Genomic DNA, 72,089 nt, shown 5'->3' with positions numbered 1-72,089 from the left:
TCAAAGAGTTATAGCCTCTACTCTGATACCATATGGAAGTGAGTGACAACCCACGCTTACATGAATCCAAATCCATAATGTGAACAGTCCTGAGACTGAGAGAAGTATCCCTAAGATTAGCATTTCTTGGAGACAACAGAGGAACATTATGGTTACAAATGTGGACTTAAAACAACTAAAATAAACATTTACCCAGTACATCCTAAATGCCAGGCAAGGTCCTAAAGCTATAGCAGAGAACAAAACAAAATAGCTACCCCTGCACAATTACCTTCCTGGGGGTCTAAAAGACGTGGGTTTGCATCCCAGTTCTGTCCTGTGACCTTGAGCACTCAACTTCTTGCAAAACTTGCTTTTCTTCTACAAGTTGCTAACTTCTACCTCATACTTCTAACTGAATATGGAGAGTATTTTCAAAGGCTTACCTCTATGACACTCCTAAAACTCTGCTAAAATTTCTCTAAGGAGAGGAGAGGTATAAACCATTAAAGACAAACAAAATGGCAGAACATAAATCGGTAATAAAATCTTGAAAACCAGAAAATGGATGACCAAATGATAATCAACTTAGCAAATCAGAAAGCACTGAAACCCAAGTCAACAAGAGAAGTCCAAGAAGTAGATTGAATCACATTGTAATGCAGTTTAGGAGTCTGCAAATTTTTTTTTTTTTTTTTTTTTTTTTTTGTCTAAAGGCCCAGATTTAAGCTCTGCAGGTCATGGGGTCTCTGTCACAATTACTCAAGTCTTCTTTGTAAAGCAAAAGCAGCAATAGGCAATACACATCTATGGGAATGGCTATGTTCCAGTAAAGCCTTATTTATGACAAAGAGGCAGGGATTGAGGGAGAAAGGATTGTGATTTGGCAAGCAGACCAGTCTGCCAAAGTCTTGTAGAGTACCTCAGGGATGAAGGCATCAGATCTCTCCAAAAGTAACACAGCAATGAGTCTGAAAATAGTAGTAAGAGTGTATAAAAGAGGGAGCTAGGACCCCAGAACCCCTTTCCCACCAACTATAGCCAGATAAAGGCCTCTCTCACACCCTGCCAGGAGACTAGAGAACTATTGTCCAGGAAACAGAATTCAGGAGATTCTGGCTTGGGTATGTATGAAGGTGGGTGTGAGATGCCTTACTAAAAACAAGAGATTAGCTAAAAAAAAAAAAAAAAAAAAGTCTGAAACCCTAGTCCCCACTCAGCTGGCAGAGGCCGGCAAGCAGGCTTGGGCACTTTCCACAGAAAACTGGTAGATTTCTCTCTGGAGAAATGGATCAATCCTAGAGAAAAGATCTAAAGATGCTGAGAGTTGGTGGTCACCCAACAAAACTGTCCAGACAGATCTTCCTAGAGTAAGGCTCACTGGTTAACCTCCTCCATCCAAATATAGTTTCCAGTCTGCTTTTTACGGCTTCTATCTTTAAAAAATATCATCCTTTTTCACTAAAGACAGCAATCAAAATGGACATATAGGAATAATTTTTTTAAGAAAGAAAGAAATACTCCAAGGAACAGAGCAAGTAGCTAAGAAAATTTCAAAATATAATAATTAATTCTCAGAAGAGAAGAGAACATATTGCACCCATGAAATAAAAAAAGGAGGCTGGGGACGCCTGGGTGGCTCAGTTGGTTAAGCAGCTGCCTTCGGCTCAGGTCATGATCCCAGCGTCCTGGGATCGAGTCCGGCATCGGGCTCCTTGCTCGTCGGGGAGCCTGCTTCTCCCTCTGCCTCTGCCTGCCATTCTGTCTGCCTGTGCTCGTTCTCTCTCCCTCGCTCTCTCTGACAAATAAATAAATAAAATCTTTAAAAAAAAAAAAGGGAGGCTGAAAAACAAGCGCACTGAGAACACAAGAGCACCCTTGGGAATGAAAAATACAATGGCTGAGATTAAGAATTCACAAAAAAACACACTGGAAAATAAAGTTGAGAAAGTCTCCCAGAGACTAGAACAAGAAAATAAGAAAGAAAAAAATTAGAAAGTCAGTGGATCAGTTGGGAAGTCCAGCCAGGTCCTCCAGGGTCTCCCCCTACAGGTTTTGGCATTCGGACCAGGTTGCTTAGAACGTGAGACTGTTTTTTAAACAGAAATAGAAGATGTCTTTTAATCATTTAGTCAGTTTTCACACAACAGTCATTTTAAAGGAAGAGGTTCTCTTTGTTTCTAATTTTAAAATAATAAAGACACTTAACCAAGACAGAGCAACAGGTGGATGGCCATCAGACTTTAGCGCATGAACTCTGAAATTGAACACACCTGCCACTCATTAAAAACTCAAGAGTCAGCAGTAGCAGCAGCAGAACATGAGAATCAGGGAGATGCAGAAGATCTTAAAGCTACATTGGCTTTGACATTTCTTGGCCCAGAAATGCTTCTTCATTACCTTGCGTGCTTGTGAGGTGAATACACTTTTTTTTTTTCTCTTGAGACCGAGACAAATAGCAAAGATGATTTTATCAGCAGCTGGAAAGGCAAATATTCAATGGCACAGGAAGTGATGTGAACAGTACCTTGCTAACCCCAAAGCTGAGAAAGATGCCTGCTCTGAATAAACCAAGTCTAATGACCCTGTGGCAGAAAGGGGTGTCCCAAATGCCAGGAAATAAGAAAATTCTCAATAGAAAACAAAGAGGTCATACACAAAGATTCATCTAGATTTCTTGTTATCTCCTACCCAAGGAAAAGAATTGCCCTATCACTTTTTAAAGTATAATTCACATACAGAGTCCATCCATAGATGAATGGATAAGAGAAGATGTGCACACACACACATACACAACAGACTATTATTCAGCCATTAAAAAAGAATTAAATTATGCCATTTGCAACAACATAGATGGATCTAGAGAGTATACTACTAAGTGAGATAAGTCATTCGGAGAAAGACAAATGCCATATGATCTCACTCACATGTGGAATTTAAGAAATACAAAAATGAACAAAGAAAGAAGAGACCAAAAAAACCAGACTTAACTATAGAGAACAAACTGGTAGTTGCCAGAGGGGAGGTGGGTGGGGGATGGGTGAAACAGATGAAGGATAGGAGTACTGAGTAATGCATAGAATTGTTGAATCATTCTATCATACACTTAAAAGAATTTACCCACCTTTGATAGTAAGATCAAGAACCAAAACAACATATTCCAATGTTTCCTCTACTAATGAAGGCAATGGAAGAGCTGCTTTAAAAAACAAAACCAGATTTAATCTACAATTGGAATGAGTGAATGTAAAATCTTTAACTACCAGATGATAAGATTCACTCTGAGAGCTGAACAAGTCAAATCTGCATTCTTGGGGCCCATGAGATGCGTATTTCAGACAACACAAGGTAAATGATTCCCAGAGTTGCATGAGCTTATTGGGACCTGTAACTGCCCCATGGATCCATGGTAGATCCACAGTAACTGGGCAAGGAAAACTCAGAAATAAAGGTCAGCTTTAAAGAGTAGTTTTAGGGGCGCCTGGGTGGCTCAGTGGGTTAAGCCGCTGCCTTCGGCTCAGGTCATGATCTCAGGGTCCTGGGATCGAGTCCCACATTGGGCTCTCTGCTCAGCAAGAAGCCTGCTTCCCTCTCTCTCTCTCTCTGCCTGCCTCTCCGTCTACTTGTGATCTCTCTCTGTCAAATAAATAAATAAAAAAAAATCTTTAATAAAAAAAAAAAAGAGTAGTTTTAGGGGTGCCTGGGTGGCTCAGAAGGTTAAAGCCTCTGCCTTCAGCTCAGGTCATGATCCCAGGGTCCTGGGATCGAGCCCCGCATCGGGCTCTCTGCTCAGCAGGGAGCCTGCTTCCTCCTCTCTCTCTGCCTGCTTCTCTGCCTACTTGTGATCTCTGTCTGTCCAATAAATAAATAAAATCTTTAAAAAAATAAATAAATAAAAATGAAGAGTAGTTTTATTTGTAACTTTATATTTATATCTCAGAAAAACTGGTGTCTCAATAAAAGATATAGCTAATTTTTTTTTTAATAAGAACCTCATTGTTTCAATTAGTCTGTTTATAATTCTCAGTGATGGGAAATAAAGCTACCCACATAACTACTGTATCTGCAAGGGTCTTACATATCTGTTAATATCTGCATTTAGTTAGGAGGTCATCAGCTTCTAGTGAAGGAGCTCAAGGCTTCATCTATCTTGCAGAATAGAGTGAAATACAGGGCACCTGGGTGGCTCAGTTGGTTAAGCAACTGCCTTTGGCTCAGGTCATGATCCTGGAGTCCTGAGATCGAGTCCCGTATCGGGCTCCCTGCTTGGCGGGGAGTCTGCTTCTCCCTCTGACCCTCCCCCTCCTCATACTCTCTGTCTCAAATAAATAAATAAAATCTTTAAAAAATAAATAAATAAAAATAAAAAAATAGAGTGAAATACAGTGACTGTGTGCAAGCACACGTGAGTGCACACACTTTATCTTCAGGTTTCAATGTGGTTAGACAAAAGCAAGGTAAGATATTTGTTTTGCTGCCCCACACTTCTATGACCTAATTCCACTTTCTGCTTGAAGTACTTCACATATAAAGCTTCACATCATAACTTATAACATATGTAGCTTGAGCTGAATGTCAATTATGTATTAAGAACTATCTAAAGGCTGGAATACAGTGGGTACGAAGACAGAAAATGTCCCTGACCTCATCTTTAAAAATTGAGGCCATGCTTTACTCATTATAACATCCATAAAAGCATCTTGCTTGGAACCTCAGATATATGTAATAGTTGCTAAAGAAATGATTGTGAAAATGAATTGAATTTTTAGTAGAAGTTCATTTCTAAATGAAGTTCTATTATAACGATGCTATTTGTAAATGGGTATTTGGGTGCAATTATTGTATCAATCAAATGTGCATTGATCAAAACTTACTCATAGTTTTTCACACACAATGCATCAACACTGAGACTGATGCTGGTTATTATGAATCAGTGAAATACCTAATGATGGCTGTTCTAATCTTAATGCTTCTTAACATTTCCATTTCTGAGTCATTACAATTAAAAATACTTTTGTATTTATCCATAGATACTTGAATTCTTCCTTTTAAATTAAAGAAAAATTATTAAGAAACTTTCACATAGTATAACTCAGTAAGACTTGTTTTTTTCATCCAAAGCTGGTTTGCTATGAGTATACAGTTTTTTTCTTCAATCAATAATATTTTCCTCAATCCCATATCTGCCAAAATTTGCCAAGCTCTGGGCAATTCAAGGCAAGGGTTTTTACCTCAAAATGTCCAGTACAACACCTGACATAAAGCAAGATCCCACTCACTGATTGTTACATTAGACCAAATCTATTGCTTTTGACTAAGAGTCCTCTCATCACACAGTATTACAACTGATTTCCATTGAGAATTTTTTCTTTAGAATCTAACTTCATAATGTCTAACATCTAAAATGACATGGGAACTCGAAAATACTGCATAGTTATGTTACCTAAGTAGACAAAAATATTTTCTTCAAAAGAAGAAAAATTCTTGAACTGAGGACTTTCAAAAGTAACTCAAAAGTAGCTTTGGGTTTATGTTTTTGGCCTCCTAGATTATATTGGATGCCTCCAGTTGTTTCTCTTCTTTTTCATTTTTTTTTTAATTTATTTTTTTATTTTTTCAGCATAACAGTATTCACTATTTTTGCACCACACCCAGTGCTCCATGCAATCCGTGCCCTCTACAATACCCACCACCTGGTGCCCCCAACCTCCCACCCCCCACCCCTTCAAAATTCTCAGATCGTTTCTCAGAGTCCATAGTCTCTCATGGTTCACCTCCCCTTCCAATTTCCCTCAACTCCCTTCTCCTCTCCATCTCCCCTTGTCCTCCATGCTATTTGTTATGCTCCACAAATAAGTGAAACCATATGATAATTGACTCTCTCTGTTTGACTTATTTCACTTAGCATAATCTCTTCCAGTCCCGTCCATGTTGCTACAAAACTTGGGTATTCATCCTTTCTTTTTTCTTTTTCTTTTTTGTTTTTTAAACAGCTTTATAAACATATATTTTTATCCCCAGGGGTACAGGTCTGCGAATCGCCAGGTCTACACACCTCACAGCACTCACCACAGCACACACCCTCCCCAATATCCACAACCCCACCCCCCTCTCCCAACCCCCTCCCCCCATCAACCCTCAGCCCGTTCTGCGAGATCAAGAGTCACTTATGGTTTGTCTCCCTCCCAATCCCATCTTGTTTCATTTACTCTTCTCCTACCCCCTCAACCCCCCATGTTGCATCTCCTCTCCCTCATATCCGGGAGATCATATGATAGTTGTCTTTCTCCGATTGACTTATTTCGCTAAGCATGATACTCTCTAGTTCCATCCACGTCGTCGCAAATGGCAAGATTTCATTTCTTTTGATGGCTGCATAGTATTCCATTGTGTATATATACCACATCTTCTTTATCCATTCGTCTGTAGATGGACATCTAGGTTCTTTCCATAGTTTGGCTATTGTAGACATTCCTGCTATAAACATTCGGGTGCACGTGCCCCTTCGGATCACTACGTTTGTATCTTTAGGGTAAATACCCAGCAGTGCAATTGCTGGGTCATAGGGTAGTTCTATTTTCAACATTTTGAGGAACCTCCATGCTGTTTTCCAGAGTGGTTGCACCAGCTTGCATTCCCACCAACAGTGTAGGAGGGTTCCCCTTTCTCCGCATCCTTGCCAGCATCTGTCATTTCCTGACTTGTTAATTTTAGCCATTCGGACTGGTGTGAGGTGATATCTCATGGTGGTTTTGATTTGTATTTCCCTGATGCCGAGTGATATGGAGCATTTTTTCATGTGTCTGTTGGCCATCTGGATGTCTTCTTTGCAGAAATGTCTGTTCATGTCCTCTGCCCATTTCTTGATTGGATTATTTGTTCTTTGGGTGTTGAGTTTGCTAAGTTCTTTATAGATTTTGGACACTAGCCCTTTATCTGATATGTCATTTGCAAATATCTTCTCCCATTCTGTCAGTTGTCTTTTGGTTTTGTTCACTGTTTCCTTTGCTGTGCAAAAGCTTTTGATCTTGATAAAATCCCAATAGTTCATTTTTGCCCTTGCTTCCCTTGCCTTTGGTAATGTTCCTAGGAAGATGTTGCTGCGGCTGAGGTCGAAGAGGTTGCTGCCTGTGTTCTCCTCAAGGATTTTGATGGATTCCTTTCTCACATTGAGATCCTTCATCCATTTTGAGTCTATTTTCGTGTGTGGTGTAAGGAAGATCCAATTTCATTTTTCTGCATGTGGCTGTCCAATTTTCCCAACACCATTTATTGAAGAGGCTGTCTTTTTTCCATTGGACATTCTTTCCTGCTTTGTCGAAGATGAGTTGACCATAGAGTTGAGGGTCTATTTCTGGGCTCTCTATTCTGTTCCATGATCTATGTGTCTGTTTTTGTGCCAGTACCATGCTGTCTTGATGATGACAGCTTTGTAATAGAGCTTGAAGTCCGGAATTGTGATGCCATCAACTTTGGCTTTCTTTTTCAATATTCCTTTGGCTATTCGAGGTCTTTTCTGGTTCCATATAAATTTTAGGATTATTTGTTCCATTTCTTTGAAAAAAATGGATGGTACTTTGATAGGAATTGCATTAAATGTGTAGATTGCTTTAGGTAGCATAGACATTTTCACAATATTTATTCTTCCAATCCAGGAGCATGGAACATTTTTCCATTTCTTTGTGTCTTCCTCAATTTCTTTCATGAGTACTTTATAGTTTTCTGAGTATAGATTCTTAGTCTCTTTGGTTAGGTTTATTCCTAGGTATCTTATAGTTTTGGGTGCAATTGTAAATGGGATGGACTCCTTAATTTCTCTTTCTTCTGTCTTGTTGTTGGCGTAGAGAAATGCAACTGATTTCTGTGCATTGATTTTATATCCTGACACTTTACTGAATTCCTGCACAAGTTCTAGCAGTTTTGGAGTGGAGTCTTTTGGGTTTTCCACATATAGTATCATATCATCTGCAAAGAGTGATAGTTTGACTTCTTTGCCGATTTGGATGCCTTTAATTTCCTTTTGTTGTCTGATTGCTGAGGCTAGGACTTCTAGTACTATGTTGAATAGCAGTGGTGATAACGGACATCCCTGCCGTGTTCCTGACCTTAGCGGAAAAGCCTTCAGTTTTTCTCCATTGAGAATGATATTTGCGGTGGGTTTTTCATAGATGGCTTTGATAATATTGAGGTATGTGCCATCTATCCCTACACTTTGAAGAGTTTTGATCAGGAAGGGATGCTGTACTTTGTCAAATGCTTTTTCAGCATCTATGGAGAGTATCATATGGTTCTTGTTCTTTCTTTTATTAATGTGTTGTATCACATTGATTGATTTGCGGATGTTGAACCAACCTTGCAGCCCTGGAATAAATCCCACTTGGTCGTGGTGAATAATCCTTTTAATGTACTGTTGAATCCTATTGGCTAGTATTTTGGCGAGAATTTTTGCATCTGTGTTCATCAAGGATATTGGTCTGTAGTTCTCTTTTTTGATGGGATCCTTGTCTGGTTTTGGGATCAAGGTGATGCCAGCCTCATAAAATGAGTTTGGAAGTTTTCCTTCCATTTCTATTTTTTGGAACAGTTTCAGGAGAATAGGAATTAGTTCTTCTTTAAATGTTTGGTAGAATTCCCCCGGGAAGCCGTCTGGCCCTGGGCTTTTGTTTCTTTGGAGATTTTTGATGACTGTTTCAATCTCCTTACTGGTTATGGGTCTGTTCAGGCTTTCTATTTCTTCCTGGTTCAGTTGTGGTAGTTTATATGTCTCTAGGAATGCATCCATTTCTTCCAGATTGTCAAATTTGTTGGCGTAGAGTTGCTCATAGTATGTTCTTATAATTGTCTGTATTTCTTTGGTGTTCGTTGTGATCTCTCCTCTTTCATTCATGATTTTATTTATTTGGGTCCTTTCTCTTTTCTTTTTGATATGTCTGGCCAGGGGTTTATCAATCTTATTAATTCATTCAAAGAACCAGCTCCTAGTTTCGTTGATTTGTTCCATTGTTTTTTTGGTTTCTATTTCATTGATCTCTGCTCTAATCTTTATGATTTCTCTTCCCCTGCTGGGTTTAGGGTTTCTTTCTTGTTCTTTCTCCAGCTCCTTTAGGTGTAGGGTTAGGTTGTGTACCTGAGACCTTTCTTGTTTCTTGAGAAAGGCTTGTACCGCTATATATTTTCCTCTCAGGACTGCCTTTGTTGTGTCCCACAGATTCTGAACTGTTGTGTTTTCATTATCATTTGTTTCCATAAATTTTTTCAATTCTTCTTTAATTTCCTGGTTGACCCATTCATTCTTTAGAAGGATGCTGTTTAGTCTCCATGTATTTGGGTTCTTTCCAAATTTCCTCTTGTTATTGAGTTCTAGCTTCAGAGCATTGTGGTCTGAAAATATGCAGGGAATGATCCCAATCTTTTGATACCGGTTGAGACTTGATTTAGGACCAAGAATGTGATCTATTCTGGAGAATGTTCCATGTGCACTAGAGAAGAATGTGTATTCTGTTGCTTTGGGATGAAATGTTCTGAATATATCTGTGATGTCCATCTGGTCCAGTGTGTCATTTAAGGCCTTGATTTCCTTGTTGATCTTTTGCTTGGATGATCTGTCCATTTCAGTGAGGGGAGTGTTAAAATCCCCTACTATTATTGTATTCTTGTCGATGTGTTTCTTTGATTTTGTTATTAATTTGTTTATATAGTTGGCTGCTTCCACGTTAGGGGCATAGATATTTAAAATTGTTAGATCTTCTTGTTGGACAGTTCCTTTGAGTATGATATAGTGTCCTTCCTCATCTCTTATTATAGTCTTTGGCTTAAAATCTAATTGATCTGATATAAGGATTGCCACTCCTGCTTTCTTCTGATGTCCATTAGCATGGTAAATTCTTTTCCACCCCCTCACTTTAAACCTGGAGGTGTCTTCGGGTTTAAGATGAGTTTCTTGTAGGCAACATATAGATGTGTTTTGGTTTTTTATCCATTCTGATACCCTGTGTCTTTTGATTGGGGCATTTAGCCCATTAACATTCAGGGTAAGTATTGAGAGATATGAATTTAGTGCCATTGTATTGCCTGTAAGGTGACTGTTATTGTATATTGTCTCTGTTTCTTTCTGATCTACTACTTTTAGGGTCTCTCTTTGCTTAGAGGACCCCTTTCAATATTTCCTGTAGAGCTGGTTTGGTATTTGCAAATTCTTTCAGTTTTTGTTTGTCCTGAAGCTTTTAATCTCTCCTTCTATTTTCAATGATAGCCTAGCTGGATATAGTATTCTTGGCTGCATGTTTTTCTTGTTTAGTACTCTGAATATATCATGCCAGCTCTTTCTGGCCTGCCAGGTCTCTGTGGGTAAGTCTGCTGCCAATCTAATATTTTTACCATTGTACGTTACAGACTTCTTTTCCCGGGCTGCTTTCAGGATCTTTTCTTTGTCACTAAGACTTGTAAATTTTACTATTAGGTGACGGGGTGTGGACCTATTCTTATTGATTTTGAGGGGGGTTCTCTGAACCTCCTGAATTTTGATGCTTGTTCCCTTTGCCATATTGGGGAAATTCTCTCCAATAATTCTCTCCAATATACCTTCTGCTCCTCTGTTTCCTCTTCTTCTGGAATCCCAATTATTCTAATGTTGTTTCGTCTTATGGTGTCACTTATCTCTCAAATTCTCCCCTCGTGGTCCAGTAGCTGTTTGTCCCTCTTTTGCTCAGCTTCTTTATTCTCTGTCATTTGGTCTTCTATATCGCTAATTCTTTCTTCTGCCTCATTTATCCTAGCAGTGAGAGCCTCCATTTTTGATTGCACCTCATTAATAGCTTTTTTGATTTCAACTTGGTTAGATTTTAGTTCTTTTATTTCTCCAGAAAGGGCGTTTATATCTCCCAAGAGGGTTGCTTTAATATCTTCCATGCCTTTTTCAAGCCCGGCTAGAACCTTGAGAATCGTCATTCTGAACTCTATATCTGACATATTACCTATGTCTCTATTGATTAGGTCCCTAGCCTTTGGTACTGCCTCTTGTTCTTTTTTTTGTGGTGAATTTTTCCGCCTTGTCATTTTGTCCAGATAAGAGTTTATGAAGGAGCAATTAAAATACTAAAAGGGTGGCAACAACCCCAGGAAAATATGCTTTAGCCAAATCAGAAGAGATCCCACATTGTGAGAGAGGAGAAAGGGGATAAAAAGGGGTTCAAAAAGAAAAAAAAAAAAGAAACTATTTAAAAAAAAGAAAGCCGATAATGAAAAAATATAAAAAGAGGAAAAAAATATATATATATTAGATAAACTATTTAAAAAACGTTAAAAAAGAAAATGGTAAAAGTTAAAAAAATTTAGCAGAAGAAGAGAAAAAGAAAAAAAATTGAAAAAGAAAAAAAAAGAAAAAAGAAAAAAAAATTAAATTAACTGCAAGGCTAAAAAATCATGGGGAGATAGCCATGAGTTCCGTGCTTTGCTTTCTTCTCCTCTGGAATTCCGCCGCTCTCCTTGGTATTGAAACTGCACTCCTCGGTAGGTGAACTTGGTCCTGGCTTGGTTTCCCATTGATCTTCTGGGGGCGGGGCCTGTTGTAGTGATTCTCAAGCGTCTTTGCCCCAGGCGGAATTGCACCGCCCTTACCCTGGGCCACGCTGAGTAATCCGCTCGGGTTTGCTTTCGGGAGCTTTTGTTCCCTGAGGGCTTTCTGTAGAGTCTGGAGGGCGGGAATGAAGATGGCGGCCTCCCGGTCTTCGGCCCGGAGGAGCCGAGAGACCGGGGCCCCACTCCTCAGTGCGCCCTCAGAGAACAGTGCCCAATGACTCCCGTCACCCTGGCCTCTGGCCGCGCTCCGAGCTGACCGAGCCTGTGACCAGTTCAAGGCAACCCCGAGCTGAGAGTCACTCCTTGGCTCTGTCTCTGTAGCTGGCTTCCCCGTTCTAATACCGGTAAGCTCTGTGACACTCAGACACCCCCGATCCTTCTGCGACCCTGCGGGACCTGAGGCCGCGCTGACCCCGCCTGGGCTTCACCCCGGTTAAGCCTCTGGAGCAATGTCCCTCAGCGGAACAGACTTTTAAAAGTCCCGATTTTGTGCTCCGTTGCTCTCGCCGCTTGCCGGGAGCCGGCCCCTCCCCCCGCGGTCTATCTTCCCGTCGCTTTGGATTCACTTTTCCGCCAGTCCTACCTTGCAGAAAGTGGTTGATTTTCTGTTTCTAGAGTTGCTGTTCTTCTTCTCTTCAATCTCCCGTTGGATTTGTAGGTGTTTGCAATCTTTAGATAAGCTATTTAGCTGATCTCCCACTACCCGAAGTAGTCTCAGCCTGCTACCTCTCCGCCATCTTGACTCCTCCCCCCTCTTCTTTTTCTTTTTAATTGAGGAGCAAACTTAGAAACTTCATGATTCCTTTGCTCTGTTTTGTATTGCAAGCAACGAAACATCATTTCTGGTCCTAGTCACAAAACTATTCTTCTCTTTCATACAGGAAAAAGTACCCCCTGCCTAAAAATGTCTTTGACTAGCACTTCCTTGTAAAGGAGGGATACTCTAAACTTATCAAGTGGTATAGATGCCCATGTGTTCAGACATGCAAAAAGCAACATTGCTATATATTCCTTAATATTAATATAATTTCCTCATAAGAGACTCTTAATCTCACAAAACAAACTGAGGGTTGCTGGGGGTTGGGGGGTAGAGATAGGGTGGTTGGGTTAAACACTGGGGAGGATATATTCTATGAGGAGTGCTGTGAAATGTGTAAGCCTGATGATTCACAGACCTGTATCCCTGGGGCCAATAATACATTATATGTTAATATAAATAATTTAAATAAATTATAATATAATAATTTCCTTCCAGCCCCATTCCATCTAATGAAAGATAATATAATCTAGGTCAATTTTGCTAAAGTTTAAGCATTCCAGTTAAAAATTCAATAAAGTTTAGTTAAAAGGTAATATAGGATCCTCATCACCATTTTTCTCCCCACTTAGGAACTTGTAAGTTCTGGAGGCAGAGACTATCTAGTATCATGGCATAAGGATGGGGCATTTGTCCACACTGAACTCTGTCCAGGTTGGATCCTCTACATGTCCTGAATTCCCTGTCCTAGGAATTGGATTCACTTTTCGGGCAGATTACCTGTACAGGCTGGATTCACGTTCTACACTAGCACCCAATGGCCTTTGGACACAGTCATTTTTTTCTCTGCTCTGGCATCTACACAAATGCCCATACTTTTGGGCAGACTCTGATGACATCTTCCACTGTATTTCTACCAAAAGCAACAACTCTAGGCCACCATAGTTTGGCCCAATCTCTTTCTCAGCCTGGAGTGGCAGAAAACCTGATGCAGTGGTCTTGGGACCCCTCAGTGCCTCATATTGAGGCCCTTTGTATTTACTGTCCACATTGATTGTCTCACTCTGCTGTCCCCACACAGGAAATCCAATGCAGTGCTTTCCAGGCAAGAAGAAGCTACACTTCTCTCTGTACTCAGATTCCCACTGCTACTGATGGCTCATCTGAAAGGAGAGGGGCAAGAAACAGGGCCACTCTTCGGAAAACGTGAATAACTGCCACGTATCTTAAGTTTCTGACAATTTATGCTTCTTCCCCACCATTCAGAATATTTATATAGTCTAGGAGAAAAAGAAAAGAGTACTTATGGTTTAGGACCAAAAACAAAACAAAACAAAAAAAAACAATGACCTGAGAGCTCTGCTTTTGAGAAACCAAAATTCTTTTGAGAAACCAAAATTCAAGCTCTTAAAGCTCAAAATTATTGTCTGTCTTGGGATTCAAAAGAACATTTTTAAAAACTCCATTAATCCCTAAACTTTCTCTCTTTCTGGACTTGACAGAAATCCTACCCTAATTGTTGTCCTACCCTAAAGGCAATAATCCTAGAACATTCCAGCTACTACAGTGGGAAAGGGAGATACATGCATGGTTCAGGGTCCAGACTTGAAAGGAAACCCAAATTAGTTGCTTCAAACACAGCAAGTTTAATCAAGGCAAAAGAGTATGAAAGGAGCTGGAAAGCTAATAGAACAAAAATTGGACTTTGAGGTAACTCTGGGAGGTAGCCACCATCTCTAGGGCTGTAAGAACAAAAATGAAAAGAGAGGTGTTGCCAGATCCCAGGAGCTCAGAAGAGGGGCTACCATGGAGCTGGCTTTAGTTCTGACCAGTGAAGCAGAGCCCCAGCTGGTACACAGATCTCTGGGTAGGGAAGGGTCCCACACAGCTGGCATGTAGACCTCTGAGACAACACTGTGATCCAGTGCTTGGACTCCTGAGGAGAGTGCCACAATGGCTGACTTTAAGGAAGTTACTGCTCACCTGATCTTGCATTCCTCGGGGCCTCCTTGAACTGTTAGTGCCATATCTCTGAGAGTGCCCTTCCCATCTAATCCTTGGACACTGGAGGGGCTGTGCATGCCTCTTAATGATGCTCAAAGCTCTGAGTTGAAGCTGCTCGGGGGCCATTTCTCAGTACTCAGGGAAGGTACTACACATCTGGTGCTTATATCTCTAAAGGGGATATTTGCAGCCATTACTGAGCATACCAAAAAATGCAGGAGCTAGAGCTGTCTGCTGTTCCTGCAGCTTCTGCCACTGGAAGTATGCTTATAGGACTTGGACACAACATGAAGGTCTCTTCTACTTGTCACTGGCTTTCCAGTCTCTAATCAGTTCCTCCCATTGAAGCTGCAAGAGAGTTTGAAAATGTAGTTTGCAGACTCTTAGCCTGATTATCACAGAGCCACGTATAGAAGGATGGGCATGAGTTAAGAAATAATAGGTTAGGGGCACCTGGGTAGCTTAGTTGGTTAAGCATCTGCCTTTGGCTCAGGTCATGATCCCAGGGTCCTGGGATGGAGCCCCATGTCAGGCTCTCTGCTCAGAGGGGTCTGCTTCTTCCTCTCCCTCTGCTCGTGCTCTCTCTCTCAAATAAATATATAAAATCTTCTAATAAAAAAAAAAGAAATAACAGGTTTGTAGCTAGTACAGTACAAAAAGAAAATGTGTCACTGGTGGGAAGGACTATGAGGATACTTTCAAAGTTTTATGCAGGAGATACTTTTCAAGCAAATAAAGGTACTACAGAGGTACCTGGACCCAGGCATGAGTTTTCCCAACTGCCTTCAATCAAAGAAGCTTATAATTTATTTTTATTTTTATTTTTATTTTTGTTAACAAAAGGTTGGAATTTACTATTTTAAGCTATTAGGTTGCCAAAACTTGGCTAAGCCACCACTAAGTAAGCATCCTCTAAAATGAGATTTTTAGGATAGGTACATTTTACTGGAGAAACAAGGGAAGCAAAATCTTAGCCTCTGCTCACTTGAGCAAGGCCTGCAATGGAAACCTGCATCAACTGTACCATCACTCAGTGGGTGAAACTAAGTCAGAAGAGGCAGCATGGAGCCAAGTTCACTATAGGTATAACTTGTATCTCATGTTCCCCAGCCCTGACTAACCCGACATGTCCTACTTCCCTCCAGTCACAGACTGAGTTTATCTATGGCCCTTCTCAGGCCACTGCTCTAGCTCTAGCTCCTTATCTGGAGCTTCACTGTCCCTCTTTTTTGTCATTAGGGTGGTTAACTTTATGTGTCAGTTTCGCTAGGCTATGATGCCCAACTTTTTGATCAAACACTATTCTAGATATTGCTGTGAAATTATGTTTTAGATGTGTGATTAACATTTACAGTCGGTGGGCTTTGAATAAAGGTTATCCTCCCTCCCATAATGTGCATGGGCCTCATCTAATCAGCTGAAGGCTTTAAGACGAAACACTGAGTTTTCTTAAAGAAGAAGGAATTCTCTCTCAAGACTACAGTATAAAAACCCTGCTTTAGTTTCCAGGCTGCTGACCTGTGGAAATTTAAACTCAGGACTGAAAAATCAATACACCCTGAGTCTCCAGCCTGCCAGCCTGCCCTACAAATTTCAGATTTGCCAGGCCCACAGTTGCATGAACCAGTTCATTAAAATAATCTGTGTGGTGTGTGTGTGTGTGTGTGTGTGTGTGTGTGTGTGTGTGTGTGTTCTATTTCTCTAGAGAACCCCAAGCCATAGGCCTCCTCACTCACCATACCCTTCCCCAAAATTAATTCAAGTCATCTCTGGTTACTGCTATTTTGGGCTTCCAAGTCTGGTTGTGAGCACAATTTTTGAAATACCCCTTTCTGTGTTAAGTACATCCTTGACCTGCTCTATACACTCCCCAAAGTCTCCAGTAGCCTTGACCAGCCTTCTATCCTGAGTGACTAGAAATTGAAAGTCATTTATTATCTCCTGACTCCTAGTCACCATGGTATGGCCTGCCTAGGGCCTTCATGTTCCAGTTGGAATTTTTTTTTTTTAAGATTTTATTTATTTATTTGACAGAGAGAGATCACAAGTAGACGGAGAGGAAGGCAGAGAGAGAGGGGGAAGCAGGCTTCTTGCTGAGCAGAGAGCCCGATGTGGGACTCGATCCCAGGACCCTGAGATCATGACCTGAGCCGAAGGCAGCGGCTTAACCCACTGAGCCACCCAGGTGCCCCCCAGTTGGAATTTTTTATTTGGTTGCTGACAGTCTCTTATATAGTCCACACTGAGCAACTGGGGTACTAGAAGTCTGTTGGAAAAGTGAGTGGGGATGTTGCAAGGAGGGGCTGGGGGTTTACACAGAAACCAGGCAGAGTGAGGGTCATCACACAGAATCCAGGCAGAGTGAGGGGCATCACCATGAGTTTCAGCTGTTCCCCCACTGTGTCCAGGGATGTCTGTCATGAAGGAAAGAACTGTAGCTTTGTATGTGGATTTTAATGTAACTCAAAAAATGAAAGATTAAGTACTGTTCAAATGATAAAGTATCTAGCTGCTAAATTGTTTTTTACTTTTCCCTAGAAAGGAAAACAAGCCTTGGGTGTTTTCAGACTGATTACAAAGGTTTTGCTCTGGATTTTATTGAAGCAGATGGGTTTGGCTGTCTTTTTTGTGACTAAAAGCCATATTCACCCAAATCACTCATATCTTTGTCATTCTAATTGTTCCACAGTTCACTTTGAGAGGCTCTTAACAGCTTTTCTTTCTATCTTAAAGTATTGCAGAGAGAGCTAAGGCTGGTGTTCAATTATGCAGCCTTTCTTATAAACATCTCAGGGCCCAGGCTGTGAAAGCTAAATATTTATTGAAGCCCCTCTCTCCAAGGTCACCAGAGACATTCAACTAGGCAAATCCAATGACCTCTTATCTTTAAGATAAGTCTTTATTCTATTTGACTTCCTCCATTCATATTAAAAAACATCTACAGAGCCCTACTGGGTATCTGGCTCTATCAAGGCACTAAGGACAAAGAAATCAACTAGGTATATTTCTGCTCCCAAATGAATTGAAAGAAAAAAGGGAGATAATATTATTAAGATACACATGATGGTTCCACAAGAGTGTGTAAATAAAAGGTATGCATGAAGGAGCACAGAAGAAGACAGCCTTATTCAGGCTGGGATTTTAAGAGATGAATTCCTAGAGGAAGAAGCAGGATCTCATTCATAAAGCCTAGGTAGAAATTAGCTCTTTGGATACAGGAGAGAAGGATGACCAAGAAGAGGAATCACTTGTGTAAAAGTAGCTGGGCATGAGACAGCAGGAAGCATTCCAAGAACTGCCAGAAAACTGAGTGGAGGAAAACAAGTATATGGGGATGGCCAGATGTCAGGCAAGACAAAAACAGGAGATGGGGGAGGATCTTAAAAGAGCACTCTAACAGTGACACAGAAATGAAGGGGGAAATGGCAGAAAGATACTTCAGAAAATTATTGGAATAGCCCATGTGAGAACCTGAATGAAGGAACTTGCTGTATCACCCTGCCCTTAAATGAGATGACACATGTAAGAGAAGAAATTGTTAGCTGGAGGGTGAATTCAGGTTGACTTTGAGGAACCTTCAGACCAACTGAATACAAGTTTCTGGCTAGATCACAGATGTGGGACATGGGTGCGTACTTAGCAATTAAAAGAATTAGTATGATTATAATCACCTAGTATGAAGGTAAGAGGAACAGTGACCTGAAGATAGAATTTGTGAAAGAGATGACATTTCATAGAAGTGCAAAAGGTGATGAGCTTGGGGCATCTGGCAGCTCAGTGGGTCAAAGCCTCTGCCTTCGGCTCAGGTCATGATCTCAGGGTCCTGGGATTGAGCCCCGCATCGAGCTGTCTGCTCAGCAAGGAGCCTGCATCCTCCCCTCTCTCTCTCTCTGCCTATCTCTCTGCCTACTTGTGATCTCTGTCAAGTAAATAAATTAAAAAGTTTAAAAAAAAAAGTTGATGAGCTTGAAAAATAAAGGAGCAGTCAAGAGGAGGAAACTCAAGAGGTAGGTATATCAAAGAAGTATGGAAAACTATTGACCAGCTAGAATAAGATCTGTGTAAAAGCTGATGGGTAATGGAAATAATGGTTTACATTTTACAAATGTGCTTAGTTCTTTTGCCTTCTTAAGTAAACCGTATTTCACACTGGGTACACATCTGCCTATGGGAAATTTAAATCCGTACATAAGAAATGTAAAGAAAGGACAAAGAGAAAGTCAGTTTTGGGCACTCTACGTACAAATTAGATATGCAGCAAGTTAACAACCTTGTTCAATAGGATGTTACCTGAGCAAAGAGTAGGCTGAAGGACTTAAAATGTAGGATTTACTTATGTGGAGGGATGTCCCAAACCCCTACCAATAGCTAGTATAGAAGAGGGAAGACATAATGAAGAAGAAATTTAAAAAGACATCTGGCAGCTTCTGGCCTGGAAACAGAAAAGAGAGAAAGATATTTGAAGCCATAAAACTTGTGTCTCCCCATTTCTCCTCCCTGGACATCAGGGAGATGTGCATTATATAAGTGAAGATAAAATCAATGATAAAGATATGGGCTATAGTAACCCATTTGTTTTTTAATGGAAGAGTCTGGGGAAAGAGCATCTTTCAAGTTGTTCCCTTTCCCCCAAATACAACAATCTCACATGCAAACACAGCTCCTTGGCTATGCAGTATATGCAGAAAGGGAAGGTTCCAAGGATGAGTTTTCTCAAACCTCCCCAGTTCCTGCATTTGTGTAGCCAAGGGACAGTGGGCCTGCCAAGGGGCCTACAGGGCAGAGCAAGGTGACCTCACAGAGGAGGGTTAGTAGCTGCTGGGGCACGAAGCTGGACGAAGGCCAAGGAAGTCAACCAGGAGCAAAGTGAGGCCAGGTCAGCCAGGAGCACTAACGGATCCTTGCAGAGAGAACAAATTAAATGACGGTAGTTGTAGACTGCCTATAACGGGGCCAGCAGCACCCAGTCAGCCACAAGATATTACTCCAGGACCAGCATGAGCCAGGGAACCTCTTCCTTACACACCTGGATGCCTCCAGAGAGAAGAAGCCAAGGGAGAAGGCCATCCAAGAAACCAAGTAAGGAGCACCTGGGTAGCTCAGTAGCTTAAGCATCTGCCTTCAGCTCAGGTCATGATCTCTGGGTCCTGGGATCAAGCCCCACATCAGGGTCTCTGCTCAGCAGGGAGCCTGTTTCCCACCACCTGCCCCCCCACCAGCCTCTCTCTGCCTGCCTCTCTCCCTACTTGTGATCTCTGTCTGTCAAATAAATAAATAAAATCTTTAAAAAGGAAAAAAAAGAAAGAAAGAAAGAAACCAATTAAATATCTTTCCCGAAGAAGTGCCAAAAAACCCTCCTAATATCATATTGACCTTTATTTATCCCAGACAACAGATTAAGTCAATCTGTTTTCCTCCTTAGGAAAGGATAAAAAGATAGATAAAAGATAAAGCTCAGGGAAAAGATGAGATTTGTTGTAGCTAACATAAAGAGTTTTTTTCTTCGCGGTACAGTGTAACCATAATTTGAAACCTAGCTGTATAGATAAAAATGGGCAATAACATTTGCCAAAGTATATCCCACAGAATACTAATTCCTTAAAATGTTGACAAATATTATACAGGCAAAACAATAAATAAAAATTTTTTAATTGGGCTAAAAAATAAACAAAAAATATTTAATGCAAACCCTTCTGAGATCATTTACTTTGCTCATGAATATTCTGAATCTCCAATAGAGCAATTTGGTATACCTCATTTCCATACATTTGTCCAAGAAGTTTACTTTCATAGACCATCTCTCCAAAAGACTTTTGGAAACACTTCTAGCATTTAAAAAACGGAGATCCTCCAAATCTTTCGAATAACTGGGATCATGAGCCCTATAGTCTACTGTCTTCCCCTCTGCCATGGTTCTTCTGGACATGTTATTATTTTATATATTTTTAATCCTATTTAATATGATTTAAGATTAAGATTATGATTTAAGACTTAAGATTAAAAATTTATTATTTTTAATCTTTTTTAATATGATATCTAACCTCAACAAATTTTTAAGAATGCAACACATTATTGTTTATAGGTACAGCGTTGTACAGTAGAACTCTAGAGCTTATTCATTTTGCTTAACTGAAACTTTATGTCCTTTGATTAGTAAATCTCCATTTCCCTTCCCTCCCAGACCTTGGCAACCAGCAGTCGGCTTTTTGATTCTATGAACTTTATGAATTTGACTTTTTTTTTTTAAGTAAACTCTACACCCAACATGGAGCTCAAACTCACAACCCCGATATCCAGAGTCATATGCTCTACGAACTGAGACAGCCAGGGACCCCCTGAATTTGATTATTTTAGATATCTGTTATAAGTGAAGTCATGCGGTATTCATCTTTCCACGACCTCCTCATGTCACTTAGCATAATGTCCTCCATGTTATCCATACTGTCACTCCCTGCAGAATTTACTTTTTTTTTGTTATTGTGAATCTTGCAACCTGAGTAATAGTGCCACATGAGATATGAACGTAGGAGTGCTAAGTATTATTAATTTCAAATTTATCAGAATTCCATTTAAAAATACAAATGCTAAAATGTAATTTAAAATTACATTTTGGGAAATTAGATGAAGGTGATCAGAGGGTATAAATCTTCTGTTAGAAGATGAATAAGTACCAAGAACGTACTATATACAACATAATGGCTATCATTAACACTGCGATAGGGTATATTTGAAAGTTACTAAGAGAATAGGTCCTAAAAGTTCTCATCACAAGGAAAAAACACTTTTTTGTGACTATATGAGGTGATGGATATTCACCAAACTTATGGTGGTAATCACTTCACAACATATGTAAGTTAAGGCATCATGTTGTAGAACCTCAACCTTATACTCTATTATATATATACTGTATGCCAGTTATATCTCAATAAAATCATATCTCAATGAAACTGAAAATTTATCTCTATGATTATATGTAGTTTGAGAGCACATATATTTATATATTACATATTTGAAAGACAAAAAAATAAAATGTGAAAACTATCCTCAACTCTCCCAAACTACACAAAAGAGATGACTGGTCCTATTTGACCCATGAACCATAGTTTTCCAACCCCTGTTGTAGAGCATGTTAATGTGGGAAATGCTCTAGACTAAAAAAAAAAAAAAAAAAAAAAAAAAATCCAGGCACTACAGCAAGCAGAAAAAAAAGTGTGAGACAAAAACAGAGAGATTCACTGAAAGTCTATAGATGGAATAGGCAGTCATTCTCTGGCCCCCCTGGAACTCCTCTGGAGGAAAAAAAAAAATTGACTTGAGAGAGAAAAAACCCCAGTCCCTGGCTCTGCTATTAATTGAGAGAACATGTGTACTTTGTTACTTTCTCACTATTTTATCTTTCCATATGTCTAAAAGGGTCTTCTCAAACTGGTTTCATCCTTTTTCATGTTACCCTGCTTCTTTTCATCATCTGAGCAGACACCTGAACAAACATTTTGCTTGTCTGACTTCCTCTGGGCTGCTTTCAGCACCACTGACATCCAGGGAGGCAGACGAAGGACCTATGACATGGCCTTTCTCGTCCATCCCTCCCCTGCCCACCCAACCTCTGCAGGGCTGGAGAGCACCACAGATTAGAGCTTCCCATGGAGGGAGCCCATCAGGTACCTCAGGAGTTATTCTGCACTATAGCTTTTCCCTTTTCACGCTGCTTAGTTTCAGGCTCTCTTCTTTTCCCTTGCTTTCGATGGAATCCCAGAAAACATTACTGGTTTACAGAGATGCAAACATGCATGGACAAGCTACACTAACAACTATACTACCCATTTTATAAAGTCTTAATATCAACAAGCTCCCTTCTGAACATTTCAGAAAATTCAAAAAAGGAGTCAGAGAGAAATGTGTTTTCTTTTCTACTGCAAGAAAAGAAACACATTCTAAAGGCGAGGGTGGGGCTACCGATGATAAAGAAAGCTAGGGTCCAGGGAAAGGAAAGGGCTCTATCCCAGGAAAAGTAAGCCAGGAGAGACTGAAGGGCCCTGATTCTGACACTCAGTCTTGGAAAAGGATCATTGTGCCATCCTAAGACACAGAGATCAGGTTAACTTTGTTGTATTTAACTAGGTTCTTAATTGTTGATAGATGACTTTATTTTACTTATTTATTTATTTATTTATTTGTTTATTTGTTTATTTTTTAATGTAGCAGTATTTTTTTTAATTTCTTATTTATTTATTTGACAGAGATTACAAGTAGGCAGAGAGGCAGGCAGAGAGAAAGGAGGAAGCAGGCTCCCTGCTGAGCAGAGAGCCCGATGTGGGGCTCGATCCCAGGACCCTGAGATCATGACCTGAGCCAAAGGCAGATGCTTTAACCCACTGAGCCACCCAGGCGCCCCTATTTATTTATTTTAAGGTAGGCTCCATACCCAGTGTAAAGTCCAACACAGGGCTTGAACTCATAACCCTGAGATCAAGACCTGGGCTGAAGAGTCAGGCACTTAACCAACTGAGCCACCCAGATGTCCCTGATCGATAGTTTTAAACACAAAGAAGAATGATCATGGCAATTTTGACTCTGTCTAGTTTCCTCTTTATTAATTTTTAAATGAATAACTTTTTCTAAATATTTCCATGCTTATTACGTAACTAACAAATAATAAAAGTATTAATGTATTAGATAAGATTTCTCCAAACATTTGTACATTGATTTTAAAATTAATTATATTTCTTACCAGTCTATAGTATACCAGACTCTAAAAATGCTTTAAACACCTTAAAAAATATATAAATACTGATTCAGTGCTTCTAGAATTGATTAGTACAGAGACTGGAAAACTATTAGAAAATCACTAACATCATAGATCCAAATATGTTTATTATGTCTTTTTTATTTTAATATACATTTTCTTTCTTCTTTTCCAGTTACAATTATACTTATTTGCCCTGAGAGACAGGATTACCTTCTTAACCAACTAAAGCTGCAAATAGGATGTGAAAGTCTGTAACTGGGCCTAAAATCACACATCTTGGGTCACCTTCCCAATTTGTTCTATGCAAGACCACTGTCCAGTTGGATGAATCCCTTTCCATGGGTAGACTTCTATCACATAAGAAACTGTTTAAATTATTAGCTCTAACTTTCTTTTTGTGACCTAAACCTTTTCCCCAAAAATGATGCTTATTATAAATGTCTTACCTTTTATAGATCAGGTGATATAGACCCACTTTGCAACAGTTTTTTCTGCATATATTTCTTTCCTTTAACAATCCAGTTCTTGTTTATTTTGTAATTGCTGGTCCTGAGTGAAGTCTTGTCTGATTCAGTTAAATCTAAGGACTAGATTGGTTTGAGTCACTGAAATTACGACTTTACTATGAACCAGCCATAAAAAGGTAATATTTACCTGAGATGGCTAGACTCATCAGAGAGATAGTTAGGTTGAAAACTCACTTAGAATATTTTTTAATATCAACCAGCTTGTTCTACTGTAGAGATATTTGTTATTAAGTACAAGAGCCAAACATTCATCTAAGAATTGTTGTCTGTATCAAAACCTTGTTTAGGGGTGCCTGGGTGGCTCAGTGGGTTAAAGCCTGTGCCTTCAGCTCAGGTCGTGATTCCAGGGTCCTGGGATCGAGACCTGCATCGGGCTCTCTGCTCAGTGGGGAGCCTGCTTCCTCTCTCTCTCTCTGCCTGCCTCTCTGCCTACTTGTGATCTCTCTCTGTCAAATAAATAGGTAAAAGGTAAAATCTAAAAAAAAAAAAAAGAACCTTGTTTAATTCAACCTGGTACTCTTCTCACTAAGGCACAGAGGGTAGTGTGGGAGGACAAAAGGTGACTATCATGGATTTTCCCCCAAATCCCTGCCTCTAGCTCTTATTTCTTTTCCGGATCCAGTTCTGCATTTCCTGTGACTGCCAGAGACTTCTGCCCAGAAGTCCCACTAACACGTCAGCTCAGTAGAACTAAAACTAGAACTTATTCCCCCAACTCACCAATTCTACCACCTTAAATATTCACTCAAAATCCCATCAAATTCTTCCTTTCAACTTGAGAGCCACATTTGTTAAGGTAACCTGCTTATAGAAAAAGCTGAACTCCTCTAAGCAACAGAAATTCCTCTGTGTTAAACTAGCTCTGTTTAAAATTATTTTCTACCTCCAGATGAGATCATGGCCAGGTTCCTTGATTTAACAATCATTCAAGAATAAAAAGTCATCTAACCATTCTGGGAAGATGGCAGAGTAGGAAGCACTGGAAATCTGTCTCCCCACCTAGACAATAATTTCTTTGGCAGAATCTGATATTATATTATTTTGGAACTTTGTGGAGTCTATTGAAGAATTGCAACCTCCAAGGGAAGGCATGGACAGTAAATTGAAATCAAGTTCAGCTCTTAGCACAGTAAGAACTACCCATTTCCTACCCCCAGACTTGTGTCACATAGCTAGCAGGCCAAAGGGGCAAAAAACCCTGTCCTCCAAATATTGGGAAGCCATACTCTGCAAACTGATTGATGTTCCTTATCACAAAGATGCAGACAAAATGATGGGCAATCATTGTTGCTCCTCCCCCAATTGTTTCAAGCCCCTCCCCTTCTAGTTAAAGTGACTTCCAGGGAATTTAAAAAGCCAGTACCAATTTTTCCCCTTCTCATTTTTCTTTTTCCCTTTTAGGAGCCAGATATTAAAGACTAAGGTATTGAAAAATAATTGCATATATGGAGAAAATTAGAAAGTTACTGTTCCTTTTCAGGGAAAGCCTCAGAAAGGATCTGAGAAGAACTTAAATTTATACTTCAGAGTGATCCTTGACATAGAGACAGCCTACAACAATCAAAAAAACAAAAACAATAATAAAAAACAGCAAACCTAGGGGAAGGGGGTGAATCTTATTTCTAGGATTGCCACATTACTAGGTTCAAATGTCCAGTTTTCAACAAAAAATCATAAGGCATAAAAAGAAACAGGAAACTTTTGCCCCTCTAAGGCAAAAACTAAACCAACAAAAACTGTCTCTAAAAAAGACCTGATGGCGGATCCATTAGATAAAGACTATGAAAAAACTGTCTTAAAGATGCTCAAAGAGGGGCACCTGGGTGGCTCAGTGGGTTAAAGCCTCTGCCTACTGCTCAGATCATGATCTCAGGGTCCTGGGATCAAGCCCCACACTGGGCTCTCTGTTCAGCAGGGAGCCTGCTTCCCCCACCCCCGCCTGCTGTTCTGCCTGCTTGTGATCTCTGTCCATCAAATAAATAAATACAATCTTTAAAAAAAAATAAAAAAAGAAAGATGCTCAATGAACTAAAGAAAAAAAATGTGGAGAAGGGAAAACAAGGAATGAACAAAATGGAAATATCAGTAAAGAGACAGAAAACCTAAAGGTAACCTAAAAGATATTCTGGAGCTGAAAAGTAAGATAAAAAGTAAAAAATTCAGTAGAGAGTCAAGTCAGATTTGAGCAGGCATTACTAAGAATCAGCAAACTTAAAGATAAGTGAAAATTATCAAGTCTAAGAAATTGAAAAAGACTGAAGAAAAGTGAACAAAACTAAAAGGACGTGTGGAATACAATCAAGTAGAAAAACATACGCATTGTGGGAGTCTCAGTAGGAACTATTGGAGGAATTATGTCTGGAATCTCCCAAAATCTGATGAAAGACATAAATGTAAATATTCAAGAAATTTAACAAACTCCAAGTAAGACGAACTCAAAGAGGCTTATACTACAGCACATTATAATCAAATTTTCAAAAGACAAAGACAAGTAGAATGAGTAGAAGTGGTGTTTGTCACTTCCAGGCCTGGACCACAAAAGTCTCCCATTCAATCCTCCACAATCTCTATAGTTCCTCATATAGTGACTTGAAGGAGAGATTCTGAGGCCCTAGTGAAACCAAGCAAAAGCAGAGCCCACCTCCCTGAATCACTGCAAAGGCTGTTCATTGAGTGCCCTCTCTAAATAAAGGGATTGGGAGATAAACCTCTATTATGTTATACCTCTGATAGCTCAGGGGCTATCTGATTTTAAACTAGCATTATACCAAATAATAAAATTTTTTTGTGTCATTCTGTTGCCAGGAATGCTTACCCTATTACATCTGACTGTCAAAATGTTTAAAAGCCCAGCTCAGGGGCACCTGGATGGCTCAGTCGCTTAAGCGTCTGCCTTCTGCTCAGGTCATGAGCCCAGGGTCCTGGGATGGAGTCCCTTGTGGGGTTCCCTGCTCAGGGGGCTCCTGCTTCTCCCTCTCCTCCTCTGTCCACCCCTCCATTTCTGCTCTCTCACTCTATCTCAAATAAATAAATAAAATCTTTTTGAAAAATATTTTATTTATTTATTGACACAGAGAGATGGTGACAGAGGGAATATAAGCAGGGGGAGTGGGAGAAGCAGATTTCCCACTGATCAGGAAGCCCAGTTTGGGGCTCGGTCCCAGGCCGCTGGGATCATGACCTGAGCCGAAGGCAGATGCTTAACAACTGAGCCACCCAGGTGCCCCAAATGAAATCTTCTTAAAAATATAAATAAATATGCCGATTCTTTCTCTAGTTACCCAGGCAAAATAATTTCTCCCTCTTCTAACATTGACTATATCTCTTATTATCATTTCATAGTAATGATCACATAGCATTTAATAATATTTGTATCCATGTTTTGTCCCTACAGTGGACAGTATACTTCTAGAAGGTAAGGATCATAGTTCTTCTACCTTCATATGTCCCACAGTATCTAGCAGTGTTTCTAGTACACAAACACTACATACATATCAAATTATACAGATAACTTGTGCTATACATCATCAATCTTCCTGAAATCACCTTGGCAATAGAGGGTCATCAGGTTGCTCCCTCTGGTAGACAGCTTGTACTTAGGACCCCAATTTCCCATTTCTTAAATGCTATCTTTGCTCTGCCTCCACCATCTTTATTGTTGTTGTTCTTTGCTCAGACATACATATAGACAGCTTTCTCTCCTAACACACCTCCTTAAAGCTAAATTTTGCCCATACAGAAGTCCCTATTTGTCACTGACCTTTGGTTTAGAAAAATAGTTTTTTAAAATATTCATTACATCTTGGAATACTGAAAAAATAAAATTAAATTAAAAAAAAAGATTCAATACAGAAACTCATTAGTTCCTCTACACTTCCCACCTGGTCTTTTTTTTTTTTTAAGATTTTATTTATTTATTTGACAGACAGAGATCACAAGTAGGCAGAGAGGCAGGCAGAGAGAAAGAGGAGGAAGCAGGTCCCCCACGGAGCAGAGAGCCCGATGTGGGGCTCGATCCCAGGACCCTGGGATCATGACCTGAGTTGAAGGCAGAGGCTTTAACCCACTGAGCCACCCAAGTGCCCCCCCCCACCTGCTCTTTTAAGAATGAACTGCAGTGCATATCCCTAGCCATATTCTCTTCCAGCACTTCTCTTTTCACCTAGAACAATACTTCCTCTCATTTAGGAAGTCAAGCTTTATTCTCTAGTACTCTCACAACTGGTTACTTTAATGTGTTTCACTCCATTACCCTAAAGATACATTCATTGACTTCCCTTACTCTTCTCTTCCTCTTCTGAAATCTAATCTTTATTTGAAATGTTTAAGTAGTATTATCTATCTTACACATACCACTTTATGTATACAAATTATTTTGTGCATATTATCTCATTTAATCCTAATCACAGTCATATTAGTAAATTGTTATTATCATCAATCTATATATTTTTTTAATTGAGGCTTAGAGAGGTTAAGTAACTTACTCTAGGTCACATAGCTACTAAGTGGCAGAATGGAGTCAAAAATAAACAAATAAATAGCTTCCCTGTTTACCTTATTTTTCAACTACTCATCTTCATTACTCTGCTCTTCCAGGAAAAATTTCTGTCCTACAATTTAAATAAGTTTAGTAGAAGTGCTGTCATTTGTGTTGGCAGAGCCAGGATCCTAGGACAAGTTGACCTGGGGCAACTCTTTCACAGCATGAGGCAAAATAGCCAAAAAACAGTGTCTTCGGAAGCCAGAAACATGGCCAAGGAAATGCGAAATACAAAACTTTCAAGGGCCAGGGGAAAACACAAATGGGAGGTGGGCATCCAAGCGCACAGAACAGAAGCTGGTGCAAGGAAGAGATCAAAGAGCATAGTGAGTACCTAGAGTTCACCCACTATGTGACACCTGGAGGAGTACTGTTAAAGCAGTTGGACTTGAGGGGTTTGATTTTTGGCTTAGAGGAGAGGAGCTCTAAAGTCCTGTACAGGCCTAGACAACAACAATTTCCAAATCTTCTTTAGAATTTAGAGCCTCTTTGAGCTTTGAAGTAAAAAAAAAAAAAAATAGATTTGTTTTTGAGCATCACTGTGGAGTTGTACTATCTTATATGCCTATTTTTGATATTGAATAAGAAAAAAAGTACAAAGTAAAGACATAACATCTATCTCCATCTCATTAATGGAGTGAGATTTGTAGCAGAAGTTGATAATTAGGGAATCTGAGCTATTACTCTTAGCTACCTTTGAAGATTTTGGTGAAACAAGTTTAATATAGACCCTGCATCTTTTTTAGCCTCTACTTTACCACTAACATTTTAACTTTTACCATGTCTCACATTCAAACTCCTCAGAGAAAGTATTTCCTAGTCTCAGTTGATGACCGTCATATTTGTTGGCAGAACTTTGGGCTTGACCAATTTAAGGACCACTGCTCAGACCACACATGGACTCACCTTGGATTAGCTCTCCATTCCTCCCTGGATTACGTTGTTAGTGACCATAGCCACCTAACTGTTTTTGAAGGTGATTTACACATCAAGAGTTGTTCTATTAAGCAAAAATTATTCCACCAATGTGTGCCCCAAAAGGTCTCTATTCCTCAAAACTTTGTGAGGGTAGCTGAGAAAGAGGGGAATTGTTTTATTTAAAGGCTAAAATAATTAAAGTTTATTATTTGTAAGTTCTTCCACACTAACACAATAAGAGTAAGATCAACACAAATTCATAAACTTGTTAGGTTTCTTTAAAGTTGTTTAATTATTTTAAGAGTCTCATTGGTTTTCATATGTGTGTGTGTTTCATAGCTGCCCAAATGAAAAATCCTTGAAGGCAGGAACCACATCTATTACTTTTTTATTCCCGACATCTAAGATTCTGTGCTCACCAAGAGTGTTAAATAAATGTTGCTGAGTGACAGCCTATGGATCTCTGGATACTATTGAAAAACTGACTTTAACTGCTTCATTAACTGTCTGTATAAACAGAGAGTTGAGATCAGCTATTTAAAATAACACACAAGAAAGCCTTCTGTTCCATAATGTCAATAAAAAATATTAAAATTAGAGTGATGGGATCCTAAATCACTGAGCCATAAGGAAATTATCTCTGTTCTGTGTGTGATCCAAGTATTTCTTTTTTTTTCAATCTAATAAAATATTTATTAATAAACCAATAGCATGAATTGAAATTATTTTCTGGGCCCTAAAAATTTTTGATTAAAGTGATCCAATCCATGGGGCACCTGGGTGGCTCAGTGGGTTAAAGCCTCTGCCTTCGGCTCAGGTCATGATCCCAGGGTCCTGGGATCGAGCCCCGCATTGGGCTCTCTGCTCGGCGGGGAGCCTGCTTCCCCTTCTCTCTCTCTCTCTCTCTCTCTGCCTACTTGTGATCTCTGTTTAATAAATAAATAAAATCTTTTAAAAAAATAAAATGACCCAATCCTGTTTCTTGAGATTCTAAAGAAAAGTCAAGCAGGCACGGATTTTTCTCTTCATCTCAGAGGCTTTCTCCTTTACTGTGTGAATCAGTCTTGTGCTTGGGGTTTTGTGTTTTAGAAAAATGTCAGTGGAAAGCCATTTTAGGCTTGCAGCAAACCCACCAATATAGGTGACTTTGAGTCAGGGAATAAACTTTGTTTTGGCAGTAACTCTCTTGGCCCCAAGCAAGTATATATGCTTTATTCTCAAGCTTTACAGTAATCAGATTTCTGAGTAATCAAAAATCTTTATATATAATATTTTAACTGCAAAGGCATATACATAAAAAAAAAAAATACTCTCTGTGTTTTAGCTAAAATTTTTGCTTGGTGATTACCTCCTTCTTAAAGAGCTATACAGATTCTTCAGCCTAATAGAATTAGTGACTTTCCCTATATTGCAGAAGATGACTATAACTTCTCCTATCACCAGAAAAACATGTCATTTGCCTTTAATCTCAGTATCTTAGGGTTATCTCAATATCACAACCAATGAATGACATGAGTTTTAGTTTTTCAACACGGAAACAGTTCTCACACATGAAAGTCAGATACAGTATTAGAATTATTTTTTTGATCTGCCACACTGGGAAAGGGCTTCCTGTCAAAAGCCTTCAGCTTGGAAGTCACAACCTCAACCCACAACTCTTTAAGCTTTATTCACAGACAAATAACATAAAAGGAAGGGAAATGAAGGACAATATATCAAGGTACCAACTACAATCCCATGCAGGAAGCCATTATGCTAGCATTGTTATGTTAAACTCTTTACCAATTCTAACATGCCATGTCCTAAATATGACAGGACACACATTAGCTCCTTCAAGCCACAGCTTTATCTATATTTTATAATTTCACTGCCTCACAGTACCTTCCCATCTGGCAATTAGAGCAAAGATTCATATGCTATATAGGCACTGTTAATAAATAGCCCTTCAAATGCCATTGTATAGAACCAAACTAAGCCACAGGCATAGGCATTTGTTTTGATATGGGAAGGGAATGGGAAGAAGATTATGCCGACATTACCCAAACTGTGTTCCCACATGTTCTACAGAAAAAGAAAAAAAAATGGTAGTCAACCCATATTCAGGAAAATTCAAATGTGGTACCACTTTATTGAAAATTTACATCTCAATGTGCATATGCTCCAAAGAGTCTTGTAGTGAAAAAACTTGTTCAACATGATTAAAAACAACATTTCCCAAATGCGATGGTTAGTTTTATGTGTCAACTTGATTGGGCTAAGGGATGTCCAGAAAGCTGATTAAAAAATTGCTTCTAGGTGTGTCTTGAGGGTGCTTGCAGAAGAGATCAGCATTTGAATTGGTGAACTGAGTAAAGCAAACTGCCTACTCCAGTGTGTGTGGGTGTCATCAAATTTGCTAAGGGCCCAAATGAAACAAAAAAGTAGAGGAAGGGTGAATTTTCTCTCTCTGTTTCAGCTGGGACATCTATTTCTCCGACCCCCGGACATCAGCCCTCCTGGTTCTCTGGCTTTCAGACTCCAACTGATAGTGAAACTATCAGTTCCCCCTACCCTAGTTCTTCAGGTCTTTGGATTTCAGACTGAATTACACTACCAGCTTTCCTGGTTCTCCAGGTTGCAGACAGCTGATTGTGTGATTTCTCAGCCTCTATAATCAAGTGACCCAATTCCTATAATAAATACATATGTATATACATACATAAACATATTATATATTTTACATATGTATATATACATATACATTAAAAATTATATATATACATATATCTATATATATACATACAGATATACATATATCCTTCCTGTTGGTTCTATTTCTCTGGAGAACCCTATTATACCAAACACACTTGACAACAGAGCCCTTTACAGAGGATATCTACTGACATTTATAAGGATGTCAGTGTCCTGTGGAGCAAAGTCTGAGAAATCTTCAGTTGTCTGATTCAAACCAATAAGCAGACTTGAAGAGAAAAAGCACAGGCTTCTGGAGTCAAACAGATCACAATTCTCCCAGTATCAGAGTCACATGACCTTGTGCAAGTTATTTACCCTCTCTTAGCCTCAGTTTCCCCAAATTCAAACTAGGCAATAAGGCAGCCTTCATATACTGTTGTTATTGTTAAATAAGATAACATACTCTCATTTTTTTAAAGATTTTATTTATTTATTTGAGAGAGAGAGAGTGAGAGCAACCATGAGTAGGGAGAGCAGCAGGCAGAGGGAGAAACGGGCTCCCTGCTGAGCCAGGAGCTCAATGCGGAATTCAGTCTCAGGACCCTGGGATCATTACCTGAGCTGAAGGCAGATGCTTAACAAACTAAACCACCCAGGAGCCCCTACCTGTCATTTAAAAAAATTATTTTTGTTCTTCCTCAAAAGAAGAACTATCCATTCCTCTTACGAGGATAGAAGAAAGAGGCAAGTAGCATAGTAGTTACTGATAGATAGATGTGGGAAAATTAGGATAAATTAGAGTTTAGTTTCCTTCTTTTAAAGTTAACTGAAAAAATATAAAATATAATATAAAATATAAAATGCACTGAAAAATAAATGCTAGCAGAAGTACAACAGTATAGCAAGAAGAAATGGGAAAGGCAAGAAGAGATCATTTCCTGCCCTGAACATGGAACAGTGAACTTCAGAAAATGATGTCTTTAGGTCTGCAAATGGACGGAACAACATTCATCTCTGACTTAACTTCTCTGAACATCCTGCACGCTTGAAAGCAAGACAGGCTGAATGTCAGGTTTTTGTGACCTACCATTAGGAATTAAGGTTTAATTCGTCAACTGTTCAAATCTGGTCTAACCCAGATACTCACTTTCTTTTCTGACAGTAGTGGTGTGTGATAACAACATCTCAGCCCTTGACAAAGCCTGTACCACAGAGAGAGAAAACTCAAAAATACCAACAGTGGAATGGTAGGTTAGAGAAATTTAGTCAGCGAACCTTCAACTCCTGCAGTAGACTTGTCAGCATGTTACATAGGGCTTTAATGCAGTAGCTTCCCCACATATGGGCCACAATATGGTCTCAGTGGTTCCCTGCTACCGGCATGGCTGAGGAGGAGGGAGAAATAATTAGACATCTGACAGGCAAGTGGCTGCTCTCACAGCTCAGCCAAGGCTTTTGCCATGGGCACTGGGTATTTTTAAACCACCGTTCCATTGCTGCTAAAGAAATTGTACATTTTTCTTTTGCTGATGAATAGACATTGGTTTGTTTCAGAGTCTGATGTTAAAGAAGTGATGGAAGTCATAGCTTACTTAATTCTTTCATCCAGTTTCCTAAAGAAAAGCATATATGCTGCCTACAATATATGCAGTGGAATATAAGGAGGCCAAAACTCTAATACTATTCTTATTTTCCTCTGCTTGAAAAATGCACACATCTGAACAAATCGTTTTTAGCTGTCAGAATCGCCGCTCTGCACTTTAAATGAGTGGCCTAAGGATTCTGTATAAAACCAGCAAAACAAGCCATAAACAGGTACATGGGAGAGGGTGAGGACAGTAAATGCTTTCCCTAACTAGACTATAAAAACACTGCTCAAGGTCAATGACTCTATTTTGATTCCCACCCACAACACTGTCACCACTATGACCAACAAGCACAGTTCTCAGTGTCCAGCAGTAATTCATAAATATCGGCCAATGTATTGATATTTTTCTGGTATGCAGACTCTATATGTATGGCCTGTAGAAAAAAAGTACAGAGAAATCAAGCAGGACAAAAGCGCCATGCTGCTTCTTTGTGCTGTCTTCATCACATGCAATAGTGCCTGGCAGGAGTTCAACCAACAGGAATGTTTGATTTGTCTGAGATTAGACACTTTTTTGGAAATAAACAGCATTTTCTCCAAAGAAACCACATGTAAAAATTTCAGCCAAGTTTCACTTCTTTTTCTTCTTTTCCTTTCTTTATATAACCAAGCATGTGTATGTTTATTTTCAAAAAATTAAATCTCTTGTCAAGCTCATCTCCTGTTTTTAACCATAGTAATAGACTGAACATCTGTATCCCCCCCCCCCCGCAAATTCATATGTTGAAGCCTTAACCCCCTGTACGATGGTATTTGGAGGTAGGGTCTTGGGGGTAATTAGGTTAGGATGAGGTCATGAGGGTGGGTCCCCACAATGGGACTGGTCCCTTCTAAAAAGAGCTCACTCTCTCTCCATGTGCACACACTGAGGAAAGCCATACGAGGACAAAAGGAAAAGGCAGCCATCTGAAAGCCACAAAGAGAGCTCTCACCAGATCCCAACTATATTGGCATCCTGACCTTGGACTTCTGGCCTTCAAAACCAAGGAAATAAATGTCTGCTGTTTAAGCCACCCAGTCTATAGTATTTTGTTACAGCAGCCCAAGCAGACTAAGACATCCAACAAAACTGTAGGGATAAATGTGCTTGAGAGTAGAGCTAGTGGTCATATGGGAAAGGTCAGCAGTGACACAGGGAGGACATATACTTAGAAAACCAGGATATATTCACCTCTGATTTTTTTTTTTTTTAAAAGATGATATTATCAGAGTCAGACAGGGTAGATCTGCCTTGTCAGGGGTGTAGGCACTCCTTCTGTGGAAGCTATAAATTCTATGACAGGAGACTAAACCTAGCCAGCGAGGCTGAATGTGAACAAGCAGCTCTCTAACAGCGGCCGTGTGAGACAGATGCACATGGACAGCGCTTAAAAGTCGGATATTAATTTCCAGACTCACTGATGTTTGATGCTATGGATTCCAAAATCCAATCAACTTTCAAACTTCTATATTTGGAGGAAAGAAGACATTATCATGTAATACACCCCAAAGCATTCCATTTGTCTTCATAAATTTGCTCTAGAGTGGGGCATTGTATTAGTCAGATTCTACAAAGAAACATAACCAACAGGAGAGAAAGAGAGAGAAACAGAGAGAGAGTGAAATTGTAATGAATTGCTCTGTGCAACTGTAGGGGCTGACAAGTCCAAATTCTGTAGAACAGGCAAGTAGGCTGGAAATTTAGTTAAGAGATGATGTTGTAGTCTTGAGATCAGAATACGTAGGGCAGGACAGCAGGCAGGAAACTCGGGCAGGGTTTCTGTATTGCAATCTTGTAAAAATTTGGTTCTTTGGTAAACTTCAGTGTTTGTATTGAAGGCCTTTGACTGATTGGATAAGGTCTACCCACATTAAGAAAAGTGACCTATTTCACTCAAAGTCTACTGACTAAATGTGAATCACATCTAAAAACTGTCTGCACAGCAACATCTAGACTGGTGTTTGTCCAAACAACTGAGCACCGTAGCCTAGCCAAGCTGACACATAAAATTAACCATCACAAGCATAAACCCGGAAGTAAAAAGACAATAAAAACAAATTTCCAAATCCTTCAAATTCTTTTTCTGTCCTAACCAGCATTGGTTGGTCTCATGAGAATGGGTCTCATCCATTGTCACAGTAAACTACTCACTGAATCAAATATGGTCTATTATATCCCTTGCGTTCCCAAGACATCCCTTGAATTTTTACTAAAGTCAACTTGCTAGTACAAGATGAATTTCTAGGATGCAAGAAATACAGTCAACCCTAAGTCCTGAGACATCAAAGTTTAGGAACCTAATGTAAAGCTGCACTCCACAAATAGAGCAACTGGGGAGGGCTGGGATACTGCTTATTTGTCCAGCATTTTAACCCCAGAGGTTAGCCCTACACTTGGCTCATAAGGGTTTCCCAGAAATCTTTGTTAAATGAATACCTGAATTAATTAGGGAAGTAAAAGAGATTAACATTATTAAAGGTGCTTCCCACTTTGAGATGACAAAGCCAAACAGAGGACTGTTGTGCTTCTTTGTTTTTCTACTCCATTGCAAAATAAAATAATTACCTCTGCAAATTGAACAGATACAGACTCTACTCTGGTCCCCATGTCAGTCAAGTCTTATAGGTATTTTGGAGCTCTTCATTTTCATCCCATATTTCAGCACTCAGAATTCAGTAAGCATATTTACTAGCTGTGTAAATATGGACACTAATAATTAATGCCAAATACCAAGTACTGTCCTTGGTGTCTATATTTACCCATAACATTCTCATGAGGTGGGTGCTGCTATTTCTCCCCTTTTTACAGAAGAGGAAACTGCAGCACAAATAAATAAAGGAACTTACTCAAAAGTCAGACCAGTAGTTAGTGGCTCAGTTGAAATTTGAACTCAGTCTGGTTCCAGATACCTCTCTCTGCCTCACTACACTGCAATTTACTTAACTACTCAGAGCTGCAGTGTGTTCATTTACAAAATAAGAATAATAATTCCTCCCTTATAAGAATTGTTTTAGGATTAGTGCCAATTTATAGCCCGGTGCCTGGCACACAACCCATGGGCACTGAGTAAATGGTGTTGGTGTTGATGCAAAAAGTAATAGCCATAGTATCTGTTACTACTGTCACTGTCATCATTGTCATGGCTGAAGTAGATTCCCTCTATAATCAAGTTGTTTTATAATTGCTACTTAAGTCACAAAATTCAAGGGCACATGTACCTGTCTTAGTACACTTAGTTCACAAAATAAATACAGCATACACACTAATAAACGTGAATTCTGGGCCACAGACTTGTCACTTCCAAACTGTCTGCCATGTCACTCAGCCTTAACATCAAGTTTTAGGCTAAAACTGCAGGACAACTGTGGTGAATGACCAAAAATTCTTTACTACTCCTTCTCCTGAAAAACTGACTCTAATTTCCTTCTCTCTGAAACTGGGCTGGCCTTAGTGAATTGTCTGACCAAAAGAATGTAACAGAATTGACATTCTGGAAATAATTAGACTAGGTCATCGAATCCTTTCAGCTTATCCCAGGGCCACTTGGAATACTTGCTCTAGAAGCCTGGGCTCCATAGGAAGTCTAACTATCCTAGAGAACTAAGGCCAGCCTTCCACCCATCTCCATCAAGGTGGCAGACATGTGAACGAAGTCATTTTTGACCCTCCAGCCCAGGCCATCTGCCAGCTGAGTACACCAGCTGACCTCAATCAACACCACATGGAAGAGACAAAGCACCAGAATCTTAAACTCATGATCAACAAACTAGTGAGATATAATCAATCCCTTGCTTTCAGCCACTAAGTTTTGGGGTAGTTTGTTAAGTGGCAATAGTTAACTGGAACAGAAAGAATTCCGATATTATCAAATGAGATATTGCACCGCACTATGTCCTGAGAGGGAATATTTCTTGATTCAGCTGCCATTCAGTAGAATCTACATGTGTGGTGTTGAGTGGGCAGCACCAGTCACAGGAGGATATTTTTATTGGAGAAAGGAAATGAATCAAGGTTAGTGCATAGGAATAGAATGTGTGATGTCAGTGAATTCAAGGTAATGGTTACAAGTCACCAAGACCTTGTAAAGACAAAATAAGAGGACAGAAAGTGCAGAATATCTCTTTCCATCCTTGCTACCACAAAATTAAAACAAATCATGAATAGAACTAGATCAAATGGAGCAGAGGATCCAACTGATAATAACATGCATGTGCCATGTAGATGTCCTTAGCAACAGGACCCTCTGATGTTAACAATATTGCAACCAGAAAGTCATGTACAAATTAAGCTTATAACTAAACCACAGCCACATATATGTTGCTAATTCCACTTTGGGGAAGGGTCTGGAAAGGAGTGAAAGAGCCATTTATGCAGTAAACAAAAGGTGAGAACCTGAGGAAAAGAATCTGAGTTATGCCTAAGAGGATTAAATAGGGCCCAAGTGCTCTAGAACTTTTTGTGTGGAAGACCTATCATACCTCCCTCTTACTGGGTCAGTGAAGAAAATAGAAAATGTGATCCTTTTTTTAATTTATAAGGTGTTTTTTTTCACTTTTATTATTAAAATAGAGTTGACATACAATGTTCTATTAGTTTCAGGTGTACAACAGTGATTTGACAATTCTATTCATTATACAATGTTCACCATGATAGATGTAGTCACCATCTTTTACCATACAATGCGATTATATTATTGACTATACTCCTTATGTTCTTTCTTTTATTCCTGTGACTTATTCATTCTGTAACTGGAAGCCTGTCACCCATTCCTCTTATCCATTTTGCTCCTCCTCCTACCCCTTTTTCCCTCTGGCAACCACCAGTTTGTTCTCTACATTTATGAATCTGCTTGTGTTTGTTTTTACATTTTGCATATAAATGAAATCATATGGAATTGTCTTTCTCTGCCTTATTTTACTTAGCATAATACCTTTTAAGTCCATCCATGTTCCCAAAAATGGCAAGATTTCATTTTTTATGGTTGAGTAATATTCCATTGTATATATACACTACATCGTCTTTACCAATTCACCCATCAATGGACACTTAGGTCACTTCCATATCTTGGCTATCATAAATAACGCTGCTATGAACATGAAGGTGCCATATATCTTTTCAAAGTAGCATTTACATTTTCTTTGGGTAAATATCCAGTGGTGGAATTACTGGATTGTATGGTACTTCTACTTAATTGAATGTTTTATATATAGACTCTACCTGGCTGCTGGATAGAAGGCAATCAGGCAGAGTGAGATATAGCCACATAGCCTAAAGAAGTATGCAATTCCCTTACTTAACCTATGCAACACCCTTCTGGAGCAATAACAGTATCTTCATTTCTAGAGTTACAAACAGAGTTGTAAAACAACTTATTTGCAGCCATGCGACACTTAAAAATTTGCAAAGCAAGGTTTTATCTGATTTGGAGGATTTTATTAATCTCTCTCTCCTCCCTTTTTTTTTTTTTTTTTTTTGGTCCAGGAAGTTCAGAGATTTGGTACATTATGAAAATCTTTCCTGAGTATTATCATGCAGATATTTCAAAGTATCCCTAGTTTCTCATATTTTTAAATAGCTCTATAACAGGAAAAAAGAACTGAAACTATCCTAGAGAAAGAAACTAATAAGATACTCCAGTGACAATATTTTTATTCCAGGAAATTCCTGCCTATAGAAAGGTTCTGCTGTTATGTCCAGCTGTTATTGAAGAGCATTGCTAGGTGGCATCCTAGGGTTAAAAGCAGCTGGAGCAAAATGAAAACATGGCATTCTGCTACAAACCAATATCAAATTATATATATATATTTCCCAGCAGCATAAAACCTAAAGCAATTCTGAGCCACAAATATTGATTTCTTTTTATTTGCTAAAAAAAAAAGTCAAGTTTAATGAGATAAAAAGCTTCACAAATGTCTTTCTTTGTATCTTTTCTGTTTTTAATAATGTAAGAAATTAAAGATTTTCTTAAGTGTAAAGACAGTCAACAATCCTTGAGACACAAATTATTTTCTCTCTTCTCTTAAGATTTTGTTTATTTATTTGTGAGAGAGCAAGAGAAAGAGAGAGAGAGCACACAAGCAGGGAAGCAGAGGGCCGAGGGAGAAGCAGGCTCCCTGCTGAGCAAGGAGACCGATGCAGGACTCAATCCCAGGACTCTGGAATCAGGACCTGAGCTGAAGGTATACGCTTAACTGATTGAGCCACTCAGGTGTCCCAGACACAAACTATTTTCTAAACAATCCATCTTGGAAAACATGTTGCTCCTATACAATTTAAATACAGGCTTAGGACAACCCCATGAAAGAAGCTGAAGATTTATTTTTATTTTTATTTTTATTATGTGCAGTTAGCCACTATATAGTACACCACATTTTATCTTTAAATGTAAAGTGATTCAATATCCTGCTTTATCTTCGAACTTGAAGATAAAAAAATAATTGGGGCTCCTGGGTGGCTCAGTTAAGCCTCTGCCTTCGGCTCAGGTCATGAACTCAGAGTCCTGGGATCGAGCCCCACATCAGGCTCTCTGCTCAGCAGGAGGCCTGCTTCCCCCCACCCCCGCCTGCCTCTCTGCCTACTTGTGATCTCTGCCAAATAAATATATAAAATCTTTTAAAAAATAATTAAACTGCCAGTGCACAGAGTCACTCCAAAGGTAATTTTCTATTTTCTTTTTGATCCATGATCATTGATTACATACTATCTTATATTGCTTTGTATTTTTTTTCTCTCCAACAATGTTTTGAACTCTTTACACTCAAGGACTATGTTTCCTTTCTTTATTCCCTATTGCATACATAATGTAGAGTTCTAGACATACATGATAATCAATTTATTTTTTTTCATCTGAAAGTCACACAAAGGAACATGTTCTATGATTCAGTGTATTTTTCTTCAAGCATTATGCAAGATTTTTAGAAAGTTAATGAATTATTTTTACAACTATTTGCAAATTTAAACCTTGTTCAAAGGTAAGAAATTTATAAAATCATGATTAATATTTTTATCCTAAGAAACAAAAGTTCCATAAAGATCAGTGAGTGTTCCTAATTCTCAGGACAGAGGTCAAAAAACTGTTTAAAACTTTATAAATAAAAATACTTTTTGGGGCGCCTGGGTGGCTCAGTGGGTTAAGCCACTGCCTTCGGCTCAGGTCATGATCCCAGGTCCTGGGTTCAAGCTCCACATCGGGCTTTCTGCTCAGCAGGGAGCCTGCTTCCTCCTCTCTCTCTGCCTGCCTCTCTGCCTACTTGTGATTTCTCTCTGTCAAATAAATAAATAAAATCTTTAAAAAAAATACTTTTTATATTTATAAATAAAAATACATTGCTAATGGTGGCTCACTCAGTTCAGCATCTGCCTTTGGCTCAGGTCATGATCTTAGGGTCCTGGAATTGGGACCTGCATCACCCTGCTCAGTGGGAAGTCTTCTTCTCCCTCTGCCTCGGCCCCTCCTATGGCTCACTCTCTCTCTCTCTCTCTCTCACAAATAAGATCTTTTAAGAAAATACATTGCAGAGAGGAGAACTGAGTTGGGGGAAATCGGAGGGGGAGACAAACCATGAAGGACTGTGGACTCTAAGAAACAAACTGAGGGTTTGGGAGGGGAGGGGGCTGGGGGGTTAGGTATTATGGAGGGCATGTATTGCATGGAGCACTGGGTGTGGTGTATAAACAATGAATTTTGGAACACTGAAAAGAAAAGAAAATGAAGAAAAAAAGAAAACACATTCATTGCTAACAAAATCAATGGTGGAAATGTGGAAGGTGAGATATTTATACCCTAACCACGAATTAAAGTATGAGAAATAAATGTCCAAAGAGATGTTTGAAAAAGTGTGACCTAGATATCTTTTTGATGTTTATAAGTACTTTAAATTACTGAATTTGGACTTGCAAGTTAGCATGGTGAGTAATTCTACACAGTGTAGGAGCCTGGAAAAAAAAAAAAAAGGCTGCTGCTTCTTTTTTTTTTTTCTTTTTTTTTTTTTTTGATGTTTTATCAAAAGACATTTTTATTTGTCACTCTTAGGAAACTTCATTTTTGACTGGACTCAGATTAAAGGTAGAAACTGTCAGAGAAGACAGACTCCATCTCATGGCAATCTGTTCCTGGTGTTTTTTTCTGGCCTCCTTCATTCTCTTGGCCAAAAGTTTAGCACATTCTGCAGCCTCTTCCTTATCTTTCTGAGTACACTGTTTCTTCAAAGCAATATCCCAGTGTTTGTGTTGAAGGACACATGGAGTAACAAGAGGCTGAATCTTGGGCCCTTTGATTCTAGGTTTCTTATCTTCTTTGTTTAGGAGCTTTCTCACAACATACTGGTGGACATCATCTTTAGAAAGACTGAAAAGTTTGTGGATTCTTCTAACTCCTTGGGGCCCCAGGTGACGAAGCACAGTAGTATCAGTCCAGGAATATCCTTCTTCCCTTTTTTTAGAAAGACCAAGTTGAGAACACTGAGGTTAGCATCTATAAGGCAACCCCAAAGAGATTTGTACTTTCTCTCTCCCGTCCTCCTTGGTCTATATCAGGAATGCCCCTTACTCAGCAGCAGGCAGACACAGCCATGGGTCAAGACGCCCTGCTTCATGGGGAAACCTTTTTTGCCATTGCCACCACTGATATGGACCCCAGAACAGCAGCAGGAACTTCTGTGGCGATATTCTTCTCATAAAAGGTATGATGTTTGCATTCACAGTCCACTTCAATGAGTTTCTGGCAGCCAATAGCTGAGAAAGAGATGTTCAGCTTCATTCTGAAGCAGACTCCAAGGCACCATGAAGAAGAGCTGATATGCCTCTTCTTAATTTCCTAATAAACTATTCTTGAAGACACAAAAATGAAAAAGGTGGCTTTGAGAACAAATGGTAAGAAAAGATCTCAGAAAATCCTGGTGGAATTCTCACTAAATGCATCATCAGTCAAGATGAATTGAGAAATACATTTTGAACCACATATCACCTAATCTACCCTCTGAAAAAGAAGAAAAGTCCACCCTACCCCCATCAAATCAGTACTAAAGACAAAAATGAGAAGCCTGGAAGGAAGACAAAAAGAATAAAATAGTTAGAGAAGATAATACATGTGGAGGGTAGAGGACAAAGAGCCAACTAAGAATTATAAGTGTTCCCAAAAAGGAAAAAAAAATAATGTAAGTGTTCAAGAGGACAGTAGAACAATCAAAGTCTATTGAATGACTAGTGGGTCACAGGTGTGACCCCAGGAATTTTATATCCATTCAAGTAATTGTTCATTTGTGAAAGCAACAGAAAGACTTTCTCAATTAAATAAGGACTAAGAAATATACTATTGAAGTATGCCCTTTGTTAAACTTAAATAAGACAAGATTCCCAAACTTTCTATTTAAGTAAGAAATCTGTAGTTTTATTTTCCTCAAGCATGTGAAATAAGAGGGAAATAACAATGATCTCCTTCTGATTTCACAGAGATTTCCCAAGTTTTATGCCCTTTAGAAAAAAGTGACATCTGCATCAAAATTATTACCAAGGTAACACATTATCAAGTAAAACCACTAATTAAAATTACTGACCTTTCAAAAATTAAAGGTTACCATCAACAGTAGTTAGCAATAATCTCTGAATCCCGGGTATCTTATAAAAATCCTTATCTAAAATTAATATAAGAAAGAATAGTTTCTGGTTTTCTCTGCAAGTGTAGGGAAAGAAAAAACAAACATTTCCTTCTTATATTATTGCACTGTCTTCCTTTATGCATGATTAGGAAGGCCTGTTTTTCAAGACTAAATACTGGGATTCCTTTGGTTACTACTGGCAGGAAAAGAAGTAGGCCTCGGGGGGCACCTGGGTAGCTCAGTGGGTTAAGCCTCTGCCTTTGGCTCAGGTCATGGTCTCAGTGTCCAGGGATCGAGCCCCACATCGGGCTCTCTGCTCAGTGGGGAGCCTGCTTCCCCCCTCTCTCTGCCTGCCTCTGCCTACTTGTGATCTCTCTGTCAAATAAATAAATAAAGTCTTTTAAAAAAAAAAAGTTAAAAAGAAGCAGGCCTCGGAAGCTCAAAGCATATAATATGGAACAGAAAAAAAACAAAATAGTGTTATAAGCATCAGAATGTGGAGCATATGAGGCTTTGCATCTCACTTTCTCAAAAACACTAATAAGAGATTCACTACAACTACCTGAAGAATGAATCAGTGCGGCATGCACTTCTGCATTATGATCCTGGCTTTTTAACTTACTTAATTAAGCAGGTTACTCTCTAAGATTCAATTTCCTCCTCTGTAAAACAAGGATACATAATTGAACCTACAATGCAAGATTCCAGTGAGAATCAAATAAAATAGTGCAGGTAAAATATTTGACACAATGCCTGTTACACAGTAAGTGCATAATGATGAACTTTTTAATGTAACAAATTATTACCTAACAATCTATTAGTCACACAGAGAAATACACTCAAGTTAGTTACCTATTGCTTCATTACAAATTCCTCCCAGATTTTAGTAGCTGAAAACAAGAAGCATTTACTATCTCACAGGAGTTTCTAAAGGTCAGATCCAGGAACAACTTCTGTGGCTTTTCCTGGCTATGCATCTCTAACAAAGTTGCAGTCAAAATGGCGTTTGGGATGTAGACATCTGAAGGTTGACAGGACTAAAGGATCCACTTCCAAGAAGACTCACTCATATGGCTGTTGGCTGGAGGCCTTGGTTCTTCATTGGTTAATGGCAGGAGGCCTCAGCTCCCCCAAACATGGGCTTCTCCTCATGACATGTCAGCTAACTTCACCCAGAGTGAGCAATTCAAGAGAAAGAAGTCACAGTGCCTTTCATAATCTTGTCTCCGAAGTCCCACATCACCACTGGTGTTTTCTATTAATTAAGAAGCACATCAGTAAGTCCAGGTCACACTCAAAGGAGTGTCTACCTCTTGAAGAATATCAAATAACTTTAAAAAAAAAAGAATATCAAATAACTTGTGGAAAGATTCAAAACCACAATTTTATTTGTGTATCATATGCATATCTATAAGAAATAGAAAGCTATAATGTAAAAATTGTTTTTTATAAAATATAATTGATACATAACATTGTTTAATATTAAGGCATATTGATTGGATCTATTTATGTATTGCAATATCACTGCCACCATAGTCTCAGCTAACACCACCATCTTGTCACATAATTATCATTTCTATTTTGTGGAAAAAACATTTAAGATGTAATCTCTTAGCAACCTTGAAGTACATAATACAGTATTGTTGACTATAATCACAATGATGTGCATTAGATCTCCAGAACTTACTCATCTTCTAATTGCAAATCTGTGCCCTTTGATCAAAATCCCCCCCATTTTCCCATATCCCAACCCCTGCACAATTACTATCTGCTCTTTTTTGCAATTCTGGTTATCAGGAAAACCAATAAAATATACAGAATTAAGCAGGAAAAAATGTTTTAAAACATGTTTATAAAATTCAGGGCTAAAACTTTCCTGTAAATTAAGGTAGATAATAATATAAAAATGTAAAATAATAATCTAAACCTGGGGCCCCTGGGTATCTCAGTCTGTTAAGCATCTGACTGTTGATTTCAGCTCAGGTCATGATCTCAGCATCCTGGGATGGAGGCCCATGTTGGGCTCTGCACTCAGTGGGAAGTCTGAGGATTCTCTCTCCCTCTGCCCCACCCCCTGATCATTTTCTCCCCTCTCTAAAATAAATAAATCTCTAAAAAATAATAATAACTTCATCAAGATAAAAAGCTTCTGCACAGCAAAAGAAACAGTCAACAAAACTAAGAGGCAATCCACAGAATGGGAGAAGATATTCACAAATGACACTACAAACAAAGGGTTGATATCCAAGATCTATAAAGAACTCCTCAAACTCAATATATGCAAAAAAGACATCAAAAAATGGGCAGAAGACATGAACAGACACTTCTCCAAAGAAGACATAAAAATGGCTAACAGACACATGAAAAAATGTTCATCATCATTGGCCATCAGGAAGATTCAAATAAAAACCACATTGAGATACCACCTTACACCAGTTAGAATGGCCAAAGTCAACAGTAAACAAGTGTTGAAGAGGATGTGGAGAAAGGGTAACCCTCTTACACTGTTGGTGGGAATGTAAGGTGGTACGGCCACTTTGGAAAACAAAGTAGAAAGGGTAACCCTCTTACACTGTTGGTGGGAATGTAAGGTGGTACGGCCACTTTGGAAAACAGTGTAGAGGTTCATCCAAAAGTTAAAAATAGAGCTACCTTATGACCCAGTAATTACACTACTGGGTATTTACCCCAAAGATACAGATGTAGTGAAAAGAAGAGCCACCTGTACCCCAATGTTCATACCAGCAATGTCCACAATAGCCAATCTGTGGAAGGAGCCAAGATGCCCTTCAACAGATGAATGGATAAAGAAGATGTGGTCCATATATACAAAGGAGTATTACTCAGCCATCAGAAAGGATGAATACCCATTATTTGCAACAACATGGATGGAAATGGAAGAGATTATGCTAAGTGAAATAAGTCAAACAGAGAAAGATGATTATCATATGGTTTCACTTATTTGTGGAACATAAGGAATAATATAGATGACATTAGGAAAAGGAAGGGAAAAATGAAGGGGAAGAAATTGGAGTGGGAGACAAACCATGAGAGACTATGGACCCTGGGAAACAAACTGAGGGTTTTAGAAGGGAGGGGGGAAGGGGAGCGAGTGAGCCTAGAGTAGGATATTAAGGAAGGTATGTATTGCATGGAGCATTGGGTGTTACACAAACAATGAATCATGGAACATTACATCAAAAACTAATGATGTACTGTATGGTGACTAACATAACATAGTATTAAAATAATAATAATAAGCTAAACCTATAACACCAAATTATTTTAACAAACATGTAGGAGTGCAATAAGGATTACAGAAGGAAAGAGATTGGGGAGGGTATGTGCTATGGTGAGTGCTGTGAAGTGTGTAAACCTGGCGATTTACAGACCTGTACCCTGGGGCTAATAATACATTATATGTTAATTAAAATTTTTTAAAAATTATTTTAAAAAAACAAAAAGCAAACAAGACCCATCAAAAAAAAAAAAAAAGAAGGAAAGGGATTATGCAATTTACATATCAGGTAAGTTACTGCTTTGTTACTAATTTTGATAATTATAGAAATGTAATCAAATACATATTGGATAAACCAAATTTGAGCCACTAGTAAGATTTTTACTATAATGTTTTCAGATTACAAAAGAAATATTCCCTAACATTAATATAAAAAATTTAGAAAACACCAAAAAGGATAAAATAAAAATAAAAACAACATAATCCTTACAATTTGGATGCCTTTTATCTCTTTTTGTTGTCTGTTGAGTCTAGGACTTTCTGTACTACATTAAATAACAGTGGTGAGAGTGGACATCCCTATCTTATTTCTAAATGTAAAGGAAAAGCTCTCAGTTTTTCTCCATTGAGAATGATATAGCTGTAGATCTTTCATGTAGATCACGTTTATGATGTTGAGGTGTATTCCCTCTATCCCTACTTTGTTGTAAGTTTTTATCAAGAAAAAATGCTATATTTTGTCAAATGCTTTTTCTGCATCTGTTGAGAGGATCATATGGGTCTTATACTTTCTTTTAAACAATGTGGTGTATCACGTTGATTGATTTGAGAATATTGTACCACACAGCAGCTCAGGAATAAATCCCACTTGATCATGGTGGATAATTCATTTAATGTCCTGTTGAATTCAATTTGCTGGTATCTTGTTGACAATTTTTGTAGCCATGTTCATCAAGGATATCGGCTTGTAATTTTCCTTTTTAGTGGGATCTTTGCCTGGTTTTCGAATCAAAGTACTGCTCACCTTGTAGAATGAGTCTAGAAGTTTTCCCTCAGTTTGAGAAGAACAATTATTAAGTCTTCTTTAAATGTCTAGTGTAATTCTCCTGGGAAGCCATCCAGCCCTGGACTTTTTGTTTGTTGGGAGACTTTTGATTATTGATTCAATTTCTTTCCTGACATAGAATCTGTTCAAATTTTCTATTTCTTCCCTCTTCAGTTTTGGTAGTTTGTATGTTTCTAGGAATTTATTTAAAAAGACAAATTTAATAATTCCCCTATTGTTGAATGTTTAGGTGTTTTTCAATTTTTATTAATATATGTAAAAATATATAATTATATCTTTCAAATATCTTATTATTTTCATTGAATTAAATTCTAGTAGAATTTCAGAAAAGAGACAATATTTAAAGCTCTTAATTAATATTGCAAAACTATACTTACAAAAGGTTGTGCCAGCTAATAAATACCCTCATGATATTTGAAAGTTCTCATTTCCCCCAGTCAAAACCACAATGGATATCATTCATACCTGTAGGAATGGCTGTTGTAAAAGATAAGAATAATGAATGTTGGTAAGGATGTGGGAAAAGTGGACCCTTGTGCACCACTGGTTGGAATGTAAATTGGTGTAGCCATTATGGAAAATAGTATTGAGGTTCGTCAAAAAAATTAAAACTAGAACTACCATATGTTCCAGCAATTCCACTTCTGGGTATTTATTTGAAGAAAATGAAAACACTAATTCAAAAAGATATATCTACCCCATGTTCATTCCAGTAATTATTTACAATAGTCAAGATATGGATAAAGAAAATGTGATAGATACACACACACACACACACACACACACAATGTCATATTATTTAGCCATGGGGAAGAAGGAAATTCTTGCAACAACAGGGATGGACCTTGAGGGCATTATGCTAAATGAAATTAAATCAGATAGAGAAAGACAAATATTATATGATATTACTTACATGTGGCATAAGATAGAAAGACAGAAAGAAAGAAAGAGGCTTATAAATTCAGAGAACAGATTGGTGGTTGACAGAGGTAGGAGTGTAGGGGGTTGGCAAAATAGGTGAAGGTGGTCAAAAGGTACAAACTTCCAGTTATAAAAAAATAAGATTTTTTTGTGTGTGTGGGAGATATGTGCTTGGTGAGTACTGTGAATTGTAAAAGACTGATGAATCACAGATTTGTATCCCTGAAACAAATAATACATTATATGTTAATAAAAAATAAATTAAAAAAATAAGTCATGGGGATATAATGATACTGTATTGTATATTCAAAAGTTGCAAAGACAGTAAGTAGATCTTAAAGGAAGCCTAGGTAGCTCAGTCAGTTAAGCATCTAACTCTTGGTTTTGGCTCAGGTCATGATTTTATGGGTCAGCGATCGAGCCCCTTTTTGGGCTCTGTGTTCAGTAGGGAGTCTGCTTGAAGATTCTCTCCCTCCCCCCGATTCACTCTCTCTCTCTCTCTCTTCTCTCAAATAAATACATAAATAAATCTTTTTTAGAAATGTTTTTTTTAAGTTTTTAAAAAGTTCTCATCACAAAAAAATATTGCAACTATGTATGGTGACAGATATTAACTAGACTTACTGTGATCATTTTCAATATATGGTTGACACAAGTTTGAACTGCACAGGCCCACTTATACACAGAATTTTTTTTAATAGATACAGTACAGCATTGTAAGTTTATTTCTTTTTCCTTACAATTTTCTTAATAACATTTTCTTCTCTCTAGCTTACTTCATTATAAGAATTTGGTATATATAATATATATAACACACAAAATATGTTAGTCAACTGTTTATGTTACCACCAAGGCTTCCAATCAATAGTGGGCTATTAATATTTAAGTTCTGGGGAGCCAAAGTTACATATAGATTTTTGGCTGCACAGGGGTGTCAGCACTCCTAGCCCCCGCGTGGTTCAAAGGTCAGTTGTATACAAATATTGAGTCATTGTGTTGTACACCTGAAACTAATATGTTATTATGTCAATTATATCTCAATTTTTCAAAATCTTTTTTAAAAAGTTTTTATTTCCCCATAGCCTTTACAGTGGAGTATCTGCACTTGGATATATTCTGACAGTTTCTCAAAACTAACATTATAGCACATAGTTATTTTCTCCCTATCCCTTCCATGCTACTTCTTTCCTGGACTTTTATGTTTCTGTAAAAAAAAAGTCAGTCCTTCCAGACAAACTGGCAACATAAAACAATGTTCTTTTTGAGGTCTTTCTTCTTCCTGCCTCCAATCCAAGCAGTTATCAAATCTGGCCTCTTATACTTCCCAAAATACCTACCACATTCATCCCTTTTCTCCATTCTTACTGTCAATTCTATTAGTTTTCTCCCATCCAATCAAGTTGGATTCTTTTTCCAATCCTATCCTACCCCAGGGTGTGAAACTGTGTCTGGTAGTAGGTATCAACACTATCTATCTTGATGGAGTTAATCTAGCTTTGTCCCTTCATGTTCCAAGATCAGTGCTCAGTATTTGTCAAAGGAGGTGGGGAACTCTGAATATAAATTCTGGATATAAAAATTAATAAGTTAGCTTATCAGATTACTTCCAAACACCTTGTGCTACTTCACAATATATCCACAGAGTGTTTTGGCACAGAGCCAAGCTTGAGCTCCAAGCAAGGGTCTGATACTGTGACATAACTAATACTCCTGGGTCATTCAACTGACCCAACCTAAAAGAATGGACAGAGATAATTACAGATTATATTAGTAATCTATTGCTGAGTAACAAACTTACCATGAATTTAGCCATTTAAAATAATATATATTTATTATACTACAATTTTTGTAGGTCAGGAATCTGGCCATTGTTTACCTGAGATCTTTGTTTCAGGATCTTTCAGTGGAGTTGCCATCAAGATGCTGGCCAATGTTCTTTCCCACTGAGATTTCCAGAAAACTATGGCTGGGGAAAAAGAAAGCAAAAAAAAAAAAAAAAAAAAAGAGTTCAGTGGTGGCAACCACCCTGAAAAGTTCATGAGAACTTCCAAATCCACTAATTAGGAATATCAGAATTAGACTCAAAACAGAAAACATCCAGCTGTCTGGGCAGCTGGTCAGTAAGGATCTGAAAATATTTACTGTCTTGATCATATGAATAGATGTTAATTTGACAAACATCAATCAAACATTTACTATTTGCAATGCACCATATCATGCACTGGAGAAAATTAAGATAAATAAGCCATATATAGTTCATGAATTCAGAGAATTCACACTGTAGCAGAAGAAAGGAAATCACTACGACAACATAGCATGCAATAAAAGTTATAACAGATGGATCCAAAAATGAAGTGCTTGAGTACATAGAAGAAGGGAAAGTTATGAAATACTGGAATTTAAGTAGGTAATCATTCCTGAGGAGTGGACTATGGAATGATCAGAAGGAATGAGAAAGAACAAAGAATAAATCAGAAAGCAAGCCAGCCAAGACAGCTTTCATAACCTCTGAGCACTTCAGCCCTTCCTATAAAAATACCAAATATTGAAGAGAGCTGTAAAAATACCAAATGTTTTTAGAGAACATGGAACAACCAGAATTCTTATACATTGCTTATGGGAGGAAAAACTGGAAGTTTCATAAAAAGCTAAACATACATCAACCTTATGATCCAGCAGTTCTATCCCTAGATGTTTATCCAAGGAAAAGGAAATCACTCGTCCACAAAAAACTTGTATGAGATGCTTCATGGCAGCTTTATGCATGATAGCTAAAATTCAGAAATAATAGGTGAGTGAATAAACACAACAGAATTTTCTAGGGAGATGGAAATATTTGTATCTTGGTGTAATTGCCAAGAACAGTGAATGGTCACTTAAGATTTGAGCACTTCTGGAGTGCCTGGGTGACTCAGTCAGTTAAGCATCTGACTCTTGATTTTTTTTTTAAACATTTTTTATTTATTTATTTATTTGAGAGAAGAGAGAGACAGTGAGAGAGAGCATGAGCGAGGAGAAGGTCAGAGGGAGAAGCAGACTCCCCATGGAGCTGGGAGCGCGATGTGGGACTTGATCCCGGGACTCCAGGATCATGACCTGAGCCGAAGGCAGTCGCTCAACCAACTGAGCCACCCAGGTGCCCCCTGACTCTTGATTTTGGCTCAGGTCATGATCTCAGGGTTTTGAGGTTAAGTCCCACATCAGGCTCTGTGCTGGGCATGGGACATGCTTGGGATTCTCTCTCTCCCTCTCCCTCTGTCCCTCCCCGAACCTCTCTCTCTCTATCTCTCTCCCCTACTTCCCTCCCTTCCTCTCTTAAAAAAAAAAAAAATCTGAGCACTTCATTGCATGTAAGTTATATCTTTTATCTGCCAGTTTTTAGTCGGGGGACAGGTACCACACAGTAATTTGAACAGGGAAAGTTTAATATAAAGACTTATTAACCATAACAAAAGATAACCTACTAATGGGTAAAGAGAACTCTAAAAGAGAAAATAAATAGAAAACAAAGGCAGCAACCATTATTACCTCTAGGACTAAGGCACAGCACCTAAGGATGAAAGAAATACAGAAGGGCCCCTCCTGGGAAGAGATCCAACTTTGTTGGAGAGGGTAGAGCAATAGTCCCTGAGTGGTGCTCACTCAGTGCCATGTTGGTAAAACTCACTGGAGGAAGACTTCACCAGGCAGTGTTGCACCTCAGGACTCACTGAGAATCCTCCTGTAGAGGTTGTGAGCTGAGAAGCTACCCTCTTAAGAACTGGGTGAGGCTGGCCACAGAGAAATTCCCTGCTGCGCAGCTCACTGGAAAACTGCCCACAGGGATGGCCCAATGGGAAGCTATCTCCTGGGATGCTGAGGAATGCTGACCATGGGGAAATAAGTGCTGGCCCATTGTCCTGCTGTTCCCAATGGTCATGCACTGCAGAAGAATTTAAGCAGGAAGAAGAGGAGGATAAAAAGAAAGAAAAACTGTAGAATTTAGGGTCTTATGGGAGATGGCAGACTTAAACTAGAACAGATGCAACTGACTAAATTTGAACTATAATTGACAGGTGGTAGACATTAAGCGTTTGTCCAGGTTGCACTAGGCACTGTGTTATCTTATTTAACACTCATAGAATGTACAGAAGTTACTTATTATTATTCTCATTTTAGTGAGGAAACTGGGACTCAAAGGGAATAATAAACTCATCTTTAAGGTCACAGAGCCAGATAGGGATGGACTCAAACTTTGAACCCACAACTCTGACTCCAAAGTCTCACAATGCATCTCATTGATGATGCAGTATCATGCCAATACCAAACTAGAAAGTCTGGTCCCCAGTAATTACATTTATACTTCTCCTACCTAAGTCCCTACCATTGTAAACAAGACACTACAGGACCAGTTTCAGGTGGTGCTGCATTTTGATCATCTCAGTGAAGAACTGAAAAGAGCTGTTTTCCCATTCACCCAAGAATAACATCTGCTATGAATTGAATTAGTTGCCTATATGGACAATAAAACAAAATAAGATGATTTTTTAAAAGGGAAAAATTTACTTTAAGGAAGTTTTTCAGACAAGCACATATTGTCTTTATTCCAGGGACAAGAACCAGAAACTCTGCCTAATATTCCCTGGCTACTATAATTTTGATATCTGATATACCTCAAGACATACAAGCCATTCCATGTCCTCCTGATAAGCAAGAAATAGTGAATACCATCAATCTTGTGACAATTTTCCTTGTTATAAAGCTAATGCCTATTAGTAAGGTCTGATTAGAGTTACCATTATCATTACATTATCTCGTTCAGTTCCCAATCTGGGAGCCAGAAAATTATAATGTGTGTGTCATATTACACAACCACGAAATTACCCATGAGTACATAGTGGACCACCAAAAAATATAAGATCATACCCTCTACTCAATTATTTTGCCATAACTGAATAATAATGCTGATTCACTGTTTCCCTGGAGATTGCATCCAATTTCTACATTTTATATATCACCTCAATGCTGGTGATTTCAAAATTCATATCCTTAGTATTGAACTCTCTTGAGATCAAGAGTCTTGTCTTACTGAATACCTGGATATCAAATATGATTCTCAAATTTAATAATTTCAAAAGGGAACTGTTGATCTATTTCCCTTCAGCCTTTTAGGGCTCATCTACCTAGCTGCCCAAGCCAAAAACCTAGGAGTTATTCTTTTTTTTCCTGAATTTCTTGAGATATAATTGACATATAACATTGTACAAGTTTAAGGTACATAATGCATTCATTTGGTACATTTAAAAATTGCAATATAATTCCACCATAGTGCTAGCTAACATCTCCATCATATCACATGATTATCATTTCTTTTTTGTAGTAGGAGGTAATAAGATCTAGTCCCTAGGAATCATTCTTGATTCTTTTCTTCCCTTCATCATCTACATTCAATTCACCAGCTAGTCACACTGGACCTAGTTCCAAAATGTATTGAATTCTTCCTCTTCTTCCCAGCTATACTGCTGCTTTTCTAGCCCAAGTTGCCATCATTTCTCACCTAGACTGCTGAAATAGAACGGCTTGGCTGGCTTATTCCTTAACTCTCCAAAATTCATTCTCATTAGAGCATGCTGTTTCAAACTATCCAAAAGATTCTCAATGCATGCAGAATAAAATCACACTCCTTAACTTAGCTTATGAATCCTAACTGGAACTGCCCTCCTGTGTCAGTTGGGGTTCAGTAAGAAAAGAGATCCTCTATAAGTGATATAGATAAGATTTATGGTAGGAGAGAACCCAGAAATGGACCCTCAAGTCTATGGTCAACTAATCTTTGACCAAGCAGGAAAGAATACCCAATGGAAAAAAAATAGTCTCTTCAACAAATGGTTTTGGGAAAATTGTAGAAGAATGAAACTGGACCATTTCCTTACCATATACAAAAATAGACTCAAAATGGATGAAAGACCTAAACGTGAGACAGGAATCCATCAAAATCCTAGAGGTGAAAACAGGCAATAACCTCTGTGACCTCGGTTGCAGCAACTTCCTGCTAGACACGTCTCCAAAGGCAAGGGTAACAAAGGCAAAAATGAACTATTGGGACCTCATCAAGATAAAAAGCTTTTGCACAGCAAAAGAAACAGTTGACAAAACCAAAACTCAACCAAACTCAACACCTGAAAAACAAATAATCCGGTCAAGAAATGGGCAGAAGACAAGAAGACAAGAACAGACATTTCTCCAAAGAAGACATATAAACAGCCAAGAGACACAGGAAAAAAGGGATCACGTGGCATCAGAGAACTACAAATCAAAACCGCAATGAGATACCACCTCACACCAGTCCGAATGGCTAAAATTAACAACACGGGAAAAAAAAGAAATGTTGGTGAGGATGTGGAGAAAGGGGAACCCTCTTATACTGTTGGTAGGAATGTAAGCTGGTGTAGCCACTCTGGAAAACAGTATGGAGCTTCCTTGAAAAGTAAAAAATAGAGCTACCCTACAACCCAGCAATTGCACTACTAGGTATTTACCAAAGAATATAAACATTGTAATCTAAAGGGGTAACCTGCAACCCAATGTTTACAGCAGCAATGTCCACAATGGCTGAACTATGGAAAAAGCCCAGATGTCCAAAAACAGATGAATGCATAAAGAAGATGGGGTATATATGTATGTATGTATACACCACACACACACACACACACACACACACACACACACACACACACACAGGAATATTACTCAGCAATAAAAAAAAATGAAATCTTACCAGTGGCAGTGACATGGATGGAACTAGAGGGTATTATGCTATGTGAAATAAGTCAATCAGTGAAAGACAATTCACTCATATATGGAATTTAAGAAACAAAACAGGATCATAGGGGAAGGGAGGGAAAAATAAAATAAGACAAAATCAGAGAGGCAGACAAACCATAAGAGACTCTTAACTATAGGAAACAAACTGAGGGTTGCTGGAGGGATGGAGGGAAGATGGGATAACTGGGTGATGGACATTAAGGAGGGCATGTGATGTAATGAGCACTGGGTGTTATATGCAACTGATAAATCACTGAACTCTACCTCTGAAATTAATAATATACTATATTTTAATTAATTGAATTTAAATAAAAGTTTTAAAAGAGAGAGAAAAAATACTTATCATAGGGGTTTGGCACAGAAATTGTGAAAGCTAGTAAAAGAGTCTATATAAGAGTATAGTGTCTATATCTGATGCTGGGCCTAAAAGGAAGGAAGAATGTGAAGTGAGGGTGAGTAAGAGCTGTGGGATGACCTGGAACCCATTAAAATGAACTGGAACTTGTGTCTGTCTTTCACTACATTCAGGCCTCAATTTCAATGATGTGACTGACCTGCAGAAAAGACTTACACTCTTTAATTTGAATTTGCACACATACCTGGCCTACACGTAGGAGGAGCTGAAGAAGGAGATCCAGCAACCATTGGAGTATCTGCTATTCTGTGCCACCAGTGTAAGCCAGCGGATCAGAGACCACGTGCAAGAGCTACAACAGAACATGACGCTCCACGGACCTTCTGAACACAGATATGGCCACTGCTTTATGTACACTTCCCAAAGCTCATGCAGATTTCTCTTGTGGCCATCCCTATTCAGAACCATATAAGGTAGGGAATGTTTGGAAACCCAAGTCCAACTCAGGTGCATTAATACAGTATAAAACCACCACTGGCCACCTTTTGTCAGCCTGGCCCAAACATACCTCTTTTAACCATACCTAACTTCCAAATAATGACAATAGAAAAATTGTGTTCTTGTCTAATATAATGCAACTGTTCTTTGTCAAAGTGAAAACATATTAATCCTCTCAAGAGTGTGCAAAATTCTTTTATCTGTTTTTTCAGTGATATTCATTCTTCTTTTAGCTGAGTCACCCTCTCCTTTGATATCCTGTGACACTGAGCTCTAAGAAGTGGTTTGCTGTAAATGGCTAGTAGGCAGTTCTCTGAGGGGAAAAAAGCCACAAAACATAGTGTTTGCCAGTCTCCATTGTATAAACACTCCCACCGTGCCCGATTTCATACCACTAGTGTGATATCACTGAACTCAGTTGGAAAGAGATACGCAGTAAGTAGCATGTCAATATGTGGTATTTCCACCATATGGATACAGTATATATAAACCACCTCAGGAGTACAGATAATAATGATTAGAAAGTGATATTTTGAGTATTTGTTACCATTGTTTTTAATATAATTTATTTAACTATAAGTTTATATAGTTTAATTTTATATTGACTTTACTAAGGCCTAGTAGAGAATAGTTGTCTACAGAGGATGGCATTGAGATGTACTGGGGAAGCACCTAATGGAAATAACCAGTCCCTTGCAAGGCAAATACCTCAAGAGAGGCAAAGAGAGTCTAATATTCTCAGGTAGGAGAAGTAGAGCTGCTTCTACTACCAGAGGGAACTCATAATTTACAGGTTAAAGATTCCTAGCTTCATCAGAATTTGCCCATATATCTTTATCTCAATTATCAGGGTCTTGCTTCTTCCTAATCTATACAAAGGACCTTGAAAGGTGGAAAACTCAATTTATCATATTTATTCAGCAACATACAAGCTTCGACTTTGGGATTTTTTTGTTTATTTGTTCATTTTCAGAAATCTCAGTCCTGCATAATAGTTATAGAAGCTTTCTGGAAATTTAAAGCCCTGAACTCCTCATTTTCTTTCTACCTCTACTCCAGTGCCTATATAAATAACCACCTAATCCCCCTGCATTTCTTATGTTCATTTAAATGTTCCATTGCAGCAACTACTTGGTCCCCTAAAAACTGGCTTTCAATAGGAATTTCATTACAGGTGTCTATAGGTGGTAATTTTAGTAACTGTTTTACCTTTGCATGCTATAAACTACCAGTGTCCTCTTTGCCCCTGGAAATAGGGTTATTATGCCTCTAAATGTAATCAGATCAGAAAACCAATTCTAAGACTACAGAACCAGTTCACAGAACACAGAACACAGAACCCTTCCTTAAGGTTTCATTCCTCCGGAACCACCTCCTGCACCAAATGTTGTGTCAGTTAGGGTTTGACCAAATTTATTATAGGAGTTTGACCTTAAGCAATTGTAGAAGGTAGTTAAAGAATCTATATAAGGCTTGTATATCTGGTACCCAACTGGAAGTCAGCAAGGCAGGGATAATCTGGAAGAAAATACAAGTGATGGAGCACAAGGACAAATAGGAACCTGAAAGAACAACCTGGACACCACAAGAATGCACTTGGGAGCCCACTTGTGTCTCCTATTGCCTCCAGGCCTCCAACTTGGATAATAAGGGAAAAGGTGCAGGAGAGGCTAGTGTGTTCAACACACACACACACGAGTCTAGGATTCAGAGAAGCTTAAGGAGGACTCTGGCAGAAGCCAGAGTAGTCATAAGCGTGTCCATTGCCTGCCCCATGATAACAAGGTGAGTCAACGATCAGCAACGAGTATGTGGAAAATGCAACAGTGCTTGATGGTTCAACCTTCTGGATATAAACATAGCTGCAGCTTTTCAAATGTCACAGAAATGTTGCTTGTGGCCAACCTTAATCTAAAACTAAACAGGGAAGAGAATTCTGGGAAATGTCATTCCAGCTTAGCTCATGGATAAGAACTAAGTCACCACATTGCCCCACCTCTCTGACATTGCACTCTACTCCAATACACCAACATCTTTCTGCTCTTAGAATACATAACAATTTGTTTCCACCTCTGGGCCTTTGTATTTGGTGTCCCTTCTACCTGCTCTTTCTCCAGATAATACCTAGCTTCTCATTATTCCTTTCTCCACTCACACACCACGCCTTCCCCAATACAAATTATTTCGTATTCCTGGTTGCTCTTTATTGTGATGATTTTTAGTTGCTTGGCAAACATCAATGCCCCCCTCTCTCCTTATTAATAGTTGCTATTTTCCAGATATCTACCCTTTTCCACCCAGTACCTCTTTCCCAGCTGTAGGAATGTGCTCTAACTTCTTTAAGTTAATTTATTAGTTTAGGTCTCTTGTTCATCTCTGTATCAATGACTGAGGCTAGACTTTATTTGTAGCCTCAGTCACTGATACAGAGATGAGCAAGAGACCTAAGCTAAAAAATCTCAGTACCTTTCACTGGAATACTATGATGAAAGTCCTACTTAATACAAATAAGAACACATGACCCTGACTCATACTGGCAGATATCCTCCAACCATGAGGACACCCCATCCTAAGATAAAGAGCCACCTCTGGTGACTACAGAAGAGAAGAGTCAGACAATTAGGTCGGTGTTGACACTATTAATCTCCTGAACCAATGAAGCCCAAACCTTCCATACCTATGTATTTTCCCTTTATATGAACCAATAAATTCTTATGTTGTTTAAGCCACTTTGGGTTTGTTTTTGTTTTTGTTGAGTTACAATTGTCATATAATATTTTTTAATAAAAATTATAAATGATGCAATCCTATCATACTGTTTTTTGTCTTCAAAAATTATTGTTATTTGTAATTATCTTGCTTATTTTTTTTTACTTTTTTGTCTTTTCTTTAACATCCACCTCCTCCACTATATTACGAACTCAATGCAAGTAGAGATTTTGAATATTTTACTACAAACTCCTAAAACAATGCCCAGCACATGTAAGAACTCAAAAATATTTAAGGAATTCATGAGCAAAATAGATCTATATAGAGTCTTCTCTTTCTACAGCATATAAAATGCAGAGCAGGCACTAATATTGCCATCAAACAATGGCATGTTTTAATTCAGTGAGTCACCAATCCCAAATTTGCCTTTCTTTTGTTCTGCCTTGATCATTTTGTTTAGAGCTAAGCTCTATGTGAAATAGTTTTGAGTATAACACAAATGCTACGTGACTGGCATATCTGGCATTGTAAAGCATCACGTGGGTGTTCAATTAAAACTTTACAGCTGATGATTGTGATTACTATGTAATAAAATAGCTGACTTTTTAATGTTTCTCAGTTCTTGAAGCAGGAGATGCTGATTTTCCATGTAAGTATCCTAGAAACACAGCCATTGTTTTTCCATGAAAGGGTCTTTGAAGACTCTAGGAATTTCCTCAGCTAGTTTTGAGTGCCACAGTTTTGAAAAGGAAAGCAACAGAGACTCCAGCTAATACATAAGAAGATAAAGAAATAAATCTGCTCACCCACCCACAGGATTTATTTTCTAATTTTCCTTCTGCTTTTCATCACTTAGTTTTTATACAGCTTAGGAAGGTGCACAATACAAAGGGCATGGTTTCCAAAACACAAATTTTCTCCTGCAGTCTTTAATGTGCCAGAAGGCATGGCAACTAGAAGAGGAAACTCCAGAAACCTGGCAGTACCCAACTGGTTTTCTCTGCTGAAGGACTTCTGTGAGGACAGTGTTCCTAATCTTGGTCTTTCGCTACTGTTTGTGAAGACCTAAAGAGCCCTGAGGTTGTTAGGGAGCCCCCTAAGCAGTGTCCAATATTCAATAAACATTAACAACACTAATCACACTAGCTAGCCCAAGAACAATGCAGATTTTTAGGTAGCTGCATTGCAACAAATTTCCTCTTTCAATCATACGCCCACATGGTTTCCTCTTGAAGCCTTCTCTTTAAGGTGGCAAAATTCTGTTCCCAAAATCTTAGATATAACAAGGAGAGGACTCAGTAGAATTGGAGGCTACTTGAAATGATCCATCCCCCTGATTCCAGACAAGACCCCATAAAACCACTTCACACCTAAGCATTCAATATTAGACCTCTAAGGAAAGTCTGTTTTTAATATCGTCTCTCCCTCCCTAATCAGAAAACTTCTTAGATCACTTACAATTCTGTCTGGAGGATGGTTTTTAAAATTGATTTGGATGAGGTTTATAAAAAGAACTTAACTCAGTGCCTATCCCTGGATACTCCTTTAAAAAGAGTAATACCCTTATCTTTAACCTACCATTGGCCATTTCCTCTCGTGCTTATAGAGAAGATGTACCATTTGCATTTAAAAATCTTTTCGTGCTATATGTCGACTAACATACCATAATAAAATAATAATAACAATTTTTAAAAATCTTTTCCTCAGTAACTGTTATGGACTGAAGTCTTGTGTCTCCTCACCCCAAAATTCAAACACCCAGTACAACTATGTTTGGAGATGAGGCCTCTAATGAAGTAATTAGGGTTAAATAAGGTCAAAAGAGAGGGAACTGATGTGACAAGCTTAGTATCCGTATGAGAAGAGACAACAAAGAGCTTGCTGTCTCTGTTCCTCTACCATTCAAGGACATGGTGAGAAGGTACTTCAACAAGCCAGGAAGAGAGCCCTCACCAGAAATCAATCCTGTCGTATCTTAACCTAGGATTCCTAGCCTCCAGAATGGCAAAAAAAAAATAAATTTCTGTTGTTAAAGCAACCCAGCCTTTGGTATTTGGCTATGACAGCCCAAGCAGACTCATAGAGTAACCATTTCTTTATTTTCTTATTTAGGATCCGCAGGCCATTTGGATGGAGATAATACACTTGGATGTTCCTTTAAAAAGGAACAAATGTGTAAATGGAAGGTGAGTTTCATATTATTCGAAAAATATGAACTTGTTCACTTTTTAAATTTGTTTCTTTTCCCTAATAAAGGACTGCATTCTAAGATACATACCTTTAAAATGTTTTTATTGGTAAATGGTGGTTGTAATTTCTTTCAGGTGAGCCTTGATTCCTCTTCCTGTATGACTTCTGCCTTCATCCTAGCACTACAGGAAGTCATCTGTGCAATCGAAAATTATCCTTCCAATACAAACAATAGTATTCAGACCTACTGCTATCTCAATAAATGAAGGACTTGAGATTGCCTGAAAAAAGTCCTACAATGAAAGCTTGAGAGGCCAAAACACATATGTCACCAGCTTTAGACAAGTTTGAGACATACTAAATAGACTTGACAGGGATTACATTTATCAAAATTAAGCAACATGCTCATTATATAGTTCTGATTATTTTTCTTGGTATTCTTTTGAAATCTTAGGAACAAGCAGGAGATTTGGGGACAGAGAAATTGTGGGGCTTCTAAAAAACTATTTTTAGGACTTGCTGAAATGTTTCATACTAAAGAGAAAATCCTTTCACTCAACAAGACACTGATTAGATCTTTAGGTTACTGTTCCTATAGCAACACTCTACTCTGCAATATTCTATTATTTTTCAAGCCTACCTCCTCAACTAGAGGCTAGAGTTCATTACACATAGCCATCCTTTCCTACTCTGCTATTCAATGAAATGTTTCCCATTTTTCAGCTTATTTCCACAATATCCCTTATTTCTTTTCACTTCAATAGTAAATTTAATTAATTGAAAACATTTCATTAAAACTATTCTACATATTGGTATAAGGTATCTAACAGTATAAGAATAATAACAATAGGGGCACCTGGGTGGCTCAGTGGTTGGGGCCTCTGCCTTCGGCTCAGGTCATGATCCCGGGGTCCTGGGATCCGAGCCTCACGTCGGGCTCTCTGCTCAGCGGGGAGCCTGTCTCCTTCTCCTCTCTCTCTCTGCCTGCCTCTCTGCCTACTTGTGATCTGTCTGTCAAATAAATAAAAATCTTTAAAAAAAAAAAGAATAATAACAATAACAATAGCAATTTTTTATTAACCAAATATTCATGATCAACAAATGTGCTCCAACGTACCCTTACCAGCATAAGGACAAATAATGTGATGAGTCACAGGAGTGGAAGGCTAGGATGATCCTTTCATTCATTCAATTCTTCAGTAAATATTTAATGAGTACCAACTATATTCCAGAGAAGAGATGGCATGGTAGGCAGGGACAACCATGTGGTAGAAGACAGATGCAATAATCACTAAAAAAAAAAAAAAACCATAAGGGGGGTGGGGTTATGGGTATTGGGGAGGGTGTGTGCTATGGTGAGTGCTGTGAAGTGTGTAGACCTGGCAATTCGCAGACCTGTACCCCTGGGGATAAAAATATATGTTTATAAAAAATAAAATTAAAAAAAAAAAACCTTAGGTATGATTAAAGTGAAGAGTGTAAGGAAGAGTGGGGAGAGATTAAGTGCCAAGTATTGGATTATATAGAGTCTTGTAAGCCACTTATATAAAGATGACTCTAAAACTATAATATAGAAACCCCAAATTTTAGTGGCCTAGGACAATAAAACTGAATTTTTTCTCATTAAATAATCCTATGCAGGTGTTCCTGGTTGGTAGGGACATCTTCCAAAAGATCAGGCTTCCTCCATCTAAGTCCATCCCTGAGACTGGAATACATAAGTCTCTTTCACATTTCGTAGCCGTGCTTCACTACAAAGGGGCCAGGAAATGTAGTCCTTAAATAGATAGCTCTTCTTATCAACAACTCTACACTAGGAAAGGATATCATGAATTTTTAGTAGATAACTATTTACTTGCCACACCATTTGAATGAGTTTGAATTTTTTAAGAGGAATGAAAAGTCATAGTTTTAAGTAGGATCATAGCATTATCAGATTTGTATGATTTTAAGATCCCTCTGGATGTTGGGTGAAAAATTAATTATAGTCAGCTAAGAACTTATTGAAGTGATCCAGGAAAGAAATAATTGTGTCATGGACTAGGATGAAGCAATGTAGATAAAGATATTTACAATAGGCAGAATTTATGGAAATTGGTGCCTGACTAGAGTAAGTGTGAGAGAGAAATCGAGAATGATTCACAAGTTTCCATCCTGAACCAATGAGCTCAAACTGGAAGATGAGAAGCTTAGTGGGAGAAGATGATGAATATAAGAGTGGTTATGTTGATGTGTTAGAGAGGATGTGGAGAAAGAGGAACCCTCTTACAGTTTTGGCGGGAATGCATGTTGGTGCAGCCACTTTGGAAAACAATGTGGAGATTCCTCAAGAAATTAAAAATAGAGCTTCCCTATGACCTTGCAATTGCACTATTGGGTATTTACCCCAAGAATACTGATGTAGTGAAAAGAAGGGCCATCTGTACCCCAATGTTCATAGCAGCAATGGCCACAGTCACCAAACCATGGAAAGAACCAAGATGTCCTTCAATGGATGAATGGAAAAAGAAGATAAGATCCATATATACTATGGAGTATTATGCCTTCATCAGAAAAGATGAATACCCAACTTTTGTATCAACATGGATGGGACTGGAAGAGATTATGCTGAGTGAAATAAGTCAAACAGAGAGAGTCAATTATCATATGGTTTCGCTTATTTGTAGAGCATAAGGAATAACACGGAGGACATGGGGAGATGGATAAAAGTGAGTTGGGGAAAGCTGGAGGGGGAGATGAACCATGAGAGACTGTGGATTCTGAGAAACAAACTGAGGGTTTTGGAAGGGAGGGACGTGGGAGATTGGGTGAGCCTGGTGGTGGGTATTATGGAGGGCATGTATTGCATGGAGCACTGGGTGTGGTGCATAAACAATGAATTCTGGAACACTGTAAAGAAATAAAATAAAATATAAAGACTGGTGTTGAGACTTCCAAAATGTTAATGTCCAGTAGGAAGTTAGATACATAGATGTTGAGCTAAGAGGAGAAGTCTAGACCAAAGCTGGAGATTATGGAGGTGAAAGCATATAGACACTAATTAGAGGCATGAGAAGGGGTGGTAACCTCAGAAAAGTACAGACATGGGACAACAGAGAGTCCATAGAAAAATAAATATTTAGAGCACAAGAAAGCTGCTTACCTCCTAAGCCTCAGTGGCCTTATCCATTAAATGGAGAAAACAATAATCTCTAGTTTACAAAGTATTCTAAGTATTAAACTGGATGATAAACATATAGTTTAATTATTCATGTAAATATCTAACACATTGTCTAACACAGAGAAAGAAATAAGTAAATGTTCCCTGTTGGTATTAACCTTGGAGATAAAAACAGGATATGGCACCATGAAAACTAAGGAAAGAATACATTTCAAGAAGATAAATGTTATTAACAGTGTCCAGCATTGTCAAGAGTTACTTTATGGTTTGTTTGGTTTTTTAGATTTTATTTATTTATTTGACAGGGAGAGAGAGAGAGAGATCACAAGCAGGCAGAGAGGCAGGCAGAGCGGGGTGGGGTGGGGAGTAGGCTCCCTGCTGAGCAGAGAGCCCGACACGGGGCTCAATCCCAGGGCCCCAAGATCATAACCTGAGCCAAAGGCAGAAGCTTAACCCACTGTGCCACCCAGATACCCCTACTTTATGAAACCTGTAGGAACCTCAAGGAATTGGATTTCCTCTCCATTCATGCCCTCCTTTAGTCCTCTCTCCGTGCTGGATGATGCTCCTGACACTCAGTTGAAACATAAATCGCTTCAGTCTTGCTGGGCAAGTGTAGTACTCTGCCTGCAACTGGGGGGACAGAAGTGTAAACAGCCTCAAATTATTCACTTGGCTGAATTGTCCGCTCAGTTTGGAGTGATTTCCCTTCCTCCTGTAAATGCCTTTTTCTCAACATGCAGTTGCAGAGACCCAGAATCCATTTCAAGTAATACATTCCTCCCTTAGCCTTACTGATTGGACTACGATTGGAAAACTGACCTGAAGTGTGACCAGTGCAGGTCCTAGCCCCCAAAACTTGAAATTATAGAAAGAGAAGCAGCTGCTCTTTCTAGAGGCAGAAGATTTGAAATGTAATGTATATTTGGGTGCTCTCAGCAGCCATATTTTCATTTTTCATCTGGACCAGACAAGCAGAAGTCAGTCAGCAACAAGACAGAAGAAGGAGGCAGTCTGGTGAGGAAGAAAGTTCTTGGGGTTTTTTATTTCAGGTTCTAGTTCTATCCTAAGGCTGGAGTGCAGCACTGCTCTTGTGATCCATGAAGCACCTTTCTTAGCTTACGGTAGTTGAGTTTATTACTTCAATCAAATGAGTCTTAACCTATCTTGGGAAGCTCTAGGAAATAATTAAATCTACAGTGAATAAAAGGATTCCCCCTGGAATTTGCCTTATTAAATCCTAGAGCTGATACAAGAGAGTATCCTAGCCCACAGAATGGAAATGCTGGAGACGATTTTTCAAGACAAGGGGCTTGCAGGCACCCAGAACTCTGTAGTTTGTCATGAACTGTGATATTTTGACTAGTAGTTTGTTCAATGGGAGGAGAACTAGAAGTGAGGCAATGAGTTTAGATGAGGGTATCATAGAAAAGGTGAGAGAATATGGTCCCAATTTCTTTCCTCCCAGCTTATTCTTCTTCAAAGATTCCAAATTACGCATGTCAAATATGGTTTATCTGAGGTCATTTATTCAGACTGCACTATACCACTTCTTAGGAAATCAGTTACTTTGTGATTTTCAGAGAAACAGTCATTAAACAAATGAAAACCCAAGGGCTTCTTCTTAATCTCCTCTGCTACGAATTTTCAAAACAAACATGTATCACAAAGATAAAGTCCTATTTACAAATAGAGCTGAATGCAGGGCAATTCACAAAAGGCAGTTGGAGCTCCCATTTCCACCACTCACTAAAAGTGTTCTTTTGTGTGAAGAACTTAAATTTTCCATAACTTGTTTCTTCATATTTAAAATGAAAGTTTGAATTAGATGGCTTTTAAGGGCACTTCCAGCAATAAAAATCACATTCTACCTAAATTCATGGTCAAACACCAGTCCCAGACAGTGTTCCTGGAGGAGCCATTATGATAGAGTATTGACCTACGGAGTGTGCCTCATCATGAAAAGCACATGAGTCTCTGGGCATACAAACCCAAGTCATCACCCAGCCTGCTTTACAGCTACTTCAGTCTACAGTGAAAACCATACTTTAGCAACTATGCTTACACCTGAAAATGGTGACTGATTAGTGTAAACTACCTAGGTCTAAAATCAAGACTGAAAATCTCTTGGCTAAACAGTGCTTTCCTAACTATGTTTTCTTAGAGTGTTGGGTACTGAGAAGTAAAAAGACTGTGTAGGCACAGTGGAAACACCATAATTTATCCACTGTAAGAGTCACAATTTTTTCATATTTTAACAAATCTGAAATGAGAATGTGTTTTGGAATTGCTGTTGGCCAGCCACAACTCCTGCACATCAGTGTTTGCAGAAAGTGTATAGATGGCTTAGGAGAGGATCCTGATGATAAGAGTAAAGCAATCTGTAAGAAATGTTGGGTCACCATGGTTGTTGGCACAAAGGAAAAGTGTGTGGTAAATCACAGACCATGAGAGCCCAGGTGAAATATGACTCAAGCAGTCGAGCTTTTACTTTTCTTTTAAAGATTTTTTTAAAAATTTTAAGATTTTAGCCACCCGGGTGACTCAGTCAGTTAAGCAGCTGCCTTCAGCTCAGATCATGATATCAGGGTCTTGGGGATCAAGCCCCACATTTGGCTCTCTGCTCAACAGAGAGCCTGCTTCTCCCTCTCCCTCTCCCTGCCACTCATCTACTTGTGCTCTCTCTTTCTCTGCCAAATAAATAAAATCTTTTTAAAAATTTTTATTTATTTATTCATGAGAGACAGAGAGAGAGGCAGAGGCAGAGGGAGAAACAGGCTCCCAAAAGAGCAGAGAGCCTGATTCGGGACTCAATTCCAGGACCTTGGGGTCAAGACCTAAGCCAAAGGCAGATGCTTAACCATCTGAGCACCCAGGTGCCCAGTCCAGTTTTTAAGGTGAAGAAGTTTAAGGAATACTTTAATTAATGTATTTTCCTGATATTTTTATTTTTATAATTATACAGTGAGTGATTGTGAGAAAAATCCATGCTAAGTACATCTGAAAGACCTTTGCAACAAGCATAAAGTAAAAATGCTGGGGCACCTGGGTGGCTCAGTGCATTGGGCCTCTGCCTTTGGCTTGGGTCATGGTCTTGGGGTCCTGGGATCGAGCCCCTATCGGGCTCCCTGAAGGAGCCTGCTTCCTTCTCTCTCTCTGCCTACTTGTGATCTATCTCTCTCTCTCTCTCTCTGTCAAATAAATAAAATAAAATCTAATTTTAAAAAATGTTAAGTAACAAAACAGCATACCATGGTTTAACTGGCAACATTTCTTTTCTTTGTGGCACATAAGATAATGAAGCATCTTCCCATTAACAGTCTTAGATTTGACAAGTAAGGTAGTAATTAAGCCATTGTGAATTTACATTCACATCAAGGGCTCCAATACATCAAGTTCATATTTTAAAACTTCATGAGAAGAGTTGAGAGTACAGAACAGAATCATTCCCAGCTACCTGGAAGTTGTGACCAACTCACACAAGGAAGAAAGAGCCTTCCAAAGACCCTCCATGCCCACCTTCTACTGCAGTGAATTCCAGTTATTGACAGGTCCTCCTATTTCACCAATCAGATGAATTACTCCCCATAAGAGGTGGGGCAACCCAGGAGGTGAAAAAAAAATGAAGCATAATACCTCCCCAAAATATTCAAAAAGGACAAAAGTAAAAGAAAACCCTTTCATTTTATGTTATAAAGCAAAAAGTTTGGGGGGGGGGGGAAGAACACTCACTACAAAGTTCATACTCAATGTCAAAAAATTATTTCTTTAGAGTTCCTAAGTGAGGTGAGCAGAAGGACATGATCCCAGTGTAAAGAAGTTACATTTGACCAGGAAAAATAATTGGAAGAGAGAAAATGAAAACAAGAAATTGGCCAGACATTCATTGCCAAACTGCTATTTATGGGACAGATTATTTTTTAAAGATTTCTTAATTGGAGAGAGAGAGAGAAAGTGAGAGCAGGGCTAGGCACAGAGGGAGAGGGAAAGAAATTCTCAAGCAGACTCCCCACAGAATGCAATGTGACACAGGGCTCCATCCCAGGACCCTGAGATCATAACCTGAACAGAAATCAAGAGTTGAACGCTGAACCAACTGAGCCACCGAGGTGACCCTTTATGGGGCAGATTATTAATTGCCAAATATTTATTGAGCAACTTCTGAGGATTCAGATATTCTGAAAGGCCACAAAATATAAAATTAAAGATATGTACACCATGTAAAAAGCATGATGAAGTTAGGAATTAAAACAGCCATTTCATATTGAAACAAGTAAAATAAGGAAGCATAATTAAAGTGTTCAGTATGCCAAACATGATGAAATTCTGCCCTTCAGGGATAAGGTTAATAGTAATAACTATTTTTTATCTAGTTTGTATGTTAATATACATGATTTAGGAATCATTTATGATATGACTCAATTTGTTGATTTTTAAAAGCCAGAATAGAGTACCACTGTTCTACACAGATCACCTTTTAACAAGATCTAAAAGTTCATCTTTGCATATCAAGTTAATTATGGTATAAAATTACACTTCCCTTTGCCCAAATGCATGTGCTATAATGACTTGATGTGATCTGTCAGAAAGTTCAGTAACCGTTCCAAGCTAAAAATTCACAAACTAGTAAGATAACAAGTGCTTAACAAGTAGTTATTGAATTGAGTATTTCTAATATAAAAACAATGATAATATTCATGAGTAGCTAAGATAGATAAATAAAATTTGAAGCAGTGTATCAGAAGTTGACAGCCAAAATGTTTAGGAATCCCTTAAATCTGATTTTCAGACCCTTAAATCTGATTTTCAGATCTAGAATTATACTGAAATAGATCTTGCTGGGATCGGAGGGGGCAAGATGGCAGAGAAGTAGAAGATTCTGTTTCAACAGGTCCCCTAAAGCTGATTATATACCAGAACACTCTGAACACCCATTCAATCAGCCTGAGATGTAGGATTATATACTTCTGGATCTCTACAGGGGCAGAAGATGCCAGTGCTAGGGTAACTGAGGCAGAAGATAGTGATCTAGAGGACAAACTGCTAGAGAAAAAGGATCAGGAGGAGGCCTGGAACAAACAGCTTAGAAGCCATGAAAACAGAATTAGGGAATTGGGGTGCCTGGGTGGCTCAGTGGGTTAAAGGCTCTGCCATTGGCTCAGATCATGATCCCAGGGCCCTGGGATGGAGCCCCGCATTAAGCTCTCTGCTCAGTGGAGAGCCTGCTTCCTCCATCTCTCTGCCTACTTGTGATGTCTGTCTATCAAATAAATAAATAAAATCTTTTTTAAAAAAACAGAATTAGGGAAATAAATGATGCCATGAAACATTCCAACATCAGAATTATTGGAATCCTTGAGGGGGAGGAGACAGAAAGAAGACTAGAGGATATAGTTGAACATATTCTCCATGAAAATTTTCCCAGGCTGGGGAATGAAACCAGCGTTCATGTCCTAGAGGCAGAAAGTTCCCCCTGCCAAGATCACAGAATCTAGAAAGACCTCAAGACACTTGATTGTGAAACTAATGAATCATAATTTTAGACAGGAGGTCTTGAAAGCAGCTAGGGAGAAGAGAGTCCTTATGTACAGAGGAAAACCCATCAGAATAACATCAGACCTGTCCACAGAAACCTGGAAAGCCAGAAAGGGCTGGCAAGATGTATTCAGGGCACTAAATGAAAAGAACATGCAGCCAAGAATACTTTATCCAACAAGGCTGACATTCAAAATGGATGGAGAGATAAAGAGCTTTCAAGACCAGCAAGGTTTAAAAGAGTGTGACCAGCAAGCCAGCACTACAAGAAATATTAAGGGGGTTTCATAGAACAGAAATTTACAGAGACAATCTATAGAAACAAGGACTTCACAGGCAACACGATGTCAATAAAAATGTATCTCTCAATAATCACTCTCAATGTGAACGGCCTAAATGCTCCCATAAAATGGCATGGGTTGCAGATTGGATAAAACGGCAGGACCCCTCCATATGTTGTCTACAAGAGACCCATTTTGAACCTAAGAGTACATCCAGACTGAAAGTGAAGGCATCTTTCATGTCAATGGGCCTCAAAAGAAGGCTGGGGAAGTGATTCTCATATCAGATAAATTAGATTTTAAACTAAAGACTGTAGTCTTAGTTAAAAATAGAAGGACACTACATCATTCTTAAAGGGTCTATCCACCAAGAAGAACCAACAATTGTAAATATTTATGCCCCCAATACAGGAGAAGCCAACTACATAAGACAACTGTTAATCAAGATAAAGAGTCATATCGATATGAATACATTAATAGTGGGGGATCTTAACATGCCAATCTCAGTAATAGGCAGATCATCCAGGGAGAAAATCAATAAAGAAATAATAGCACTGAATGACACATTGGACCAGATGGACCTCATAGATATATACAGAACATTCCACCCTAAAACAACAGAATACTCATTCTTCTTGAGTGCATATGAAACCTTCTCCAGAATAGACCACATACGGGGCGCCTGGGTAGCTCAGTGGGTTGAGCCGCTGCCTTCGGCTCGGGTCATGATCTCAGGGTCCTGGGATCGAGCCCCGCATCGGGCTCTCTGCTCAGTGGGGAGCCTGCTTCTTCCTCTCTCTCTGCCTGCCTCTCTGCCTACTTGTGATCTCTCTCTGTCAAATGAATACATAAAATCTTTAAAAAAAAAAAAAAAAAAAACTTTAAAAAAAAAAAAAAAAAGAATAGACCACATACTGGGTCACAAATCAGGGCTCAACTGATACCAAAAGACTGAGATTATTCCCTGCATATTCTCAAATCACCATGCTTTGAAACTGGAGCTCAAACACAAGGAAAAGTTTGGAAGGAATTCAAACACCTGGAAGCTAAAGACCACCTTGCTTCAGAATGCTTGGATCAACCAGGAGATCAAAGAAGAATGTAAACAATTCATGGAAACCAATGAGAATGAAGACACTTCAGTCCAAAACCTATGGGATACATCAAAGGCAATGCTAAGGGGGAAATACATAGCCAGCCACCCTATTAAAAAAAAAAATTTTTTTTTTGAAAAAAAAATTGAAAAATCCAGAATATACCAGCTCTCTTTACACCTTAAAGAACTGAAAAATCAACAACAAATTACGCCAACCCTACACACAGGAAAGGAAATAATCAAGATTAGAGCAGAGATCAATAAGATAGAAACTAGAGATACAGTAGAACATATCAATGAAACTAGAAGCTGTTTTTTTGAAAGAATCAATAAGATCGATAAACCATTGGCCACACTAATCCAAAAGAAAAGAGAGAGGACCCAAATTAATAAAATTATGAATGAAAAGGGAGAGATCATGATTAACACCAAGAAAATAGAAACAATCATCAGAAATTATTATAAACAGTTATATGCCAATAAGTTAAGCAACCTAGAAGAAATGGATGCATTCCTGGAAACCCATAAACTTCCAAAACTGAACCAGGAAGAAATTGAAAACCTGAATAGACCAACATCTAGTAACGAGATTGAAGCAGTGATCAAAAACCTCCCAAAAAACAAGAGCCCAGGACCTGATGGATTCCCTGGGGAATTCTACCAAACATTCAAAGAAGAAATAATAACTATTCTTCTGAAGCTGTTTCAAAAAATTGAAGCAGAAGGGAAACTTCCAGACTCTTTTTATGAAGCCAGCATTACCCTGATCCCCAAACCAGGCAAAGACCCCACCAAAAAGGAGAATTTCAGACCAATATCCCTGATGAATGTGGATGCTAAGATTCTCAACAAGATTCTAGCTAATAGGATCCAAAGTACATTAAAAAGATTATCCACCATGACCAGGTGGAATTTATCAATGGCATGCAGGTGTGGTTCAACATTCACAAATCAATCGATGCGATAGAACAAATCAATAATAGAAGAGAGAAAAACCACATGGTCCTCTCAATTGATGCAGAAAAAGCATTTGACAAGATACAACATCTTTTCCTGATTAAAACGATTCAGAGTATAGGGATAGAGGGAACAAACATTCCTCAACTTCATAAAAGCTATCTATGAAAAACCCAGAGCAAATGTCATCCTCAGTGGGGAAAAGCTAACAGCCTTCCCTTTGAGATCAGGAACATGACAAGGATGCCCATTCTAGCCACTCTTGTTCAACATAATATTAGAAGTTCTAGCAACAGCAATCAGACAACAAAGAGAAATAAAAGGTATTTAA

At 38.7% G+C, this 72,089-nt stretch overlaps 1 long non-coding RNA gene and 1 pseudogene across 1 annotated transcript; both read right to left on the bottom strand.

Annotated features, from left to right (window-relative positions):
• Nucleotides 1–26,591: 26,591 nt before the first annotated feature.
• On the bottom strand, nt 26,592–51,924 carry LOC125102991 (uncharacterized). The gene is made up of 4 exons (XR_007128248.1): nt 51,841–51,924; nt 50,050–50,139; nt 31,935–32,010; nt 26,592–26,631 (listed from the first exon to the last, which is right to left on the bottom strand). It is a non-coding gene; the product is annotated as an uncharacterized LOC125102991 (long non-coding RNA).
• LOC125102988 (40S ribosomal protein S6-like) lies at nt 41,363–42,110 on the bottom strand (annotated as a pseudogene).
• Nucleotides 51,925–72,089: the final 20,165 nt, after the last annotated feature.

Source organism: Lutra lutra, chromosome 6, assembly GCF_902655055.1.
Source record: "Lutra lutra chromosome 6, mLutLut1.2, whole genome shotgun sequence".
In the NCBI taxonomy this organism is placed as follows: Eukaryota; Metazoa; Chordata; class Mammalia; order Carnivora; family Mustelidae; genus Lutra; species Lutra lutra.
This window is presented reverse-complemented; position numbering and strand designations above follow the sequence as displayed.